Source organism: Marmota monax, unplaced genomic scaffold, assembly GCF_021218885.2.
Source record: "Marmota monax isolate L192 unplaced genomic scaffold, Marmota_monax_Labrador192_F-V1.1 WCK01_AAM20220418_F8-fsc00068, whole genome shotgun sequence".
NCBI lineage: Eukaryota > Metazoa > Chordata > Mammalia > Rodentia > Sciuridae > Marmota > Marmota monax.
Window position 1 is genome coordinate 6,521,081 of NW_026692352.1, and position 72,089 is coordinate 6,593,169.

The 72,089-nt window shown below is 39.8% G+C and overlaps 2 protein-coding genes across 5 annotated transcripts; one reads left to right on the plus strand and one right to left on the minus strand.

Annotated features, from left to right (window-relative positions):
* Nucleotides 1-16,082: 16,082 nt before the first annotated feature.
* Nucleotides 16,083-36,589, minus strand: Thap12 (THAP domain containing 12). 3 transcript variants are annotated; one of them, XM_046442012.2, is made up of 5 exons: nucleotides 36,240-36,588; nucleotides 28,037-28,157; nucleotides 24,528-24,635; nucleotides 21,125-21,161; nucleotides 16,083-18,930 (listed from the first exon to the last, which is right to left on the minus strand). In XM_046442012.2, exons 1-5 carry the CDS (start codon nucleotides 36,326-36,328, stop codon nucleotides 16,997-16,999), a joined length of 2,289 nt encoding a protein of 762 aa, XP_046297968.1. In that variant the 5' UTR covers nucleotides 36,329-36,588; the 3' UTR covers nucleotides 16,083-16,996. The 3 variants fall into 3 exon arrangements, with proteins under 3 accessions (XP_046297968.1, XP_058434532.1, XP_058434531.1); XM_058578549.1 differs by lacking the exon at nucleotides 36,240-36,588 and adding an exon at nucleotides 31,494-31,671; XM_058578548.1 differs by lacking the exon at nucleotides 24,528-24,635 and having other exon boundaries at nucleotides 36,240-36,589.
* A 203-nt stretch (nucleotides 36,590-36,792) lies between these two features.
* Nucleotides 36,793-60,197, plus strand: Gvqw3 (GVQW motif containing 3). 2 transcript variants are annotated; one of them, XM_046442025.2, is made up of 2 exons: nucleotides 36,793-37,781; nucleotides 59,548-60,197. In XM_046442025.2, exons 1-2 carry the CDS (start codon nucleotides 37,310-37,312, stop codon nucleotides 59,802-59,804), a joined length of 729 nt encoding a protein of 242 aa, XP_046297981.1. In that variant the 5' UTR covers nucleotides 36,793-37,309; the 3' UTR covers nucleotides 59,805-60,197. The 2 variants fall into 2 exon arrangements, with proteins under 2 accessions (XP_046297981.1, XP_046297980.1); XM_046442024.2 differs by lacking the exon at nucleotides 59,548-60,197 and having other exon boundaries at nucleotides 36,799-43,080.
* The last annotated feature ends 11,892 nt before the right edge of the window (nucleotides 60,198-72,089 follow it).

Genomic DNA, 72,089 nt, shown 5'->3' on the forward strand with positions numbered 1-72,089 from the left:
GTATGCTTCAAAGGCTTTGCTCAGCCACGTCTCCTCCTTGCTTCTCTCTTCATAAACATGCCCAGTCTCCACCGTTTACACAATGCTTCTTTACTTAATGATGCCACAGAGGCTACTTCAAGGAACCCAAGGGGCCTGGTCCACTCTTTGGGCCTTTGCCACCCAATCTGTGAAATGGCCAGTTGTGAGTATGTGAACATTTCTCAGGTTCCTATGAAAGCCGATGCCAACCACTGTGGTGGGGGCTTCCAGATGAGGACACGGGCCCTGAAGTCCAGGTGGTATATGCTACTCTGAGGGAATGGGTAGGAATCCTTAATTTCCTCAACACATGTCAGAAAGACTCAAAACAGGAAAAACATCCCTTCGACTACGTGTTGAAAGGACTTGGAGTTCTGAGTGTTGATGGATGAAAGAGTAATAAAATTCAGTTTAAGATTTTTTAAAAGAAGAGTGCCACTAAACAATTCAGCTGTCCTCATCTGACAGAAGAGGAAGCTGGCCCAGTGAAGGGCTGTTTTGCTGAAGATCGTGGGAGCACATGGGGACCAGCCAGGAGTCCTGAGCCCAGCCACCTGACTGTGACAGTCCATCAGCAGGCCAGGGATGGCCACTCCATGGCAAGTCTGCAGCTTCCAATGACACTCCCAGCCTTCAGCTTCTTGAAAACCTGCCATTCTGTGGCTGAACCCACTGTAACCCGTCTTTCACTGAACTTCCTCCAACTTCTCTGCCCCTCCATGGGAGTGAGGCTGAGAACCGAGACAGTAGTGTGACTAGGCCAGCTGCTCAGCTTCTCGAAGCTTAAGCCTGCTCATCAAAAAGTGAGAAAATTCTGACCCTGAAGGACTGCTGTGTGGCTCACAGCTCCAGCCAAGAAAGTGCATGATAAAGTCAACATTTATGGGACCCCTGCCCTGGGCCAGACACATGCAAGACAGAGGATTATTTTCTGCACAGAGCAGTGTAGAGGTTGGGACAGGTGTGAGAAGCTTGAGTTAGGATTCTAGCCCAATCATCAGTTGACTCACTGTGACCCTTAACAAGTCACTTAACCTTACTAGGATTCTCCTTTCTTATCTGAAAAATAGAGACAAAAATACCTACTGTAGCCAGGCATGGTAGCACATGCCTATAATCCCAGTGGCTCAGGAGGCTAAGGCAGGAAGATCATGAGTTCAAAGCCAGCCTCAGCAATTTAGTGAGACCCTAAATAACAGTGAGACCCCCATCTCAAAATATTTTAAAAGGCTGGGGATGTGCCTCAGTGGTTAAGCATCCCTAAGTTCAATCCCTGGTACCAAAAGAAAAAAATACCTACTGTGAGGGTTGCTGGCAGGATGAAATTCAAAGCCTATAAATGAAGAGCTCTGCCCAGAGCTTGGCATAGGCAGACACTCAGTGCAGGCAGCCCCCATGCAGTTCTCTGCTTGCAAAGGGTTCCTGTGCCAAACCCAATCAGGAACACACATCCCTGGAGCTGGAGTCCTCACTCCAAGGTTGTGGAATCCTACTCAGGTCTAACTGGGAGCACCCGAGTGGAATGAGGAGGCCCTAGGATGGGGAACTTGGAGTGGGGGTGCTGAGTGGGGCCAGCAGCCAAGCAGGCCCAGCCCTGAGCCCTAGGGCTTTAGATCCTTCCCTCCCTTCAAGCAAGGAAGCAGGCTCTATGGAGGCCCAGGCCAAGCACAGTGGAACCTCTGTGAGCTCTTGGCTCTCCCTCCTCATCCCTGTCATCGCCCCCAGAGAACCCTGGGGGTGGAGCTCCAGGCAGGGAGCAGTTCTTAGGCTGTTCTGCTCCCCAAAGCCTCTAGCAACCTCTGCCTGCCTTAGCCTGGCATTCAAGGCCAGAAGGTCTGGTCTTAGCCACTCTCCAGACTCTGCTGAGCCTCCTCCCCTCCCAGGCTGCCACTGTCTTTGCACATGTGGTTCTCTCTCCCTTGGATCCTCTGAAGTGGAGGACTGTGGAGGGCCAGGGAGAGGCCCTTGCTCCAGGAGAGGTCAGCATTGTCCCTGTACCTTAGGCTGCTCCTAGGGCAATATCTCATCTGTGACGTGGCTAGTCTAATCCTTTGGGCCCTGCTTCAAGTCTCTGCTGACAGGGAGGCTTCATCCCTGAAAGCCACTTTCCTCCTTTGTTAGAGAAGACATTTGGCCTTTTGCAGGACCCTAGTAGGGCAGTTTCTGTTCACCTCAGGGATTCAAGGTTTCTTGAACTCCCGTTCTTGCCCCAAACCAGGTGCATATGTTAATTTTGTTAAAAACAAAAAACAAAACAAAAGAAAAAAAACCCCTCCATCCTCCAAGTAAGTTGTTTCCTGAAACGAAATAAAGACTTTGGTACACTCAGGGTTAAGCAAAGTAAGTGTCTTTGCTGCAGGATTTGGGACTGGGTGGCCTTGAATATGCTTCTGTGCCTTGTGAATCCACCCAAACGTCGGTGCTTCCCAAGCTTATTGCTGGGACTCTTTCCATGGCGCATCTCTGGGGTCTAGCATCATGTGGAGAGATTGGGGTTGCTACCTCTGGGTGCAAGCACAACTGCTTTCACACTTTCTGCTCCCTACTTTAAACACACATACACGATACCTCGGCACTTCCCTGAGCCTATGATAGGTTCCACAGTCAAATGTTCTTGGGAAATTTTCTGTCAAAATAGATGACAAATGATTGCTCACACCATTCCTTCCATCTGGACTGCTCTTTGTTTCAACCCATTTCTGTCTCATGAATCAAGGCTTGGTTCCCACGCTTTCTGCATTCCTGAGGAAGGCTTTTGGATCCTGGCAAGATACTAAAGATGCCTTATAGGTGTCCTAGATAGTCACTAAAAGAAAGAAGTTACTGGGAGCAATTGAGGGGTGACTGAAGGGGGGAAAGAAGAGACAAAGGAAGGCTTGGTGCAGGATTAACGAGGTGACCGTGATTGGGCTAAGTGGGGCATGGAGAAACGTATGCTCCTGTGTCCATTCTACTTATTGTGGGTGGTGCAGGAACTCAAACTCCAGCTAAAGCACTTGTTGGACAGCTCTTGGGAAACCTCCAGGGACAGCAGAAAGGTCCCTTGCTCTTAAACCTCCCCACAGGGCTCCCATCCCAGTCTAAAGTCCCAAGAACACTTCTCACCTCTGGATATGGATCTGGGGGTCACTTGCCACATGGCTCACTCTGCCCTTTAGACCATGGCACTGCATGGAGCAGGTGTCTTAGTTGGTTGGACCAAAAAACCTTGTGGGACTCTGGGCTGTCCTTGCTTTCCACCCAGACTCTGTAGTTCACTGAATACACCAAAACTGCCCCCCTCACTGAAGGGGGACCTCCCCAGGGATGCAAAATGGCAAGAGGTCAATTGACCTGCGTAACCTTAAAAATGTTTTCTTAAGAGCAATTTCCTCTGAAACTTTCAGCAAATTGCCTAACCTCTTTGAACCTCATTTTCCCCAACTCTAAAATAGGCCTGCCTACCTCACTGGCTACCTATGAATATAAATAAAGTAGAAAGTGCCTGGCACATGGAGGTATTTAGCGGCAGTTACTTCCTGTTTTCCCTAATGCCGATTCTGAGCTGCTGGAGAAAAACTGCTTCTTAGTTTTCCACTGTGTGGCATCGAAGAATCAGTTGGGATGGATATGAGAGGGTAGCTGTGGGCCAATTCATGCCAAATACAGATCTACCCATTTCAAGGCAGCTTTCCCACGCTGCTCCCTCTGCAGACTGCTCTTACCTTGCTGTCTTATGACTAGCTGGTTTTCCTATCAGTCTCTCCCTCACCTCCATCTACCTCCCATAGGTGTGAATTCCCTTCGTGTGAAGTGCCAGGAATGGCTCATCTGTGTCCCCAAGGCCCTCAATGACTTGGCACAGAGCACACTTACCAGACAGAAGTTTGGAAAGGCAGTTATCTGCAGTTGTCAATGAAGGGAGCTAAAAGAACAATTTGTTGCAGAGAGGGTGCTCAAGGAGCCCTTGGCAAAAGTAAGCAGGCACTGGGGGCTCAGGCACAGAGGGGAGGTGGAGGTGAGAAGCAGGACAGATGGAGCTCAGAGACGAACAAGCTACTTTGTGACCTGTTCTGGGGCATTCATTCATTAATTTGATTAACAAGTTCTAGCTATCTACATTTGCCTGGATCTTTGCACATTCTGGCTTGGGGTACTGCAGTATATTACATAAGAGGAATGTGGATCTAGCACTATGCATTCTTGGACAAGTTACTTGACATCTCTGAGCCCCAGTGACATCATCAGCAACATGGTCGTAACACCCAATGTTTCATACAGTTGTTCTGAGGATTGCATGAGTTTATATAAATTGCCACATAGTCTCTGCTACATAACTCTTTGTTAACACAACTGCTAGAGATAATAATATTCATTCAGTCCTATGTGGTTAGAGCAAAGTCTCCAGCAGACCTTGGAATTGAGACCAGAAATCCAGCTGTCACCTGACAGTTGAGAAAATGGGGACAGGGAAGACAGAGGTGCAGTAGGAACAGAACCCAGCCAAGAACTCTCGGGGCACTTGCTTTCTATCTACGTGTTGTTTCCCTAGGTTTAGAGCCAGATGAGTGGGCAAGATGCTGGTTCACCCAGTGCTCCTTCAGGGAAAGTGGTCTGTAAAGCTGGGGCAGTCTGCCCATGACAGTACAAACCAGGCGGCTTCCTGGACACATAGCTGAGGATGAACTTAGGCGCAATCTGCTGCAGGGCCTGCAATGTGTTGTGATCCCCTCCTCTCTGCTGAGTTACAGCCTGACCCAGGAGAGTTCATTGCTTCACTCCAGAACACTCTTACTGGATGGAGTGTGAGGCAATAGTGATACAGTGTACTGTGAGATTTTTCCAGTGTCCACACTTCTATAATATCCTTGACTTCATTTGACCTCCATAGCATTTATTTTAAACAGCTGGAGAAACTTTGGCTCAAGGAGTTAATTAACTTATCTGAGGTCTTGGTACAGTAACTAGGTATTTTCTCTAAATCTAGTGTTCATTCAGTACTTTAAATGAGAGCTGACACTGAGTGCCTCCTTGAGGCCTGTCTGTTTGAAATGCTCCACCTGCATGATGTCCTAACACTGCTCACAACCTCCCCAGTCCTCGCAAAGATGAAGACAGACAGAAGGAACTGACCCAAGAATACACAGATGGTAGGCAGCGGAGCCAGGGTTCAAACCCAGCCAGCCAAGTTCCACTGCCTATCTTATTCCCCTCTGTATCAGGGGCGGCAGCTTCTTCTCTTTTTTTTGGCACCAGGAATTGAACTCAGGGGCACTCGACCACTGAGTCATATCCCCAGCCCTATTTTGTATTTTATTTTGAGACAGAGTCTCACTGAGTTGCTTAATGCCTCTCTAAGTTGCTGAGGCTGGCTTTACAATCCTCCCACCTCAGCCTTCCATACTGCTGGGATTATTGGCATGTGCCACTGTGCCCAGCTGTATCAGGGCTTCTTAACCCAAATGAACAACTTGGTCCAGATTATCCTGAGTTATGGGGGCTGTCCTGAATTACAGCATTTTTATTTATTTGCTTATTTTTGGTACTGGGAATCAGACCCAGGGCCTGGCACACACTAGTCAAGTATTCTGTCATTGAGCTACACCCCCAGTCCCTGTAGGATACTAAGTTGCATTCCTGGTCTCTATTCCCTAGGTGCATGGGAGCACTTGCCTCCCCATGGTTGTAATAACCAAAGATGTCAAATACCCCATGAGGGGCAAAATCACTTCTCGTTATGAACTCCACTCTGTTATACTATCCTAAATGATAGCATATGGTTATTTTTTTAAAAAAATATGGCAATACCTAATTTTAGACAAAATGTTTCTATAGAACTCTTTCCAAAATGAATTAACATTCAGATTCAGTGAACCCTAACTGCTCACTCCTCACCTACACCCATGCAATTTATAGGCCATTTTAAGAATGAATTGATGCTTAGAGAAATCAAGTGACCTGCCCAGAATAACAAAGCCAGTATGTGGCAGAATAGGAATTTGAACCTTGGTCTCAAAATCCACATGGCTTTTTTAGTAGTATTCATTCTGAAGTGACAGAATTATATTTTCTCAATTCTAAGATATACATTCTCCTCACAATTTAATGGTTTTAGAATTGGGATGCAACTTAAAACTAGTGTATGCTTCTATAGATTTTTAATTCCTCCCAAAGCTATTATTTAATTAAAAGTACATCTCAACAAAACAAGTCTCTTAGAATTGGGCATCAAGGGCTTGGGCTGGGATATAGCTCACTGGTAGAGTGCTTACCTAGCACGTGCAAGGCTCTGGGTTCAATCTCTAGTACCTCAGGAAAAGAACTGTGAGAAGAGAATCGAGAACTTGAGCAATGTGTTGGTGAGCCCCTCCTCTCTGCTGTTCCTGATGCTGAGTTACAGCCTGTGAGTGTAGAAGATGCTGACGGAGGTGGTAAGGAGAGAGACAGAGGGCAGTCCTTCCTCCTCAAGAGTGAGACCCTGTCCTCTGCACCACTGACCACACCACCCAGAATCCTGACCTGTCAACCCCCATCCAGCTCTGGTGACCCAGTTCATACCACACCCCTGTAGTAAGTTTTGCCAGGTTGTTGATGTGAATCCCAGTTTTTCTAATTCCATCTTAAAGTTTCTTTTTCTACCCAATCATTTCAGCTGTAATAGAGTGTTTGACTGACTAAACACCTTCTCCTTCATCATGGGCAATGTTAGCATCTTTGCCTCGTAGAAAAGGAGGCTGAGGTCCACAGACGACAGCAACTTGCCCAACATTTCTCTCAAGGTCAGTGGTAGGCCAGCAAGGGAAGAGTCTCCACATTCTTCACATCGACACCTCATGCTTGCTCTGCTTACCACAACCAGCTGGTGAGCCGTCAGTTCTGCCAAGGTTTTTCTTGGAGAAAGTGGCATTACAGGATGAATCCATGGTAAAAACTGTGACATCTAAGCTCAGAGAGGTACAGAGACTCAACTAAGGCCCCATAGCACCTCAGCAGAATTCAGACAGGGGCTCTTCACTGCTGGGCTGTCCAGCCCTGACCCTCTCTCACTCGAGCTTCCAAAGCCGGCCAGGCCTGCCTCCACTCTCACCAGCAGGAAAGGGACAGCAGCCTCTTCCAGTCCTCCCCAAGAAAACGAGGACTCTCACTGATGTCACAGGGGTTGTGGTCTGTCCCTCCAGTATGCCCCAACAATATTCTAACTTTTTAAGAGCTGGGCTCAAGTCCCGAACCTAACCAGTGACCTGACTAAAACTGACCGAAAGCCTACAGGGCTGGAGGAAGACAGGAAGTCTAGTCCCAGGTGGTGCAACATCTGGGCAAGTAAGTTCCTTGGGGATGATTCTACCTCTTACAGGTTATTATGAGGACTATTAGCTTTTTGTAGCTGGGGCCAAAATACACAAGAACAACATAAAAACTTAATTTCAGACTAATGATTTCACAGGTCTCAGTCTGTGGTCAACTGACTCCACTCTGGGCCCAAGGTGAATCAGAACAGCATGGTGGAAGGGTGTGGCAGAGGAAAGCTGTTAGCTCATGGCAGCTGGGAAGCAGAATGAGAAGTCAGGAACAGAATATAATCCTTCACGGCATGCCTCCAGTGACGTACTCCCTCCAGCCAAGGCCCACCTGTCTACATTTATCACCCAGTAATCCATTCAAATTATTAATCCATCAAGTGGATTAATCCCAATTTGGTCATAGCTCTCATAATCTAATCATTTTACCTCTGAGCATTCCTGCGTTGCCACAGGAGCTTTTGCGTGACATCTCATATCCAAAATGTAACAAGGACTGAGATGATGCAAGTTTGTGGTGCACTTTCAAGTACCGTGGTGGGCTTGAAGTTGGCTACACACGCGTGTAGATTGGAGCCTCTGACTTCGCACAGTCATGGACCATGTGATCTCAGGAAAATTATCTCTTTGAAATTCCGTTCTCTTGTGGCATAGTATATCGAGCTCATCAAATTATGAGTCCCTGGCATATGGGAGGCACTCAATTAATATATTCCCTCCTAAGAAAGCATCATCATATGAAACATTTCAGAAGTCAAACCCTTAATTCTATTATTTAAGCACGTGGATAAATCTCAAGTTATGGGCAGGGTTTTAACCTCAAATGAATACTGAGATTGCCAATGATTTTAAAGCACCAGCAACTGCTTTTACATTTAGTCGTCTGTCTTACAGGGAGGCTACAAAACTGGAAAAGGAATTGTAGTCCAGAGGAAAATGCCTCTGTGTAGCAGGGGCAATTTAGGGGGGCACATCTCTTTATCCAGTTTCAGGTCTGTCCCCCTTCTCTGCAAAAAGGTAGGAGCCAAGACACAAGCAGGTTCTAAAGAGGGTCATGAAAATTATATGGGTTGTAGTTTGAGAAGGGAAGGAAGAAAAAAACATTGCAGGAATTACTTGACTTGGAAAGGAAAGGGTAAGACTGGTGATAAATAGGAGAGTATTATATTGCAGAGGAGGGTGGTTAGTCACATGCTAAGGTCATTACTGTGGCAGGGATCTGGGGGGACCAAAGGGATCATGTCTCAAGACTTGGAACATTTTGGGAAAAATATACAAATCATAGATATTATTAATTATGATTAGCAATGTCCAAGGTAGGGTTTGCTTTTTAGTTTGTCTCTCTCACTTTGTAAATGTGCCCAGAAACTGTAGGGTGCACTCTGCCATATATATCCTGCACATGAAGCACACTGCTTATATGGCCAGCTCACATAGGAGTCTAGATTCAGCATCTCTTGGACACCCCTTGACCAGAACATGTTGGCCAACACCTGGGCAGGACTTCCAAGGGTTTTCATGGATTGATCTCTAAATCCCTTCTTCTTCTCCACCTCTGGTTGCTTTCCTCTCCCCAAATGCCCCAGCCACTCTGAATTCCTCATTGGTCCTAGAACACATCATTTGGTCATTCATTTAACAGTGTGGAGGGACTACTACCTGCCTAGAAGTTTCACACAGTGGGGATACCTCCACAGTGAACAAGACAAAGACCCTGCCCTGGTAGAACTTAAATACTAGTGTGAGAGGACAAATCATTTCTAGGAAAGGTAGGCGGCTAGTTCTGAAAGAATAGGCAGAAAAAGCTTCTCTGTAGAGATAACTTAGGAAAGCAAAGACTTGAATGATGCAAAAAGTGAGCTAAGAGCAAATGAGGCCACAGGTTTTAAGGCACATGTTGAACAAGCTTCTCTAAATGAGTTTGGGACCAGGAGAAACCAAAGATCATTAACAGATGGGCAGAGTGAGGAAGAATCAGAGTCTAGGGGACAAGAACAGAGGATGATATGGATCAGTTCAAAGGCCTTAGGACATGATCAGGAGTGTGGATTCTGGTGTAAGTGTAGGGGAACACCACTGGAGATGATCATCACTCTGTCTGCAGGATAGGAAATAAACTCAAGGGAAAGATAAATGCGAGATGATAGTGGCTTGGACTAGGGTAATAGCAGCAGGGTGGTAAATACCTGGGGGAAAGACACAGGGATGCCCTGGGAAGACACTTGAGGGGACTTTTGAAGAATTAGCATCTAACAGTTTGCCATCAGGGAATCAATGTCTTATCTTTGTAATCAAAACATGTAGCACAATAACTGGAATGATATAAGTGGACTTGGAAAAAGTATCAAATATCCTGGAAGAAAAGTGTTATATATGTAACACTGAATTTTCTAACTCAGAATGCTATTTAATCCATTCCAAGAGAGGGGAAACATATATATAAAATGTGGAAAATAGAAATGTGAAGAAAGGAAAATTTATAATTCCTTAAACTTCCACCACCTGGAGACAAACATTGGTAATTTGGTGTAATACTTTTCCCTTGGTCTTTTCATGCTCATTTTTAAAAAGCTGGGTATTTCCACTTTGACGAGAGGCCTGGTCTACCGGAATCAGTTGGTTTGGGTTTGAATTTCACTTTAACACTAGTGGCCTTGGACAAGTCACTTACTCTCTAAGCCTTAAAATGGAGATAGCAGCACCTACTGTGTCACGTATTGTGAACCTAAATGATTCATACAAAGCACTTAATACGTGCTCAACATATGATAGCTGTTATGAATACAAAGAAGTCCAAATATCACAGATACAATTATAAGGAAAGCTTTCAACATCTCATTTCATAGGAAAAAGGATCTGCATATCTACAATCTAATCATATGTACTCTAAGGAAAAATAATCATACCAAGAGTAGGAATTTGCCAAATAAGATGTAAGCAGTATCAAATATTTTTAAAACCAAAATTTTATAGTAGCAAACAACAGAACTGTGCCAAGTACTAACCCCAGATCCTAGCCTGTTTAATAAATCTCTCCCCTATAAAGCTGACATATGTATGGGATTACAGTTTACATTAATAACAGTATAAAGGGCAGATATTTCTCACCTGCCAAGAAATTATTCTTTCAGGTTTTTCATCTTCAGTTACGCCTGTGTGGTATGACAGGGCACAGCACCAATTCGGGACACTTCTGGTCACCCCTGGCTTCTGCCATCACCAAGCAATATGATTCTGAGCAAGTGTCCTCTCTAGTCTTCCATAAAATGAGAGGGGTTTTCTTCAAGACTCATTCAATAAGTTCTCAAACTCTACTATTATGCAAAATTTAGTTTAACAGGTATAATACAGGTATGAGGAAGAAGTATTACATGTTCACCAGGTGCCGTGAAAACTTGAAATAGCATACTTAATATCTTAATTATCATCACTGTTTATTGGGGGAAAATAAATCACACATTATGTGGTGTACTTCTAATGCCAGGAAAACAACAGCCACATTTTCACTGAAAAGGAAATGAGAGAATAACGTGAAAACATCTGGGGTCATGAGTCCTATAGTTGGTACCATTTTCAAAGGTCCATCTATTCGTAGCAAATATCAGTTTCTCAGTGGCTTTAAACCTATTCCAGCTGGGTTTATATTGACAATGATGGTGGTGAATCCGGCTTAGTTTTATATACCAAAATTATTCATTAACTTAATAATGCTTGGGGAACAGCTATTGCTTTTATACGTTTCTGAAAAACCTGTAGCCCACCCCTTTAACCTCCTGCATGCAATGTGGTATACTACTGAGCTTCAAACTGGGGGCCTCATCAGAACCATAAAGCTTCTCACAGGACTCATACAACCAGGGGAAGACTTGGCAAACCTGAAAGCATGTGTAAGGGTTATGATCCAGATTCCAGGGATGGGGAGGCCTGCAGAGGAAGTAACATCTAAGCCAAGGGGTAAAGAGTGAGCAGTGAGTATGAGGGTAACGACATGCCACATTATCTGCACCCAACTAGAGGGCACCTCTTCTAGTTGGTTAAGGCCCTCCCATCTGTACTCCCCACATACCCTGGGATTTCCTCTAGCTATAGTGACCTTAAGTCCTACTTTTCTCTGGAAAGTCGCCTGCTTGAGCATTAATGGTGCCCCCTTTACAATCAGATGTACCCTGGTTAGGATCATAGATTACACTGTTACCCTACCTTTTAGTCTCTGGCTTGCATGTGACTGAGCTCACCAAGGGCCTAGACTCCATATTCACCTTTGAATTCCTTCGCAAGCTGTTCCAGTCACTTTTGTATCACACCACTTACCCTGGTGTCTGATGTAAATACACTGAGCAACACAGTTGTCCAAAACAATGTGTGAAATCAGAATGAACAGCAAATTCAAGAAATAACACATCAAACCTGTGAATCTTTACATCATGTTGGAATCCTGATTCCATCTTTCTATGTGCCCTTCTGATTCTTAGGATTTTATCGGAAAAAGCAGGATGAGTACCTTCCTCACAGGACAGAGAAGTTTAAACGAGGTAGGATGAAGTGCTTCAGCACATACTTGCATATGGAGCACTGTCTGCAGCTGCAGCTACTGTAGACAAATGCCCCCCCCACCCCACCCCGCCACAACATGTTCTGCCTTAAGAAAATCAAATCAGCATCTAAGAAGCACCTAGTGGGGACTTGGTAAGTGTGCACTAGATGAATGCTTAGTCTAGTGCTAGGAGCTGGGTACTGGCCAAATTCTTGGGTTACAAGATACATTAGTCAAAATTACAAACTACAAGTCAAAAGTTTTTACTCCTTTAAGTCCAGTTTTAATAATAAATTTCTAAAACCCCCTCCTTATAAGCATAGATTACAAAAAAAAAAAAAAGGGCAGCACCATCTAGTTACATTCTACTTGTGCTAATTAACAATTTAAACTTCACCTTTCTTGTAATGATACTCGAAAAAGTTATTCATATAAGCATGCCAACTTGGATATTTTGGTTCATCTCCTCTCTGAACTGTCAGCCTCTCAAGTTTTATGTGATTAATGTATACAGAGAAAAGTAGAAAGGTCTTAGATTGAGTCTACAGTAGTTTTCTTGATCCCCAATTACAATATCCTCTTTTGCAGTATATCCTTGTCGAACATTTGGAATGAATTAAGACATTAAACTTCCAGATGTTTAAACTACTACTGTAAATTTAAACTCATTAAAAGGAGGCAGATTTACTACCTCTACTTAGTTTTGAAGTCTATTGTCCACTGTCCAAATAATTTATGGGACCAAATACAGTGGCAGGTAGTGTATTCTATTTATATAGTATTCATGGCGAGAAATAAGGGGCATTTAAAAAGGTCTGGAAATTTACTGCCATTTTCACCAACCTATAGATCACACTTATTGTTGTTTCTAAGTTAGTAATTGTTTCCTGAAACTGATCTAGTAGATATTTTTATGCTAATCTGTACTAAAAATTACTTTGCTTTTTCTGGCCACAAAAAGCTGGCTGCAGAAGAACATTTGATTATGGCCAGAAGACAGCTGCACCCACTCTTGTGAAATAAATGAACCTGGATCTACGATCCTTTGTGGTAGTGTCTTGGCAGCCAAACAAAGGTGGCAGCATTTCTACACCCAGTTTGTAAAGTCTCAGGCTCCAAGTTTTTTTGCTGTTGTTGTTCTTTTTCTTTTTTTTTTGCAAGGAGCCCATGTCGACTATAATGAGTGTATTTTAGATGTTGTGCTGAAAGCTGGCAATGGATAAAGCAAGAACATAAAAGAAGTCTATTCCCAAAGCAAGTATTGCTTTTGCAAACCTTAAGAATGAAGTGGCTTTCACAATCAATTTTAAGATCGAAGGAGTTAACTGAAGTGCCAAGCTCTGGCACTTATTAGCTACATAATTTGAGGCAATTAATTTACTACTATGAGCTTGACTTCTCAACTGAAAAATGGGAATAAAACCTGAGTTCTTCTGAGGACTCAAATGAGATAATCAAGGCGCTTTGTAAACTCTAATACTGCAAAGTACACTTTCCCTCTTTTATGAATTACTCACTTTGAATAGTTCTTAAAAAGTGGCTGCCCCTAAAGTAAAACAAAATTAAACCAGATTCAGCTAAATTACTGCAGAGGAGTGGGCCTCCAGAGAACTCTTTCATCTCAAACTACTAACCTCATCAGATATCCTAAGAACTAAGTGAAAATTACACACATTATAAAGGATTTGTTCTCATTTTATAGTACCATATCCCATATTGGGCTTCAACTGGATAATTTCAAAAAGATGAGAGTAAATGTGTAAAAAGCCAAGATTCCTCTAATTAGACACATTAAATCTTGAATGTATTTTCTTAGATTTTACAACTGTTTAGATATGATACAGAACTTATTTATTTTGGTACTGGGGATGGAATCCAGGAGTGCTTAACCACTGAGACACATCCCCAGCCCCACTTTTTTAAAAATTTGAGATAGGGTCTTGCTAAGTTACTAGGACCTTGCTAAACTGCTGAGGCTGGCTTTGAACTCATGATCCTTCTACCTCAGCATCCCAAGTTGCTGTGATGATAGGTGTGTTGCCATGCCCAGCAGAACTTACTTAAAAAAAAAAAATGCACAAGGCTTTCCTGCATACTGTTTATTTTTCTTTCCTTTAATTTTGGTAAATCTGATTTACTAAGGTCTATCTAATTTGTGTATGTAATTATAAAAAGTACAACCGGCTGGACATGATGATGTATACCTGCAATCCCAGTAACTCAGGAAGCTATTGACAGGAGGATTGCAAGTTTGAGGTCAGCGTGGGCAACTTAATGTGACCTTGGCTCAACATGAAAAAAAAAAAAAAAAGGGTTGAGATTGCAGCTCAGGGATTGTGCCTAGTAACCTAGCATGTGTGAGGTTCTGGGTTCAATTCCCAGTAGTGCCAAAATAAATAAATAAATAAATAGTGCAGATTGTAGTCCCAGGGGCCAACTCCCAACTCTAGGCTATAAATTCTGAGTCAGATGTAACTGGTATTGACAGCACCTAGCTGAGAAGTCAGGCATACAGTAAGCATTCAACTAATATTTGTGGAATAAACACTCCCAGGTATCTCTTTCCAAATACCTTGCAAGAACAATCTTTTTCACCTGTGACCCTAACACTCACTCAAATTGCCATCAAGGATCAGTTTTTGAAAATTAGGACTTTTAAGCCTTCATTAAATGTCCAAACTAGAGGAAAAAAAAAAAAAAAATATATATATATGTATGTTATAGACACAGACACAAATAATGGGTACCTTAAAAGCTTAATCAATCCTTGTTATTTGAATGCTTTGGGATATATGATTGTAATGGATGAAACACGGGCCATATTTTGCAGCTCCTCCTAACAAGGGGAATCTACTCCTTGTCCCTTGAATATAGGCTGACCAAGTGATTTGCTTTAACAGTGTGGTAAAGGGGCTGAAATTGTGGCTCAGCGGTAGAGCACTTGCCTGGCATGTGTGAGGCACTGGGTTTGATCCTCAGCACCACATAAAAAATAAATAAATAAAATAAAGGTATTATGTCCACCTACAACTAAAAATATATTAAAAAAAAAAAAGAGTGTAGTGAAGTGATGTGCCATGATTTCTTAATTTCTTTCATGGTACTCTAGGATCATCAATCCATAAGCCCAAAAAAAAAAGGTCACATGAAGTCATCCCACCCCAGACTCAGCCAACCTGCTGGTAGAATGCAGAAAGCCCTGATGAGACAAGCAAAAGAACCAAGCAACCCACAAAATTGAGAGAAATGATGAACTGTTTCTTTAAGCCATTAAGTTTGGGTACACTGGTAAGCAGCAAAAGGTCACTGATGACAAACTACCTAATCCTCACAGCACGACCTTAAGGTAGGTTTTCTAGCTAAAACAAAGCAGGGTTAAAATTATTTAGAGGTCACATCACTCTCAGGAGGCCCTAAGAACTAGATGCAGGCACTGACAGGTCAGTTCTGTGTCTCCTTCACTGTCATCCTGCCGTCATGAACTTGATCAGTTCTTTCTGCCAAGGACAGCAGCATCTCATCTCTTAGCACTCTGGCTATAATAAGTCTTATCTTTTTATAAGCTACATGGGCAATGTGTCCTGACTGGATAAATTCACTGGGCTTGCCCATGACAGGAAATGCATTTTGGGTTATAATTCAGACTCAGCACTCCAGCAAATGCACCCATTCTGCTTTCTGAAGCTCAAATAACAACTTATCCCAACATAAAACAGTCCAGTGGCAGCTCTGCAATTAAATTCATCCATTTACATTTTATCCAGCAATAACACAAACCCTGCTAAAATAGGGATGAGGATGAGGCTCAGCAGTAGAGTGCTTGACTAGCAAACATGAAGCCCTAAATTCAATCCCCAACACTGCAAAAGAACAACAAAAAACAACAGCAACCAAACCCGCCCCCCCCCCCCAAAAAAAACCAAGTCAGGCAAATCATACAGTTAGTAATTTCTCAATTTAAATCAACATCTTTTTCTATACCCTAAGTAGAAAACACACATACCAAGACAACAACCCCACAAAACACTTCATTTTTAAAAAAATTATACATGAACATCTTTGTTTATTTATTTATTTTTATGTGGTGCTGAGGATTGAACCCAGTGCTTCAAATGTGTGAGGAAAGTACTCTGCCACTGAGCCACAACCCCAGCCCCTTCATTTTGAAATTATGAAAATCATGAAGTTGGTTATCAAATATAGTTTAAAATAATTTACCATAAGAATGTTTTGGACCCAAAAAAATAATGTACCTGAACTTTAAACAAAATTCACATTTTATTTAGATTGAAATAAACTATACAAAATTGATTTTCTTCACCAAAAATAACAGCAATATATTCTGTATTATTTCTAGATAAACTGTGAAACATTTATTTTGTAGGTTTTCCAGGTTTTGCTTATAAATCAAGACGAGGCAGTAGATATAGTCATGGAAAAAGAAAACAGACAAGTTGCCCATATCAACAGCCTCTGATTCTGTCTTGACCGTGAAGCAGAAGTGTTCACCATTTACTTGCTAAAATGAAAGTGTAGGCTTATGAAGACGTAGGCTCAACAAAGGAATGTAAACAGCAACAACCAGTTGTGGAACAACCACGGCAAGCTCTTCCACTCAAATTTTAACTGTAACTTGTTCTTTAAGTTCGTTTGATAAAGGCAAAATCTATACTGAAATCTGTTTGGTAAGCTCACAACTCTGGTTAATTCCCTTAATTGTCCATTACAGATTTTAACACACTTAAAACTCCTAATAGTCAAAGGTCAACAGTAGGCTTCATTGTAACATTTCATAAGATGCATTCTTTTCTTATACCTCCTCAAAATTTATTTCTTCAAAATTGATAATAATACCTGACAAGTGGATCCATGGTAATAATACATTTTATAACCTAAAAGACTTAACTAAAACAATTTCAGAGTGCTACTAGCAGAGGTCACGCAGAGGTGAAATGTGGTACTTCCAATGCAGTCTTCTGGAAGAACAGACAATTTTTCAAAGCACGAGAGCTCAAACAGGTGCCATGTACATAGGCAGATTACCAATGGCTAATGTATTCATGAGGCCTGTAGGCAAAGATATTCAGTGATAAGTGACCTACATATACCTTACGGCTTTTCTTCCAAATATCAAATATAAGAGAAAGCCCATTTAAAAAGTCTTTTAGGTATTTTCAACAGTTTCTGAATTATCTGTAGGAAGCTCTGACTTAGTTGTATATAGTTTGATATATGTGTCTACCATTAAATCCAGATCATGTTTTATATCAAAATTTATGTTAAGCAAAGCCAAGTTACTTGACCTTTGGTCTGTCAAAGTGTTCCTCAAGTATGCTTTAAGACGCTTTCGTCCATTTTCATAGCGTTCATTCTCAACCTTCATTACAGGAAGAATACACAGGACCTTCAGCAAAGCATATACATTAGGAAAAAACTTGATATCAGGCAAATGAAGGGCTTCATAAATGGTGGATGGAAGCTCTATATCTTTCCCTCGATGTTTCCATTTGATTCTCCAACAGTGTAGCTCAGCTGAAAGCGTGTCGGGATTAGGCAAGTCACTTCTGTACATGTCAGCATGGTGCTCCTCTGATGTATTAAATTTGAGCTGTCCCATGACTGACGGTACCAGAGATAAGCATTTAAGAGCTTTGAGGTGCTGTTCTGAAAATATATCTTTAAGTTCCTGAATGATGTGCTCCACTGTTGGAACACTTAGGGTTTCTTTATAGTAACTTTCAGAGGTTAGCTGAGATTCCAGGTTACCCTGCTGAGCCCTACGAAATTTCCCAGGGAGTTTCATCTGAATATCAAGTTTGGTTGCCAAATTTGTTGCTTCCTCAAACCAAAACTCATGATAAACTTCAATATTTTCCATTACTTCATTGAGTGAATGTAGTACTGCAGTTAAGCTACTGGCAGCAAAGAAGACATCAGAAGTTTGTCCCTGGAGATTTTTCCCAAAGGCTCTTGTAAAAGATAAGACATTTTTAAGAACAACAATGGTAACAATGAAATCAAAATCTGTTACTGCACTACAGAGTACAAATGCTCGACCAGTTATACAATTATTCCATCTAATATTTGTGTCACTATTTATACCATCTAAACATAAAACAAGTGCTTGCAGGAGATCCACCAAAATTTCAAAAGCATCATGCCTACCTGTCCACTGAGAATGGCAAATTTCCTTCAGTTCTTTACCCCTTTCTTCACTGTTTTGAAAAAGAACAGAAATTACATTGTCAAGTTCTAATAGCAGTTGTGGTGATCGATGGAAAAAAGAACAAACTTCTTCAATTGTTCCTAATGCAACAGACACCCCCATCACAGGCACTGATTTTGCCAACCACATGTTTAAGGCACAGGAAGAGCAGAGTGTGTAGATAGCTTGAGGGTATTTCTCTAAAAGTCTAGAAGCAACAACTTTCATTTTGGAAGAGAATCCGCTAGACACAATGTAAGCCTGGCCACGACAATACTCCATATTTAGTCCCCACTTCTCAGTTATGGTAGTGTGAAATTTCACAGCCAAAATTTCTGCATCAGCTTCATAAGGCAGGAAGCCCACAAATTCCTCTCTCAAGTTATGAGACTCATCTACAAACCTCACCAACACGGGAAGGTGCTCTTCCCCTGCTATGTCCACCACATCATCAGTGATAATGGAAAAGAAGTGCGAGTCTCTCACTTCCCTGAGGGTTTCTTCCCGGATGCAACTCTCACAGATCTCCAGCATCTGTTTCTGTTGTGTTTTTGAACAGAACAATGTGTTAACTGCTGTGGTCTCAAAGCGTTTTCTCAGGACCTCTTCACCAGAATTTATCCGGCACTCCAACAGGGCCTGAAAGTTATCAGGAGTGAAGAGACCTTCTGGGATTTCATCAGCCTCATGCCCGTCCAGAGGTATATTTTGTTTTCCCATAAGAATCAAAATTTCAAATAAAGATTTTAAGTATTCTTTGTTTTCCTTCTCTTCAAGGGTTAAAGGCAAAATATCTTCATCCTGTTCATCACCCCCTTCTTCTGCACTGGGGTTCTGAGCATTGCTATTGTTTGTTTCTTTATGTTTTTGTTCCTGTTCAGAAGTTTCATCAACTGGAAAACAGAGAGTTAATTTTACAATCCCATAAGAAATCACACAATACAAAGTACATTTTTGGATTGGCTAATATTTTAAAACCATAAACTCATTCATCCAACATTCACAGCATCTATCTACTAGACCACAGAGGAAGACAGAATAAAACAAAGACAATAGAAGGAGAAACACTGGGAACAGATTTTAATTATACGTGTAAATAAAGTTGGAATGATTTTTAATTGACAACATATATATTATACAGAACAGTGACAGTCCATGCCTTCTGAAGTAAAAGTAAATATTTATGGAGGACACTGTGTTTAGCATTTTGTGTGCATCACTTTAATCTTTATTCAGGCAGATGGTATCAACCCCACTTGACAATAAATAACTTGCCCAAGGCCACAAATGCATTTATAAGGATAAAAGTGAAATTCAAATTCAAGCTTGTCTGGCTCCAAGGTCCATACAGATGCTGTTTCTACCAAACCATTAAGCCACACTTTTATATGAGAGATGAGACAGTTATACAAACCAATCCGATATAGATTCATGTAACTGTTAGGGCTAATATTAGAAATCTTCACCTAATCTCATATTTGGATGAGAAAAGTGAGGCCCTATAGGTTAAGAGTCCTGCCGACAGTCATACTGGCAGCCCTAGGAAAATAATCCAATCTGAAGAATCACCGGACCTAGCTCTTATATAAGACTATGAGAGGGCCACCAAAAATTGTACATTTTCACTGGGGGAAGGGAAAAATGTTCAGAAGAGAGAAGTTGCATTTGATTTTGACCCAGATAAGAAGACATGAGGGCACTACAGTTGGTAGAAAGTATTCCAGCAACAGCACCAAGATAAAACAGAGAAGTGGGCTACCCAAATACAAAGCGAAATCTGGTGTGATTAGAGGCTGGGTAAGCTGTGCTTCCAGGCCTGCCAGAGCAACACCAGGGTTGAGCAAGGGCAGGGATTACTCTTTCCTCACCCCTCCTCAGCTCAGAGGCCATCTATTCATCATACACTACAAAGCAAACAGTGTTTTCTACACTATGCAGGTTTTTGCCATCCAGAAAGCAAGAGGTTATCCTGGATGCCCGCCTGACAGCCTGTCTCCTTTCCTCCTTCCTATATTCCTTCTGACCTCCATTACTTCTCCACTCTCAATCAACAAGTATTAATTCTATTGTTTTATTTTTTTAAAGGGATGTTCATTAAGGAGCAAAAACATAAGGTGAAAAGCTAGTCACTCTCCTTTGGACGTCTTTCCATATGTAAGTCATCTGTTTACAAGTTCCCCGAGTCCTGGCTTCCCTGTCAAGAGTGTTACTCTTCCTACTTCCAACAGTGTTCCACATAACATGAAATGAGGTTCATGCCATCACCTACTTACAAATTCCTCAATGGTTCCCACTGCCACACCCTGCAAATTCTGGCCTCTATGGTCCCCTCTGGGTTCATTTTCTAAGTATCATGGTTTATCAGAAATTCCAATACCACCAAAGTGAGGGCACTTTCCCAAATCTAGCACCCTATTTCATGCCACTCTACTTTTGTATAGAATCTTTCCCTCCTTTCTTTGCTTGAGTCTATGTCTCCTTATCTATAAAGGGAGAATTAAAATATTACTTAACACAGAGCTCTGTGATGATTAAATGAATTAATATTAAGTACTTAAAATGATGATTTGACCTCAGTAAAAGTTTATGTTAATTGTAGCAACAGGAGAGAGACGAAGAGGATAATAGTAATAACAGGAACAAAAACAACTTCTAGCTGCCATTCTTTGGCAAAAGCTCAGGCATCAGCACCTGCCACTACATCCAACACACCAAGTGCCCCCCATAGCATTTATTTCTTAAATGTTTACCAAAAACTTATTATGCACAAGTTGGGTAGACATAAATGTCTGCCCTTCCTTCCCTGTCCTGGGATACTGTCTGTGTTCCTGACACCCGAACCACATAGAAAGCAACACATTTTCAAGGCCAGCACAGGGCAAAGTGTGTGGCTTGGCAGAACTCAACAAAGACAAACTAAAGTAAGACTTTAGTCTCTGATAATTTCAGACCACAGGACAAAGCTGACACACTCTTACATCCATTCTCAAGGTAGGTTGTGGACATAAAACATATTTATTTGTTCTTACCAGGTCAAGGCCTTTTAAAAAGGCATTCAGAAGCTGAGTCATTAACACTATCACTTACTTTTTTTCTGTTTCAGTGTCCTGATTTCATCTTCACTCTAAATAACAAAAAAAGAAAGAAAGAAAAAACAAACAAAGAAAAAAAACCATGTTTTAGAAAACTGACCTCTAGTGTATCATCTTAAACTCAAATAAAAACCTGTTTTGAATTGTTTTACTCTTTCAAGAGCATAATTTATATTAAATATGTTCTTCAAACAGATGATAAGAAAACCAGAATAATAATTATTTGCTAATTACTCCAAGCTTATAATAAAGTCCTAGAGGGGAAAAACATATCACTTATTTTCTCCCTAAAAACCCTAACTTTAGGTTATAAGTGTTTACTAAATAATAAAGGGAATGAAAAGTATACCAAGGCACTTGAAATCAAATTCAAGAGGAAGTAAATTATCTCCCTTCCCAATCTAACCTTGGAGATGCCTCCTAAGAGGGAGACTGCTGAATTGTAGAACCTAATAAAAATGATGAGGATTCCCTGGGAAGTAGAATTAACAGAGTGCCAGCATAGAGAAGAAATGAATGCATATAGCATAGTTTATGCACTATGACCCCTATACAGGGATAGATGGAGGAGGAACTTACCAGCTGAGTCCTTTACTCTCCCTCCAAACCTCAGTGATAATCAGATCACAACCCACCCATTACTTTTGTGGAAGGAAAGTACCAGTGCCAGTTATAGCTGGGACCACACAGTACCCACTGAACAGCTCTGGACATTCTGCTGATAAGAATGTCTCCAGGCAGGTCAACCTGCAACACTCCCTCCTTAACTGGTGGGCTGCCCAGTTACAGGCTGGAAGACCTGGAAGTGTGCCTGCTATGAAGTATTTGATGTTTCTTAAGAGGGAGAGTTACAGGGGCATGACAGCTACTGGAAGTGGTTGAGCTCCTCACCCCTGGTACAAATTACTAAGAAGAAAAGGCCCTTTGAAAATACTCATTAAAATAATATGTCAGCATTTATGTATAAGAAGTTTCAGAAAAATAGAAATAACAGAGGAAAGAAGTGCATGAAGAAATTAAAACTGAGAATTTCTCAGAATTTAAAAGATATAAGTCCCAGGGTGGGGAAGCAGCTTAGTGGCAGAGTGTTTATCTAGTATGCATGAGGCCCTAGTTTAATCCATAGTTCCACAAAAAAAAGAAATTGTAAATAAAGACATAAGTCTTCAGATAATGGTCAATATGCTAGATAAGAAAAAAATTCACACACACACACACACACACACACATATATATAGTTCAATGAAATTTTAAATGTCAAATATAAAAAAAATTATAAAAGTTTTGAGAGAGAAAAGGTAGATCACCCAAAAAGAATAGAAATAAAGCTGGTGTCAGATTTCAACAGCAAGAATGAAGGCAAAAAACTAGGAAGAGGGCTGGGGTTGTGGTTTAGTGGTAGACCACTTGCCTAGCATGTGAGAGGCACTGAATTGGATCCTCAGCACCACATATAAATAAATTAATTAAATAAAGCTATTGTGTCCATCTACAACTAAAACAAAACAAAAACAAAAAACTAAGAAGAATCCTCTCCCACTGACTATGTGCACCCTCAATGCATCACTTAGTAACATGTCAAATAAAAAAATATAACCACCCCACCTCCACAAATTGAGATGGGGGTATAGCTCAATCACAGAGCACCTGCTTAGCATACACAAGGCTTTGGGTTCAATCCTCAGCACCAAAAAAATCCGACATTTTCAAAAATTTGACTTTGTGTGTTCCTAAAAGTATTTTAATAGTTTCTTCAAAGAACCAGCATTTAGACTTATCAATGATTGCTGTTATTTGGCAGCTATTTTATTGGGTTTCTTAAATTCATGGATGGAACTAATTAATATAATAAAAATGTCAATTCAAAGCAATTATATAATGAAAATCCCAGAGGATTTCTAGGAGAACTTGACACAAGAATTCTCAAATTCATATGGAGGAATAAAGGTTCACAAATAGCTAAGAAAGTTTTGAAAAAGAAGAGCTTAAAAGTCACTCTATTTGAAAGTAAGACATATTACAAAACCATAGTAATAAAAACAATGTGGCACAGATATAAACAAACAATCCAGTGGAACAGATCCAGAAGCAGCCTTGTGTTAAACTGGTATATAACGAAGGTGGTATTTTTATACCACTGGAGGAAAGGATGAATTCATTAACAAGATTATTGTTAGGGTTTGGATCTTAAATGTCCCCAAAAGGCCCACATGCCAGTCTGTGGCATTGCTGGGAGGTAGTGGAACCTTTAGGAGGTAGGGCCTAGTAATAAGAATCTAGATCCCTGGGGGCGTGCTCTAGAAAAATACAGTAGGACCCTGGCCCTTTCCTCTTTTTGCTTCCAAACTGCCATGAGGTAAGCCGCTTTGCTCCACCATGAGCTCCCTCCTACAAAGTACTGTTTCGCCATAGGCTCAAAAGCAACAGATCCAGCTAACAATGGACTAATACCTTTGAAACCATGAGCCCCAAATAAACCTTTCAGTTGTCCCATATATTTGTCATAGGAATGGGAAATTAACACAGCCACATCAAAAAACCTAATTTTCCATAAGGAGAAATATAAAGTTAAATTTCACTTGGACACCATAAAAAGTCCAAATGGACCAAAGATCTAAATATGAAATGTAAACAGAAGAAAATGAGAAAAATTAGATATTATCTTAAAAAACATATAATAAATGAATTGATAATGACATATTAAATATACTACCTATCTAAGAGAAATGGAAATAATAGTGGAAGAAGGAAACACAGTAAAACAAAATAAAGGCCTTGCCAGTGGCAATGAGAAACAGAAGCCATGGACTTAAGGAGTCTGAATAGCTTAATTTTGTTCACTTAAGGTCAACAAAAACAGAAAATGATCAGAACTGAAAAAGATCAAAGGAATATAGAAACACATGTAAATTATGCTGTATTCAAAGATTTAAAGCTTTTCTAACCCTTGTCAATATTTTAATAGTGACAGAATCCTCATCTCTAAAACAATCCATGCCTCAACTTTTATCTCTTCCTTCTCTTTATTCCTTTGTGCTTGATTCTGGAAACCTACCTCAGCTCCATTTTCCTTAATACCAAAGAAAAAGTAGCTCTTCTGATTATCCCCAGTCCCAAGAATAAAATGAACTAGTGGCCTGAAAGTGGCAGCACACTTAAGCCCAAGTCAACTAGTATCAACTGGTTGGCTAAATTCAAGGGAGGTTTTCCAATTTCAACTGTACCAAAACAGATTAATTATCTTACATCCAAGTTTACTTAGTAATCATAGAATTTGTTTCCCATTATGTTACCTTTGAAATAGAGAACAACTTGGGTCAATTTTTAATATAAATGCACCTTTATTTGACTTCACAGTATTACGGGGAGGTGGGAAATCTGAAAGTACAAAGACATACCAATTCTTTTATTCGTTTTCTGTGTCTACTATGTGGATTGTTCAAATGACTGGTAAGATCAAATATTGTTGGTATTGCATTATCTCGAAGTACTGTCCTATAAGGACTCTGAAAAAGAAAAATGTGTTAATTCAGAAATGGTCCTTCAGAAAAAATAAAATTCTGTATTAAAGATTTCTCCAGTATTTCTTTAGCTCTAATATACAGACTTGCAGTATCTGATGTCAATTTAAGTCGGTCTATACTTCTGTTTTTGTATTTGCCCTTTTGGTAATCTTACTATTATAAATTCAGAAACTGAATTGATAGTAGGTAAAAAAAAAAAAGGTACTTAAATTTTGTACATATATTTCTAATTCAGTTTCCCAGCCACTTCATCTGTTCTATCTTTCCATGAGCCCACCAGGCTATAGGATGTACAAATCTCCCAAATAACCTACCCTCCTATATGTCCTACAACAATGCTTCCCTCCTTACCTGCTGTTCACATCACTTTTGCTAATATTACTGAGAAGCACCAAGGCACAGTGAAAATAATATTGCACTGGGACCCAGGAAATCTAGGAACTAATCCAAAATCAACTAGTGACTCACTAACAGCCCCTTAGCTAAATTAGTTTCCTTTTGTGGACCTCCTCTTTTGATTCAGGTACTGACTAGATCAACATTTCTCAAAATGAAACTATGCACACATTAGTGATCAGAATGCTTGCCATTTCAGTTGTACCACTATCACTTCCATACAATCTATTTAGTTAACCCTGTATTAAGCAACCAAAACCGTAAGAATAACCTTTAACAGGCTATTTATATTTTAAATACATATTATAAAATCCTAAGATAAAAATAGACTCAAGAGCAACAACTCACATACATAATCATTTTTGCAAACCCTACACTGGGTATTTTAAATTCCCTTCTAGCTCTAATGATCTTATTATTGAAGGATGATTATTTTCTATTTTACTTCCTGTTAATTAATACAACTTAGCTAGAAGCTGGATCCATACCTAGATGGTGACAGTTTTCCACAGTTGGCCCAGAACAAGCTAGGTGGGACAGGAAGTTTATTAAGAGGGTAACAGATGAATAACTTCTATTATATCCTTAGCTAGTCAAAATAAACACTAACTTTACTTTCTCCCTTAAGTTGCTATGAAAAACACCACACACACACACACACACACACACACACATACACACACACGGGCGCGCGCAGTAATTGTTTCAAAGCTGAATATTGAAGTATATTCAAATACATCAAGCAAAAATAATAACCCTTCTAAATAAGTTTTTTCATCCAGAGAACAGAGGTTAGAAAGGACTGAAGGGAAAACATGTATCTAAATGGAACAAATGATCTTGGGTTTTATCCAAAAGATACTACACTTCGGAAGGATTTCTATTCAGAGACAATATTTTCCACTTCAATCCCACGCATCATAAAAAACACAAAGAAGGAAATATGATTTCTTAATGATACAGCTTCTAGCAACTGGCTAGTGATCCTGAGTCTACTAGGGAGTTTGATCAGGAATCAGTTAGAGACACAACCACTGAAAGGAGCAAAACCTTGGATATCCTAAGCTTCCCATCTTTCCCATTGAGCAAAAGCCTTAAAAATAAACAAACATATACACACATACAGTCAACTCTTGATATTAAGTAAAGGAAGGGATAAAACAGTCAATGAATTTTAAAAATTTGAATTAATTTGCTATTTTTTTTAGCAAATAAAGCAAAGACCAGAAAACAATGAGTCAAAAACGTGACATTTTATAAATACTTATTTATAATTATACATGACAAAAAAGTTATATGCAATTCATTTTAATTCAGTATCAAGATTTAATCTTTTTAACAGCTGATTTAAGGTTTGTGCAAACAGTATTAATCTTACTTTACTTTGGGGAGTGGCAGGGATTGAACCCAGAGGTGCTTAATCGCTGAGCCACATCCCCAGCCTGTCCCCCTTTTATTTTGAGATAGGGCCTTGCAAAGTTGCTGGGGCTAGCTTTGAATTTATGATCCTCCTGCCTCAGCCTCCCCAGCCACTGGGATTACAGGTGTGCACCACCATGCCTGAATATTAATTTTACTCTAGCATCAAAGATAATAAAACATTTGGCTTTGGCTGAATTAGTCATGAATATTTACTAATGAGTACATAAATGCCAAACTAATGAGGCAAAAACTCTTAAACATTTTAATACAGATATCAAATAATCCAGCTTTTAATACCAGCATCATCTTCTACATACAGATAAAGAACATTTTTCACATTTGGGTTAATTTATTTGAGACTGACAAATCATTCAGAAATTATAAAAACAAAATCTCACCTTTTTGTTCTATGCTCTGACTAAACAAGAATACAAGAATACACTACATTTTAAATTTCTCACATTGATATATGGTTGGAATTATCCAATTAAAAAAACCATATTTATGACTAAATTTTAATAAAAATGCATAGGGCATTTAAATAATTTGGGATATTTTTACTTAGTGTCAAGAACATAAAAGCAGTTTGCCTTTTAAACATATAAAACCTCTTATTTTGGTTGATCATTATTAGGCTCTTAACAAAGCAAGGCAAAAAAATATCCCTCAAATATTCGTGATTAAACTGTTGAACCGGAATTGGCTCACCTCCCAATGACTTCACAAGTATCTGCTTCAATTAATTTTGAGAAATAAAATAACCCAATCATTCTTTAGTTTTCTGATGCCTCTGCAAAATGTATCTGAAAAAAATATCAAAATAAATTGCTGCATAACAATATATAGTGTACCTTCAAATAAAGTTTATCTCGATATCTGAGATGATACATTACTTATACCTAAACAAGAACACTGTATATATTATTTACCAAAACTTTGTTCCTTACTAATTACAAAGTGTTTCACTTTTGCTTCATTTCAATCAAATCTGACCTATTTGTGCCTTTTATGCATCACAGCAGTAACAGAATCCTAGAGGGTTAAAAATCTAGGTCTGGTCTAATCTCATTAGAAACTGGGGCCCAGAAAGGGGAAGGTCTGAATGCAAAGCTTCAAATTGCTGATGGAAATGTTTTTTTCAAATTACCTATGATTTATTTCCTACAGTATCTAGCATGTAAAAATTAAGTGTTGGTTCTAAAAGTACATTCAAAAACATGAAAACAAAGAGCACTACTCATAGATGAAGATATCACTTATGAAAAAGTCCTAGAGGAATTGCTCCAAGTTAAAACATTATGTTAAACACAGTATTATGATCATCTAGAACTGTCTAGAGGATTAAAAATGGTCACCTCTGGTGAGTGGGAAAGGAGCATCAGGAATAGGGGAATTAAGAAAACCTCAGAATTTTTAGAACAAAATAGAAGCTATTCCACTCCAAATTTATCTTCATTTTTTTTTTTTATAATTGTGGGGTAGAAGGATACCTTTCAATTATTAAAACTTACATTTCCAATCAGACAGAAAGAGAGAGAAAGAAAGCAAGTTCTCCTATTACTTACAGTTCTACAGATCATAGAGGTCTCGAAGTGTTTGGCACATAATCGATAATGTTTATTTAGTTGATCAGGTGTTTTATCTTCCAAGTCAGCTCTCCTACAATTCTCTACCCACTTCTGGCATCTATAAATAAAACCAAAATACAATCACAAAACATGAGCTAAACGTTTAAATTTCAGCATTTGGTTTTAAAGCAAATACATATTAATAACAATGAGTTCCCGCTCCCCTCCCCTAGAATATAATTTGGAGAAGTTGATTAATAACAAAGTGAGAGTTGGAAGGGACCTCAGACATCATATAGTATGAACCCTTTGATTACAGACAAGATTAAGAAGTAATGTGCTTAGTTATGTCCAAATTCAGTTGCAACATCGTTGGACAGGACTCAACCATCAGCAGTAAAAGTGAAAAAGTTGTACAAGGCCAAAAGTCTAATATTCCTTTCAGAAATTAAGCAAATGAAACAACACCATTACTGCAGAAAATTAGCAGGTAGAAGTTCAATATATAACTAGAGTTTCTTAGGGAAGCATGAAGACTATATTTATCTAAAACGATACACAAACTAGATTACAAGTTCCATGAATGCAGCACTGTATCTACACCATCCAACACACAGAAAATATTAAGATCCTGAACAAGATAAAGTCCATGTCCTCTTAAGTGCTTAACTAAGAGGTTATTTGCAGAATTGTAGCTCAGTGATAGAACGTTCGCCTAGTATGTGTGAGGCGCTGAGTTTAATTCTTAGCACTGCAAATAAATAAACGGTCCATTGGCAACTAAAAAAAATTTTTTTTTAGAAAAAGAAAACACTAACTAAAACCACAACCAAATATTACTCTATACCCAAAAGAATGACTATAGTATAAAAGGCATAATACCAAATGTTGGGGAGATGAAACAACTTTACCCATGGACAAAAGAAAGGATAAACTGGTATGTTCATTCCATGGAATGGGACTTGCCGATGGAGTGAACAAACTGCCTGTGCTCACACAAATCATGTTAAGTGGAAGAAGCCAAAAATACATATTATGTGAACAGGCAAAACTCATCTATGGTTTTGTTCAGAAAAAGTTAACACAGATCATATGCCTAAAATTGCCTTCCCCAGAAAGGCCTGTTAAAGAGTGTCTGGGAAATTAGCTGGTAAATAGTTCTCTACAGTGATATAAAATACTTCCTAACTGCTAAAGTGGCACTGTGCCTACACTGTGCAAACAATATGATTTATAATGAATAACTGCCCTCCTTCTGGGAGTCTGGAACTTTTGAATATACTAGGCAGAAGTTGCTTATTGACCAGGCCCTAATAAAAACCCTGGGCACTGAGTTGCTAACAGACTACTCTAGGGAGAAACATAGCCCATAGATTGCTGCATTTCCTGGGGGAAAATGGTCTCTGAACTCTATGGGAAGGATAAAGTATAAGGAAGCCTCAATGAACTCCTCTTAATTCTGCTGGTGTCTTTCCCCCTCATGATTCAGATGTATACCCTTACTATAATGCTGTAATATATCTTAGCTATGAGTACCACCACGTGGAGAGTCCCATGAATCCTTCCTATGAATCTCCAAAGAGGGGGTGGTTTAGGGTTCCCCAACACAGTGAAAGTCAGAATTGTAGATACCACTGGAGAGAGGTAACAACTGGTAGTAGGCATAAAAGAGGCCTCTAGGATCCAAGTAATGCTCTGTATCTCAAATAAAAAAACTTTTCCTCGTTCTTCTCCCTGCCTCCAAAACCTAACTTACCTAAATTATGTGAAAGTATACTAATCTAAAGTAGTTATTGCTAGAGCAAATGAGATAATGACTAGGAGGGTCACAGAGGAAAAGGAGTTTGGAGCACTAGCAATACCCTATTTTTAAAAAAAATTTCATGGACATGTCACTCTGAAAGTCCAAACATGATGTAGGCTTATGATTTGTGATCTGTGCATGTTTTCACATCAATAAAGTTATAAAAATTATTTATGATCAGTCTTTCCTACATACATGTATACATGTATATATTCTTAATATATTATTTATATATTTGTGTGTACATGTAGTACACACACATACATTCACACAGTTATATAAGTATCTCTCACATTTTTACCAACATCTCCCCTTTCCCAGCTTTGTCATTGTTTTGCTTCCTTTTCCTGTATTCCAGAAACTGTGGGCTTTTCCTTTAACAAAGTGGGGTGACTCCCTGAATTCACATATTTCTTTCCATCACTAATACCTTTTTATCTATCAATATACATCATTATAGACATTAAAACTGAGAACAATTTAAAAATGTTTATTAATTCATTATAACCTCCTTTCATGTTAACATATGAATATTTTAATGGAAATATACTTTCAAAATAAACCACATACTTTGGATTAGACAGAGGGGAGGGAAGGGAGGGGAGAGGATGTGGGGGTAGGAAGGATATTTATGATCTTATGTGCATATACAAGTACATGACTGGTGTGACTCTATATCACATACAATGGAAGAACGAGAACTTATACTCCATTTATTTATGAAGTATCAAAATGTATAACTAATTTAGAATAACAAAAAAAACCCCACATTTAGTGAGAATGATATTTTCCATCTCTGCAATTCTCTTTAATATATAACTTATAGATTCTCAGCTCTACTTCTGTGTTTAATATGTCCACAAATCCAGCCTTATATTAATATGCAGTTTTTTAAAATATATTTATTTTTTTGGTGTAGATGGACACAACACAATGCCTTTATTTTTATGTGGTGCTGAGGATGGAACCCGGGTCCTGCCCATGCTAAGCAAGCCCTCTACCACTGAGCCACAATCCCAGCCCCTTAATATGCAGTTTTAAAAGGCTATTAAAACCTCCTCCCTGGCGGATGTGGTGGTACAAGCCTATAATCTCAACGATCCAGAGGCTGAGGAAGCAGTAATCCCAAGTTTGAGGACAGCCTCAGCAATTTAGCAAAACCCTCAGCAATTTAGTGAGACCCTGTCTCAAAATAAAAGAACTGGGGCATGTAGCTCAGTGACAAAGTGCCCCAGCATCCAACCCCCCACTACCCTAAATTTTTTTTTAAAATCTAGAAAGCGCATTACATAACATCTAAGCAATAATGCCATTTTGTGTTATATAGCCCCCAAAATTCCACTGCATATTCCTGAGAGCATTAGCATGAAAAAGAACAATAACATCAGTGTTATGAAAATAGCGTTGACACTGCAGACTCCCTGAGAGTCTTGGGAACTGCTAAGGTCTGAATGTCTGTATTCTCCCCAAATTCACATGTTTAATGAAACTTAATCTCCAGTGCAGTGCTTTTGGAAGGTGGGTAATCTGGGAGTGATTAGGTCGCGAGGGCAGAACCCTCAAGAATGGGTTTAGAACCCTTATAAAAGGGACCCAAAAGAACTTGTTTGCCCATTCTGTCATATTAGGATACAGCAACAAGGTACCCACCAATGATGTTGAAAGCAAGCCCCTCACCAGATAAATCTGCTGTCACTTTGACCTTGGAATTCCCAGGCTTCAAAACTGTGAGAAATAAATTTGTTGTTTATAAATTATCCAGTCTAAGGTATTTTGTTATAAAATTTGTTGATTAACAGATTACTTGGTCTAAAATACAAACCTTTGTGAGTCCCCAGAAAACCACTGTTTTTTTACAATTTTACAAGACAGAGAACTCTCAATTAACTTTGATTAAACTGCCAAAGGAACCTGGAAGACAACCATCACCATCACTGCCTCATAGGCGAGTAGGCACTAACTGCCTGAGATGGAAGAAGAGTGCTTCAATTGCCCAACTCACTCTAATGGGTGCAATTCATTGATTTGGGCCTGAGCCTGGCTGAGAGCTGCCCCTAGGTACCTCCTGCCAAGACTCTGCTTAGGCAAGCTACCCTGAGACAACCAAAATTTCAGGCAATAATTTTTTAACTTTAATTTTCAGTAATCAGTGACCTCCATGCTCCTGCCCTAAGCTAAGCTGATCATATAATTTCACTTAAAAAAAAGAAAAGCATATCAATGGCATTTTTTCTAAACCAATAAGAACTATTATGTATGTAAAATTGTACATTACTGATTATGCTCTTGAATTTTTAATTATTTCTAAATATCTGTTCCTAAAAGTGAACATGGAATTTATAAATATGATAGATGGGAAATGCACTGTTTAATAGCATTAAATATATTATCTTAGTTGTCAGTTAACAATGTCAATTAACTTCAACAGGTAGGTTGGTAACACACCCTTTATCAACCTTCCTTACTACCCGTTTATAGGAAAAAAAAAAAAGAACTACTTCTTTGTACAGATTAACTGTGGGCACAGTGAAAAGGAAACTGAAAAGTTACTTTGAAGACATTATGTTAAATAAAATAAACCAGACATAAAAAACAAATCTTATTATTCCATCTATCTGAGGTACCCAGAACAGGCAAGTTTACAGAGACCGAAAGTGTATTAGAGGTTACCAGAGACTAGGGACAGAATAATGAGAAGTGACACTTCAAGATTACAGAGGTATTTTTTTGGCATAATGAAAATGTTTTGGAAACGGTGGTGATCGTTGCACAACATCGTAAATATAATCGATACCACTTAACTGTACACTTAAAAATGGTTAAAATGGGGCTGGGGTATAGTTCAGTGGTAGAGCCCTTGCCTAGCCTGTGTAAGGTCTTAGGTTTGATCCTTAATACCACAAAAATAAAAATAAAAATGGTCAAAATGATCAATTTTGTTATATATACTTCACCAAAAAATTTAAAATAATGTAATATACCAAAAGCCATTGAATTATACACATTAAATGAGTGAATTATATGTGAATTATATCTCAATAAAGATATTTTAAAAAGGAGTTCAGAAAAGTTTTATTATTTGGTCTTGAACTATTCAAAGGGCTCTTACAAGAAACAGGGAACAGACTTGCTCAGTGTCAATCTGGGGACAAAACTAAATCTCCAAAGCATAAATGACAGGAGGCAGACTTGCACTCAAAACAAGGAAGAAACAATAGCCGCCGCTGTCCAGGACCTCTAGATGTCTCTCACAAAGAAACCTGGAGTATTTTAGCAAAGGCAGATATCACCTGTCAGGAATGCATATGGCTCTCCAGAGTCCATGAGTGCCTTTATGGTGAAATGCAAAACTGGATTTGTTTTGTTTTCAGGAAAGAGTCCTTATTTTAGATTCTCAAAAGGGACAATAACTCCAAAGAAGGTTAAAAGCCATGACTAGAGGGAATTTCAGCATTCCAAGAAGACTCCACTAGACCTAAAATTCCTTCCAAATCTGAGAATATAATCCCTAATAGACCATATTTCCCTGAATGTAATGAAAAGAGCACTCAATTACATATGGACAGAAATCACTAGTATCCCTTAATCTGTTGTTTCCCATTCCTCCTGTCCTCCACTCCTTGGCACCCACAAATCTGCTGTCTATGGTTTAATCTATATATTTATATTTTATATAAATGGAATCATAAAATATATGATCTTTTATATCTGGCTTCTTTCACTTAGCATAATGTTTGAAGTTCACCTACATATCAACAGTAGCAGTACTTCATTACTTTTTATGGTAGATCAATATTCCACTGTATTAGTACATATTCTGTCTGTTCATTCAAGCACTGACAGACTTGGGGTTATTTCCATCTTTTTTGAGAATTATAAGCAGTGCTACTGTGAATGTTTGGTATGTGCTTTTTTTAAAAAAAATTTAAACACCAGTTTGCAATTCTTTTGACAATATACCTTGGAATGGAACTGCTGGGTGGTATGGTAATTCTATGTTTAACTGTCACCTCACTATGGTTTTGATTTAAACTTCCCTAATAACTAATGGTAGGGACCATCTTTTCAAGTGCATGTTAGTCATCTGGATCTCCTCTTTGGAGAAATATCTATTCTGGTCCTTTGCCCATTTCCTCACTGGGGTATTTGTCTTTTGATTGCTGAATTTAAGAGTTTTTAAAAAAAATATATTTGTATTCTAGACTCATCCGTTCTATTCTTTACAAACATCTTCTTTCATTCTTTCCACCTTCTTGGTAATGTCTCTTGATAAACAAAAGTTTGAGTCAGATGTGGTCATGCAGGCCTATGATCCAGTGACTTGGGAGATTGAGGCAGGAAGATCACAAGTTTGAGGCCAGGCTCAGCAATTTAATGAGGCCCTAAGCAACTTATCAGGACACTGTCCCCTAAAAATAAAAGGGCTGGGAATGTGGCTTAGTGGTTAAGCACCTCTGGGGTTCAATCCCCAGTACCCCCCCCCCAAAAAAAAAGTTTATTTTGATGATGCCCAATTCATGTATTTTTCCTTTTATTTCATGTGTTTTGGTTTCATATCTAAGAATCTGCTGCAAATTCCATGATTTCTTCTAAGAGTTCAATGGTATTAGTTTCATGTTTAGGCCATTTAAATATTAGCCATTTTGAGTTCATTTTTGCATATATGAAGACAGACATCTATTTTTTAATATCAAGCCTTTCAAACTTCACATGACCCAAATCAAACTTTTAATATCCCACCACCAACTCTATAGTTCCCAGTGTTTCCTATCTCAGTAAATGCTCAGGTTAAAAATTTCAGAAGTCATTCTTGATTCCCTTTTTTTTTTTTAAACCTGTATCCTATTGACATCATCTTCAAATCTTATCTCAAATGAAACAATTTGCCACCTCCTCTTTTACTAATCTGGATTACTGCAACTGCCTTTAACTAGTCTTCCCACTTTGCCTTTGCCTCTCTACAAGTTAACAAGCAGTTAGTGATCCTGTTAAAATTTCTCTGCTCTAAACCCTATCTTAGAATAAACGCCAAAGTTTTCTATGGACTACAACTTCCTGTACAATTTGTTCCTCTTATACATACCCTTTCTGGTTGCATCAACAAGCATGCCCTGTCTTTGCACTTATTGTTTGCTGAAAGATATCTTCATAGGTGGCCCCCTCACCTACTTTAGCTCTTTGCTCAAATTCCCCATTCTAACAAGGCCTTCTCTGATCACTCTACTTAAAATAACAATTATGGACTGTGGCTGTAGCTCAATGGCAGAGCACTGGCCTAGCATGTGTGAGGCACTGGGTTCCATTCTTAGCACCACATAAAAGTAAACAAATAAAATAAAGGCATGCTGTCCATCTGCAACTACAAAAATAAATACGTAAAATAGCAATTATGCCTTCCCTGCTACCACTAATTTCCCTCCAATCTTTGCTTCATTTTTCTCCATGGTATTTATTACTATCTGACACACTATTGTATATATTTTACATGATTGCACCCTCCACCCCCAGAACGCAATCTCCTTGACTAGGGACTTTTGATTTTTTTCAACTGTACCCACCAGTGCTCAAAACAATACCGTGCACATAGACCTTCAACAAATATTTGTTGAATTAATAAATAGCATGCTATAGCTATATCGTAACCGCCTGTTGCTATATTCCCCCCAATGACAGCGACACTGGCTATTCACCTCTGTATTCCCAGCACTTAACATTAGTGTTCGGCACATAGTAGGCAATGCTTTTAAATGACTGAATCAACAAGAAAGGCCTATGAAACATTCTCAATCTTTCCAACAATCCCTACTCTATCACTTCCTAAATGTAAGTTCGGTATGTGGGTTACCTCAAAAAGGTTTCAATATCAATTCCCACGCCCTCACGTGTATTCCCTGATAGCCCCACAATAACCAAGAGAGATTATGAGTAACGGTCAGAGCCTGAACTTTATCATTGTGTAATGACAAGTCCGAAGAAAGGAATAGTGGCCACCAGACTCGAGATCAAAGCCGGCGGGCGGCACGGTTCCGAACAGAAACGCTGTCTTGGGGTGGGGGATGGCAAGGAGAAAGAAAGGCCCAGTGACCACAACTAGAGTCCAAGTCCCAGTTTGACAGCTCAAGAAATGAAAGCCCAGAGAGGAAGGTGACTTGCCCGAGATCACACAGCAAGTCAATCAGGGTGAGAGCCCACCTCATCCCGCCTCCGCGCCAAACCCCAGCCAGCGCACGTGCTCCGAGGTCCCCTCCACCCGCCGGCCAGCAGCGGGTCCCTTCTGTGGTCCAAGACTAGCGGACAACAGTGTGCGGTACCTCCCAGGGCCCTCGGCCCAGAGCCTGCGGCCGGCAGCGCGCACCGCGCAGGTGGGCCCGGCCGCCCGCTCCAGGGCGCCCTTACCTGGCCGGATCCCGCGGGAACCTGAAGAAGGCCAGGTCGGACTGCGTGCTCTTCCGCGTGCAGTTGGGGGCAGCGCAGAAGTTCGGCATCGTCGCCCGCCTGCCGGCCGGCCCAGCCCTCCCCTCCCCGCCTCCTCAGGGCAGCCACCCGCCCGTCGGGGCCGGGGAGGGGAGCCAGGCCGGCCGGCCGGCTCGGCAGGGCCGGCGCGCGGGGAGGGGCGGGCGCGCGAGAAGCCGCGAGGGGCAGGAGGGGCGCGCGGTCCGAGGCCGGGCTGGGGACGCGGCTCCACAGTGCTGTGAGCGGCCGGGAGGATTTACCGCCGCCGCCGCCGCTGGTGCACCTCCCGCCCGCCCGGGACGCTGCCGCCTCCTTCCCACAATGCACTCTGGCGCCCGGGGGTGCCCTCTCTTCCCTCAGTCTTCCTCCCCCGCCCTCCTTTCCGTCGACTTCCCCGCAGCCGGACACGCGCACGGAAGCGCGCCTTTGCCCGGGTGCGGCAAGGCGAAGGCGGGGCCTGGCGTGGGCTACTGCAGTGCGCCTGCGCACAGCCTAACCCTCAGGGAGCGAGTTGCGCATGCGGGACAGCCTCTCGGGACTCTGTAGCTGGCGGGCGCTAGGTTCCTCCGGTAGGTTTCGCGTGTGCGGGTTTCTGCAGATCTGGGGCGAGCTTGCACGTTACATCACCATTGCATCTCTCCTTGCTTGTTCAAGTTGCCACCACTTTAGGCGTGTGTGGCAGAAGTCGTAGAGATTCTTAAGAGCCGCGGAATTGGGACGACCTTGGTGACCAATTTGTAAACTCCAGGCAGAGCTGCGCGTATGAGTTGGACGCAGACGTGGATTGCAGGGGATTTGATTTTTCTTGACTTTGCAGCTCCTCTTTGGCCCCGTTAGCTTCTCAGATCAGACGTTAAGGGGCGAAAAATCAGAAAAGCAATTACTCTTCCCTGACGGGGTTTCCAGGGGAGAAAGAATAGTGACATGATTATGCCTACAGCCCTATAGAGATTGGTCCCTCTGTCTTCCCCTCATAATTGTGGCCTGTTAACTTTCCTGTGTATACTGCCAAAATGAGTGACCGCTATTTAGAACAAAGGATTAGTATAAAATTTTGCGTGAAATTGAACAAGTCTGCAAGTGAGACCCACCATCTTTTAAAAGAAGCCTATGGGGATGAAGTCATGTCAAGGGCCCGAGTTTTTGACTGGCACAAACGATTTAAAAAAGGGCGGGAAGATGTTCGAGACGATGCACGAAGTGGGCGGCCTGTCACCCACAGGACAGATGAAAATATCCAGAAGGTCAAGGACTTGGTTTGTTCAAACAGGCAGTTAACCGTGAGGATGATGGCTGAAGAGTTAAATTTAGATAAAGAAACCGTTAGACTCATTCTGAAAGAAAACTTGAACATGAGGAAGGTTTCTGCCAAAGTCATATCAGGTATTTTGAAAGATGAGCCTAAACCTGGAAAACTTGATTTGCGATCACATCTGTCAAAGGACACTAGGAAAAACAGCTCATGTGTGAAGAAGAAGTTAACAAGTTCTGAAACATGGAGTCATCTGCAGGGGGAAGCTGTTGGGGAAATGCCTCTGTCTGTGTCCGGTCCCAGAATCCATTACCCTGACAACCAACCTCTGCAGCCATCATCTTCTGCCAGCTTTCCCATCAGAGTGGCCCAGGATTGGTTCACACCCTGGTGAAAAGAATCTGAGGGTAGCTGAACCTGAGCTAGGAAGTTGCATCACTGTTGGGCAACTTCATTTGCTGCTCCTGTTTCCGCTCCTCCTTGCTGGCATGGCCTTCCTATTTTATGCTGGACTGTGGCCATCTCCCTTGTTTTTCACCACTTTGAAGTGCTTTGGTTGTTGACTTCTGTTGCTTGCTTCTTTATATTTCTCTTGCTTAACAAGTTTGGATCTCTTCATTGCCCATACTTCAATTTGTTGTGGCTGTCCTGTTCTTTTGTTCTCAACGTTCTGCCTCAGGGGATCATCCATATCTTTGGGCACAGGGAGAAATTTCTTCTGAGAGGACCCCAAAAGGCCTACTGTTTCATTTACTTTGCAGTCAGAGCCTAAGGTATGATACAGAAGGCAGTGGACCTGTTGAACAATCTGGGTCAAAGGCCCAAATGACTGGGTAGGAGCCCCTCAGAACTGGGGGGGGGGGGGTTTCCACCAATACTGATCTTCTTTTGGACCTCCCTTTCACAGAACAACTGGATCTGTTTCATTCTAGTCTTGAGCTTTGGCCCCCCATTTATTTGGGTTTCCCCTCACTGGAAGAGGAAAATCTGACCCTAGGAAATATAAACTAGGGGACGCAGGCCAAGACTGATATGTGAGGAGAAAGACCAGATGATTCTCCAGACCCTAAATTAAGGGAGTCCGCAGTCTATTTGGTGTGTTTTGAGCACCTGCTGTTTTTAGAACACTTCTGGGCAGTGACAATGTAAAGTTCTTAAATGAGATCACCAGGTGCAGTTGGGCTTCACAAAGGAGCTGGTTCTTGAACTGGATTCATGAGGAAGGGTGAGACAAAGGGCTATGAGATTAGGGAACACTTCCCAGGCCGGTGAAACAGCATGAGGCTGGCAACCTGAAAGTGGCCACAGAAAGTGATGATACTTGGCTAAAATAACAAAGATTAAAGGGGAAGGTGGTGGTATTGCAGAAGATGAATAATGGGAGATAATTTGCTGTCCTCAACTCTATGCCTGCTGGCAGTTTATAAATTACTTCCCCGAGTCTGTGAGTAGGTTTATGATAATGCATTTCTTTGGTTATCTGATTTTCCCATTGAACCTCAAAAAGTAGTCTCTCTGTGTCCAAACTGTCTTCTGTGTTCCTGCTGCTCTGCTAGGACTTATGGATCGGAACTTTTCCCCAGGGGCTTCCAACTATTACCACATAAACTATCAGAATGTCTGATAGGGAACAGGAGAAGCCAGGGGGTAATAGCATTTCACAGCATTGGTTGGTGTCTGTGTTACCCAAGGATTTTGAAACAACAGCTCCTCTTTAACAAGTAAGGAACTAATCTAAAGTGGGGAATAATAGAGGATCCACACTTATTCATTCCACACAAGTAACTTTTAGTTCCGTTCTTTCATTGTCTACTGATTTCAAAAAGTTAGAAACTTCTCTCTAATACCTGTCAGTTTGGAGACACTTTGAAAGCTAGACCTTGTGCTACAAAGAAAAGATAATAAGAAAACTCTTAAACCCAGCAGATTTCCAACTACTTGCAATTTCTAGACATTTTGTTTTAGGACCATTAAGTCTTCTTACCTCAGACAAAGTCCTGGGTTCCCCATAAGCACACTGGACTTCAGGAGCAAATCCCCACCACTCATTGTTGCAATTTTATTGCTGAATTTATTTATTCTGCTCAGGCCCTGTTGTAATAATTGCAGAATCACATGTTCCTGGGCGCAGGCTAGAATCCCACAACACCTGAAGACATTAACTCCAACCTATAATAACACAGAGGTCCTGCAAGAACTTATTTCTGGGTTTTATTGTAGTCCCTGTAAGCAGGACTGGGATAATGATGCTGCTCCCTGGTGATGATGCTGGACCAAGACCCATGCAGGAGTGTAGGATACCAGAAGTGAAGTTGGCCCAGATAGGGTTTGAACACAGAACACCTGGAAGTAAGGTAATTGGGAGTGTGAATTCAAATTTTTCCAAGTGTCTGTCATGAAATGGACAGCTTATATCCTTAGATGATGTCCTAAATAGTTATTAGTTGAACTACTACTTGAACCCATTGTCTCTTTGCAAGGCTTCCCATAAAATATTCAGTGATAATGTCATGCTTCAGATTTTTGAGAAGTAAAATTTCTGTCCTAAAACTCATCCAGAGCAATCTATTCTCACAGTACTCAAATTGCTAAACCCAAGACTTCCACATGATCGCCTGGAGTATCCAAGGGAGTTCTTAGAACTCCTTATGTACCCACTTGCCAAATGTACTCCATTGCTGACCCACATTTACCCTGGCATGCACTTGTGGGCCAGGTCTCTTGAGCTCCTGATCTTGTAATCTCAAATCCAGCCCTGCATCACACTCGAGGCTCTTGTCTTTGGCTCATGCATATACCCCTCTCAATTTATTCTTCACCAGTTTGTTTTCTGGTTCTGGACCACACCTCCAAGAGCACCTTTTGGCCACTTTGATGTGTTGATCCTTGAATTGCTCTTTTGTTAAGGTCTTTCACTCAGTTTTCTCTTATTTCTCTGAATTTTGGGTCCCTCTTCAAGCTCTCTGCTTTAGCCACTGTGCCATTGGAGCAGAAATTGTCTGCTCTACCCCTACCCACCTCTCAAGAAGTGGGTAGGGCAACGAGGGGAATATATGTTCTGGATTTTTTTTTTTTTTTAATAAGGGGCATCAGTGCCCAGGAGGATGGGAGGAGGTCCTTGCCTCTCTTAGCCACTGTTGGTTGTACTCCCCAGATGCAACTATTTTCTCAAGAAAGCAATCTCCTTACCTCTGGCCCTGAGAATCATGAGTATTCAGAGCTATAACATCCAAATCCCATTCTCCCAGCCACTGTATTCTGCCTGACAGGAGAAGTTTCACCTAATTGCAGATCAAGCGTGGCTCTCTGTGAGACATTAGGAGAAGAGTTGGCAATCTGCAAACCTTGACCATAATTCTCAGGCTTAACACAATCAGTGAATCTTTTTGGCATTTAGGTAGATCTTCCCCTACCCACCCATATTCTCACTCCCATTTTGATTCAGAGTCCACATGGAATGTTCGGTGCCACAGCTAAAGTCCAAGAGGAATAGATTGTTCTTGGGGCAGATCATCCCATCATTAATTTTATCTAATTCTCTCACTCTCCACCCTGCTCCATTTACCCCATTAAAAATTATTTTAAAAAGAGAAAAAAATAAAAATTTCACCAATCTTTGAGAAAAACACAAGGACAGTTCTATAGTCTTCTAAATTCTGCCCCTGGCTCTGAGTCCTCTTTGAAATGTTATCTTTTGGGAAGAATGTATACCTGGGACCTACTTTCCAGAGCCTTCCTTTCAGATCCATTTCTTTGTCAAAGTCCACACTTGATATGGGAGATGCCAGATAAGTCTGGATTCTAAATGACTTGAGGACACCTACTAAAGGAGTGGATCACTATTGGGGAACTGTCTGTCACTCTGTTGCAGTACACGATTCACTTTGCCTGCTCTTTGCAGATATCATCACCAGCAAGCCTTGCTACGCTCCCTGGGATTACGTCTCACCAGGATCTTAGTTAGAGAGCCTCCCTTTGCTCCTGAACTATGTTATTCTGCATTCTTCAACTACTGCTGCAGGGATCAGCCTTCCTAGATTTTACCAGGCTTTTACATCTTATCGGAGGCAATCCTTCTATATTTATGTTCTCTCTAGTCTCTGCCTTATCAGATCTTTACAAATTCTGTGCAAGTTGTATCACCCAGTATAAATATCCAGAAACAATCTAGTGGGGAGCTTCAGTACCTCCAAGGACCCACTTGGGTCTACTGAAGGGTCAGCAGACTTCTATAAAGAAAGCATCCTAGGCTCTGTGTGCTCTATCATCTCTGTTGCAGTTACTCAACATGTTAGTGCTAAAGTAGACAAAGCTAATATGAAAACAAAGGATCATGGCTATGTTCCATATGAAACTTTATAAAGGGATACTAGAATTTGAATTTCACATAGTTTTTACAAAATATAATCTTGATTTTTTTCCCCAACCATCTAAACATATAAAAAAAAATTGTTGGGCTGGGGTTGTGGCTCAGTGGCAGAGTGCTTGCCTAGCATGTGTGAGGCACTGAGTTTGATTCTCAGCACCACGTATCAATAAATTAAAAAAAAAAAAAAGGTCCACTGACAACTAAAAAAATATTTAAGAAAAAAAATTGTTTAGCTTATAGACCATGGAAAGACAGGTGGTGTACCAGACTTGGCCCATGGGCCATAGTTTGCCTACCTCTGATCTAGTGTGTGTGTGTGTGTGTGTGTGTATGACAGATGATAGCTTGTTTTCCATCAATAACATTGTTAAGGCCAAGCGGATCTGTCAGTGTCTGACGATTTACTATACAGAAATTGTGGAATCTTGAGACCAAGAGAATGACCTAGAACTGAATGATTGGCTATTTCACCTTGACCATATTCCAGTTCACAAAATGAATTTTGTGCTTTTTGATTAAAAATGATTTTTTGCAAACTACCACCTGTGTTATTCCCATGTAATATCTCAAAACCTATTTTGGCAATATTAGAAATGGTGCCAAGTTACAATTGGCAATAATGGAATGAACTAAAGGTAGTTCTGAAAATGCTTTGACCATGGCATTTGAATATGTTATCACCTATTAAAATGTGTACTATGGAGGTGGCAAAACACAAATTTTTTTGCAAGTTTATAAAAATAAATACTATATATGGGTGTGTATATGTATGTATATTTTCGTGTATATATATATTTGTGTGTATTATGTATATGTGTGTGTATATTTTTTTTAACCTTGTAACTGTTGTAACTGGTGCCAGAGTATGTACTTTTAGATGAGTATACTTGTTTTTCCTCTAAAGAGATCTTTATTGTATCACCTTCACTTAAGCTGATTTCCAAAGTTGCAATAGAATCTCAAGGTTGAACAGAACTTTATAAGAGTGATCAGCCAATCATTTTTCCCTTGAACCAGGAGTAAATCAACCCTCCACTGGCTGAAAGGCTATCTGAAAGAATATTCTGTATTAATTTACTCAATGAATGTTGAATGGCTGAGGTACCAGGCACTGTCCTGTGTGCTGAGGTACAGCAATAAACAAAAGAGACACAGGCCTTACATTTGACAGTCTGAAATCTAATTATATGACTCTTTACTCTTCACTGTTCCATGTGCTCATACTAACTCCTTGTTAACTGCAAACCTGGAAATAGGTATGACCTTTGCCCTAAGACTTTGTGCCGTGGTCATGATGCTTCTCCAACTGCATTAATAATGGGAGGACTGTATGTTCCACTTAAATTTTATTATCCTTTACATGGATCTATATTGGTAGAAAAATATGCTGGCAATGTTGGAAGTGTAAATTGGCAACAGCTTTCTGAAAAGCAATTTGGCAGTATCTATTAGGAGGAGCTTTAAAAATGTTTATATCCCCTGATCCTCTAATTCCACTTCTGGGAATCTGTCCTAAAGAAATAGTCTAAAATGTGGGCAAAATTTATGCTTACTTATCTAAAAGTCCAACAGGAGAAAATCGGTTAAATAAATTATAGCATGATTATACAATAGACCTAGTATGCAGTCAACATAATAAATGTTTATTAAGAGTATTCAGCAGCACAGCAAAAGTTTATAATGTTTAGTGAAAAGAGTGATACAAACTGTACATAGGAACCCCAAAATGTTTTTCCCCCCAATGGCTAGAATGGATCTGCCAATTCCGGGTGGTTGAATTTTATGGGTGTTTTTAATTTTTTCTGGTTTTTATACTTCTAAAGAATATTTCTCCAAATAACGTTCCTTTTATTATCAATAAAAAAATAGCATCAAAAGTTGGCGATAGAGAGTAAGGCTACATCCGCAGTGTGATCCATGAACAAATTAATTGGCTGGGTCAACATGGAGGCTGTATGATATTGTGTTGGTTTGCAACAGAAGGGAAAAGGACCTGCCCCAGAGGAGAAGGGGAAGTGACCAAAATGCCTACAAAAAAACCAAAGTTGTTATTAGGAGATACCATGAGTGGAATTTCCTGTTATGTGGCCCTAGGTAGGTGAAAGAACACTTATGAATCAAGTATATTCTGACAAATGAAAAAGGATATGAAATTCTCTCCTAGGTAAAATTAACCTCTTTTGGATTTTACTCTCACATTCTCTCATACAAAATGAATTCTTAACATGGATTTTATTATAGCTGATTCTCTGAAGAATTCTGAACCTTCCATATAATTTCTTTAGAATAGGAATAGCTTTCAATGTGCCAAGTCTACCTCCTCCCATACTGGGACACTCAAGCAACAAGGATATATTGGAATATTTATGTTCAACATTGAGAATGCTACATGCAAATCATTAATCATCTTTAATGTAACTTACAAAACTCTTAAGGTTTGCAAATGTTATTTTGATGGTGTCCAAAATTATTGTACTTTTTATTTATGTCTGAAGAATAATAATCACATTGTAGGATTTTAAAGTGAGATATTATATTGCTAATGCCTACCCATAGATGAAATTGTTATGGTGGGGAAACATGTACTTACTTGTTGTCTTAGAAAAATGATTATCATTAAAATGTTAAATATATCTCCTTGGTGAAGTTTCAAGCCTTCAAATATGTATACAAGGTAAATACATGTTTTATAGACATATAGTTTATAAATTTGTCAAGCTGGATGAATTCTTCAAAATCTTAAAGTGTAAGTCCCTCGTTTATACAAAGGACAAGAGTGAGACTTGGGGTTTAGTTTTGGTTCCTCAGCTAGCTGGGTGATTGGGCAGTTCATTTGCAGCTTCCAAGTATCTCAGCTTACTCATCTATGAGAGTAAAATAATACCATTTATCTCATGAAATTGTTCATTTTTTCATTCAACAAATATTTATTGAGTGTTATATGTATCTGACACCGTTCCAGACATAGAATACAGCAATAAATAAGACAAAATATATTCCTCCACATGAGCATGCATTTAAGAGAGGGAGACAAGCAATAAGATAAATGAGTCAAATATAGTATATTAACCAAATGCAGTAGCATAGGCTTGTAATCTTAGCCACTCAGAAGGTTGAGGCAGGAGGATCATAAGTTTGAGGCCAGGCTCAGCAACTTAGTGAGATCCTATCTTAAAATAAAATATAAAAAGGGCTGGAGATGTAGGTCAGTGGTAGAGCACCCCAAGTTGTCCTCCATACTACAAATGAAAAAATAAACTATACACATTATACATATATTTGTTAGTGATTATTAAATGTGAAGCTTATATTAAATAATATATATCAATAAAGTATATGAGGTACACGACACAAGACCTAGCATGTAATAAGTGCTCTGTAGATAGTATCTTTTGCTTCTTTTTCTTCCTGCCAGCACCTGAATTATTCTACCTGATTGTAGCAATCTGCAAAAGGCCTGAGCAATTATTGCCTTCTGTCTCCTGCTAGTTAATAAGGCCTAAGCCTGCTTTTTACCTAAAAAGACAAATTCTTAGTTATTTTTGTACTTCCTGTATGGCAGAATAATCAAGGTGGTGGCTAAATACTGTTAGAAATGGCCTTTTCTGGAACTAGTTGGCAGGAGTCTTTGAGTAGGGCTGAATGGCAGGTGTTAGTCCACAAAGACAAATGCACACTATAATTGCTTTTTAAGCAAAACAAACCAGAAGACATATTAATGACTGTTTCTCTTAAAGAGAAGTGTGTGCCCTGTGTCCTATGCCAGACTTTGGAAAACTGAGGAAAACTTGCAGTGTTACGAGACTGGCTACGACATTATTTGTAGGAGACTGGGGCCAGGAAAAGGAAGCTTTAACATCTGTGGTTTGTTGGTATTTTTGCTCACTGTAGAAAAATTGGAAAGTTCAGAAATGTATGAACAATCAGCTAGAAGTTTATCTCTGGTATTCAAGTCTTTCTCAGTGTCTTAGTTTCCTCCTTCAGAAATATCCAGCAAACAGAATTTACTGAATTTCTTCATTAGGCCTGGGCCTGTATTAGGCACAGAGGATACAGCCCCTGCCTGAGACAGTACCCACCTTTGTGAGCTAGGGGAAGAAGGGACAGAGGTGGCTCCAACCACAGATCTTTCCCAGAGGACTGTCTAAGGAACAAGCTTTTGTAAACAATTTGGAACAAAAAAATTGGAATCATTATACTTACCATACTTGTGGAAATGAGAAATCTGTGGTATGAACAGGTGATAACTGTTTTCTGGCTGTGCCACCCCTAACTCTTCTAGAAGGGACCTGAACTCTATCCACAAGGATTTGGCTTAGCATATCATCTCTCAGAAGAAAATGGACACTAGGCCGTGGGTCAGTACCCCTGTTATCTTGCTTGAAGAAGCTAATAAGTGAAAAATCAGAATTATAACCCCGATTGGATGAGGAAATTGGCTCAGGGAAGTTGAGTGACTTTTCTTGAATCACACATCTAGTTGATGGCAGAGCCAGCATAATAATGAAGGACCTTAAGCCTTTCTCAATCCAGTGAGTTTTTTCTGTTATACCATTGGTAATAATTTCCTTTATAAATCATGTTAAACTTTGCATTAAAATCATGTTCAACCTTGCATTTAACAAATGATTTACCAACAGTTGATTTATACACAATTTTTAAAGAGTATATTTATGGCAACATGGTAGAGGGTTTTTCTAAATTTTCCTGGGGTGTCTAGGTCCCCTGGTCCTTCTTCCAGAAGTGTGTATTCTTAAGTAAATGTTGGAATTCTGTCATTCTTTTTTTCCAGATGTTCTTCCCAAGTGATGTGTTATGTTTTGGGTTTTTAATATTTCTCACATACATTCTTAAAGTCTGGGACCATAAATCTTAATAAAACTCTCAACTATCTCCTCTGTGCTGTCTCAGATTTCCAAGTGTATTTGTATTTATGATACGATGTCTGAAGTCATGATGCTATCACATAATTAAGGTTTATATCCCTATATCCTGATCTTGTATTTCTACATGTTCTAAAAATTCTTTACACTTCACTTGTAATGCCAGTATAGTGTGCCATGACATTTCCATAGTAACATGTTTCAAACAGGAAAACAAAAAGAGCCCAAGAAAAGAGAAGGTTTCAGTGAAAAGAAGAGGAGGAGAGAGGGAAGAGAAGAAGAAAAAGAAAGAAAATAATTAAAACTATTACAAGTAGTAGAATACATAAGATGAAGTGAGGTAGTAGGGAAAGGGGTTATATATTCTATTCTAGTGTGGTGTGTCTCAAGAGCACAACATTGTTTGTACTCAACTTGTTATGTGGGTGACACCCACCAAGTGACCCACTCAGAATTACATTTTCTTTCACCCTTACATCTGGGTGGGTCTGCGTCACTCTTCTATCATTTCTTATTATCACCTACCTTTCGCCATACTGTCCTGAAATCCACCCCCTATGTTTCACTTGTGCTATTTGATTTGGAGTTTGTTAAAAACCAGAGACTTGGACACTAGTGTTTTGAGCTGGCTCAGCCCCATTCTCTCCTTGGAATGCCTTCCTGCTGCCCTCCACCTGGCAGACTCCCTCTCAACACTCAAGTCTCAGCCTTACCATATATCTTCCCTGTCACCCCATTGGTAAAGCAGTCATCCCCAGTACACAATGCATATTCTTATGTTAAAAAACCGTAATGTTTGTCTGTGTGCAGTGGCACATGCCTGTAATTCCAGTGGCTGGGGAGGCTGAGGCAGGAAGATCATAGTTCAAAGCCAGCCTCAGCAACTTAGTGAGGTGCTAAGCAACTCAACAAGACCTTGTCTCTAAATAAAATACAAAAAGGGGCTAGGGATGTGGCTCAGTGCTTGAGTGCCCCTGAGTTCAATCCCTAGTACCAAAAAAACAAAACTGTAACATTTAACTGAACTTAATTGTTTGCAGGATGAGTTTTAACCTCTCTATCACATCTGATTCTTCTCTGTATTCCTGGCACCCAGGATTAATCTTGCTTGGAACTGCTGAATAAATGTTTGATGGATGTTTGAAGGAAGGGACTTTTATAGTAATTGCTTTTTTGTTGTGGTAAAATTCCCATAACAAAATTCACCATTTTATCCATGTTAAAGTGTATGTTTCATTGGCATCTAGTGTGGCTCAGCCATCACTACTATGTAATTCCAGAGCATTTTCATCAGGAAAACTCATACCCATTAGATGGTAACTCCCCTTCCCTTTTACCCCCAGCCTCTGACAGTCATCAATCAACTTTCTTTCTAAATGGTTTTGCTATTCTGGAAATTTCATATAAATTGAATTATACAACATGTGACCTTTAGCAGCTGGCTTCTTTTACTTGGTATCAAGTTTTTGCGGTTCATCCATTTTGCAGTACGTATTAATGCTTCATTCTCCGTTGAAGGTGAATAATACTCCATTGTATCAACATATCACATTTTGTTTATTCTTTCACCCATTGACTATTGTGAATAGTGCTGCTATGAACATATATGTACACATTTTTGTTTGCATACCTGTTTTCAGTTCCCTTGGATATACCTAGGAGGAATGGAATTGGAAGGATTATAGGGTAATCCTATGTTTATCTTATTGAGGAACTCACAGATCATTTTTCATAGCCACTGTACCATCTTACATTCCCAACAGCAATGTAGGACATGAGGGTTCCAATTTCTCCATATTCTTTCAACACTTGTGATATCTCATTGTGATTTTCATTTGCATTTCCCTAATGATGGCATTGAACATCTTTTCCAGTGCTTGTTTGACAAGTGTATATCTGATTTGGGAAAATGTCTATGCAAGTCCTTTGTCCTTTATTTATTTTATTTTTTTGTCTTTTGTTGTTGAGTTGTATGAGTTCTGTGTTCTCGAGACCTTTAACAGATATATTATTTGCAAATGTTTTCTTTTACTCTGGATTTCCTTGCTTAGTAGATAGTATTCTTTGAGGCCCCCCAAATTTAATTTTAATGAAGTCTAAGAGTTATTTAGTTTTGGTCTTTGATCCATTTTGAATTTGTTTTTGTATATCATGTGAGATAAATGTCCATATTCATTTGTTTCTGCTTGTAGAGAGCCAGTTGTCCAAGCACCACTTGTTGATAAACACTATGCTTTCCCCATTCTCACCTTTGTTTTTGATCAAATTATAAATTGACAGGCCTTTTTTTTTCTTTTCTGTACCACAAAGATTGTTCCACTGTTCCCTGGCTTGCATTGTTTCTGATGAAAAGTCTGTAAAATGCTCATCTTTCTCTGTGCACACTGTCTCCTTACCCTCTTAAGAATTTATGCAGCTTGATTATGATATGTCCTGGTATAGTTTTCTTGTTTTTTTGTGATTGGGTTTCATTGAGCTTCTTGGATTTGTAGGCCTAAAGTTTTCATCAGATTAGGAAAATTTGTGCCCATTATTTCCACAATTTTTTTCTGTCACCCTCCTCTCAGGAACTCTAGTTACCTCACTGGACCACTTGAAGTTGTCCCAGAGCTAACTGATGCTCTTATTTTGTTTGTCTCCTCTTTGTACTTTTTTGGTATAGTTTCTCTTGCTATGTCTCCAAGTTTACTGATTTTTCATTCTGAAATGTCTACTCTATTTTTATTCCATCTTGTATATTTTTCATCTCAAATATTGTAGATTCCATCTCTAAGGAAGTTTGATTTGGATTTTTAGATTATTTTAAATTTTGGAATAATTTCAAATTTACAGAAAATTTGCAAAGGTAATATAACTGGAGATATATAACTCAGTGTTAGAGCACATGGAGGCCCTCCTGAGCTTAATCGTCAGCACACACACACAATCACAAAGTGATTTCTCATTTAGTTTCAGTTCTCTCTGTTTTATCTTATAGTACTGTGGTGCAATTATCAAAAGTAAGATACTGCTGGGTGTGGTGGTGCATGCCTCAGCAGCTCAGGAAGCTGAGGCAGGAGGATCTCAAGTTCGAGGCCAGCCTCAGCAATTTAGCAAGGCCCTAAGCAACTTAGACCCTGTCTCAAAAAAAGAAAAAAAAAGTGCTGGGGATGTGGTTCAGTGATAAAGTGCCCCTGGGTTCAATCCTAGGTATTTAAAAAAAAAAAAAAAAAAAAAAAAAAAAAAAAAATATATATATATATATATATATATATATATATATATATATATATATATTAGGGGGTGGGGTTGTGGCTCAGTGGTAGAGTGCTCACCTAGCATATATGAAGCACTGGTTTGATCCTCAATACCACATAAAAATAAAATAAAGGTATTGTGCCCACCTACAACTAAAAAATATATTTTAAAAAAAGTTCATTACTATTTTTTTGACTATGTTACTACAAAACAAACTCCACACATTATTCACATTTCAAAAGTTTTTCCACTAAAGTCCTTTTTCTGTTCCAAAATCAACTGAGAATATACCACCTTCCATTGAATTGTCATGTCTCTTTATTTTCCTCTGATCTGACAGTTTCTCAGGCTTTGTTTTTCATGATCTGGAATGTTTTGAGGCATACTGATCATATATTTTATAGAATATCCCTGAATTTGGGTTTATCTGATACTATGGTATGATTAGACCGAGGTTATGGATTTGGGGAAAGAATAACAGAAGTGAAGTAACCTTTTTCCTCCTCCCTTTCTTTTTTTTTTTTTTTTGGATATATATTTTTTATGTGTTCTTTTTAGATACATGACAGTAGAGTATATTTTGACACATTATACATAATACATGGAGTATAACTTATTCCAATTAGGATCTGTTATGGTTTGGATGTGAGGTGTTCCCCAAAAGCTCACAAGTGAGACAATGCAAGAAGGTTCAGAGGAGAAATGATTGGATTTTGAGAGTCTTAATCAGTGTATCAATCCTTGATGGAATTAACTGAGTGGTAATTGAAGGCAGATGGGGTGTGGCTGGAGAAAATGGTTTTTTGAGGGGCATGACTGTGGGGTATGTATTTTGTATCTAGAGAGTGGAGTCTCTCTCTCTTTTTCTCTGCTTCTTGATGTAAGCTGCTTACCTCTGCCACACTATCCCGCCATGATGTTCAGCCTTATCTCAAGCCCCAAGGAATGGAGCCAGCCTTCTATGGACTAAGATCTCTGAAACCATGAGCCCTCAAATAAACTTTTCCTCCTTACAATTATTCTAGTCAGAACCTTGGTCACAGCCATGAAAAAGTCGACTGAAACAGGTCCCATTCTTGTGGTTGTACATGGTGTGGAGTTTCACTGGTTTCCTCCTTTCTCTTTTAGTGCTGTGCATTGAACTCACTGCCTTGTGCTGAAATACCCTTCTTATTATCATAATAGAAAGTATAATAGTCACAAAACATTGATGATATTAACTTTAGTTACTGGATGATAAAAACTTTTTTGTTTTTTTTGGTATAGGGGATTTAACCTAGGGGCACTTTACCACTGAACCACATCCCTAGCCCTTTTAATGTTTTGTTTTTGAGACAGGGTCTCACTAAGTTGCTTAGGTCCAAGTTGCTGAGGATGGCTTATGAACTCAAAAACTTCCCGCCTCAGCCTCCGAGTCACTGGGATTATAGACCTGTGCCACTCTGCGCCCAGTTTGCTAATAAAAACTTTAAGGAAATTTTTGCCACTTTTTTTTCTTTCTGCGAAGCTATTCTTTTCCCCTTCTCATCTCTGGAAGCAAATCACCACATTCAGCCCACACTCAGGGGAAGGGGGAAGGATTAAGTTTCATGTCCTGGAAGGCAAGAGGTGATATCTAAATATATTATTTGAAAATTTTTAGACACCAAGATATGGACACTGAGTGTATGTGTTATTACTGGGATTTGGGTCTTTTTGATATGTTCTGTGTCTCTACTAACAAGTCCAGTCTTTAGATTATTGATTACATGTAATACTTTTAACTATTTTAATGTCTGTGGGGAGCCACTCTGAATGAGTTGCACCTTCCATCCTGAAGCGAGTTTTTGTTTGTTTGTTTGTTCGTTTTTTTTAAACATTTTGTAGTGACCCGGCCATTGTCCCAGGCCAGGAAGTTGATGGCATGTCTTAAGATGTAAGTGTGCCGCCCCATGGATTGAATTACACTCACCTATTCCCTTGTAATACTACCCCTTTGCCAAATTTGGGATAGAATGTTCCATGGAAACTCCCTTTGTGTGTCCCCTTCTCTTGCTCTGCCTTTGGGTGTGGCCTTCCTAGATGTCAGTCAACCTGCTGACACCAGACATCACAAAGCTATACTCAACTCCCTGAAACCTGACCCCGTGCTTCATTTAAATGGCTTCTCCTCAATAAAAGTGTTCAGCACATGCTTTCTTTTCTCCTTCTGCAGACCCTAAGGATCAGAGGAGCTGTCACAGGATCCCAAAGAAAAAGGTATCTCTGTCTCTGTGTGATTATTTCATGCAGCCCAGTTCACTTGGAGTGACCCTGAGTGTTTTAGTTGTGAGGAATGTGACAATGTCCTGATTTATCAGTTCTACCTATTTCCCTCAGTTTCAGTTGATTGATTTTTCTCCTCATAATGGGGCCCTTTTGCTTTTTGGAAATAGTTTTTGGCTACTACTCTTCAGCTTTGTTGGATGGAACCAGAGTAACCTGTTGTGGCAAAACCCACTGGATTTCTTGTGAACTCTTATCTTGTCATGCTGAGTGTTAGAATCAGGAATTGAATCATTGTTATCTCTGAGAATGGGCCCTTCTAGTTCTTTCCCTGGCCTTAGGTAGTTTACTCCTATGCATGCTGAAGACTTGTAGGGGATCCTCAGCAGATAGACATAGCTTTCTTTCTGTGCAATTCTCTTCTCTATGGTGTTCTTCCCTATAAACTCTAGCCACATTGATTTCCCAGATTCAACTCACATAAACTATCAGGCAGGCTCATTCTGGGTTTACCCCCAACATCATGGCTTCTAGAAACCCTCCCCAGGAAGTCAACAGGGAGAATCTTAAAGCTGACCTTATTTCTACCTTGTTCTCAGGGATGACCATGATATTCAATGTCTTAAAAATCATTATTAGGGCTGGGGATGTGGCTCAAGTGGTAGCACGCTCATCTAGCATGCGTGAGGCACTGGGTTCGATTCTCAGCACCATGTAAAAGTAAAATAAAGATATTAAAAAAATCATTATTATTAGGGCTGGGGATGTGGCTCCATGGTAAAAAGCCACTTTCCTAGCATGTGTGAGGCCTTGAGTTCAATCCCCAGCACTGCTAAAAAAAAATCATTATTATTTTTTACTACTACTAATAAAAAATAATAATTTTTTACTAATATTTGAGATAGGGGCTCACTGTGTTGTCTAGGCTTATTTCAAAACTCCTGAGATCAAGTGATCCTCCTTTCTCGATCTCCTGAATAGCTGGGACTACAGGCATATACCACTGTTGCTGGCTCAAACCATTATATTTTATGTTCTGTCCAGATTTCAAGCTGTTTCATGCAGCAAGATAAATCTAGTCCCTACTTCTACATCTTGGCTAAAAGTGAAAGTTAAGCATAGGGAATTATTAGAGCCAGAGGCCACTATTGGAACACAGGTGTGCATATTGTAGGATCTAAAGAGGTAACGTCAATAGTGCTTAAGGATGACTGCCTGGATTCAAATTATGGTTCTGTACTTCACGAGTTATATATCCTGAGTCAATTATGTAATCTTTCTGGACCTCAATTTTCTTATCTTAAAATGGGAATAATAATAGTCCTATTTCATTGGCAGGAGATGAAGGTTAAATACATGTAAAGCATTTGGAATAGTGCGTGGAGCATTCAATAGGTATTAAGTATTATTATTTTTTATAACTTGTTGAATAAAGTCACCAAATTTTGGCTGCGAGTTTCCCAGTGATCCTAGCAAAGTAGAAATATTAGTTAAGAATTTAGTGCCTGTAAACTATACACAAAACTTATTATTCATGAGAAACACAGATTTTGCAATTTTTTCTCCCAAGATTCCTATTAAGTAGATACTGTATGATATCTGAATAATGTACCACTATGGAGATCTATTCCCCAGGATTTTTTTTCTGTACCATCCTTTCAAATAAGCCCATAACTTCCTACCAGAGCTCAATCTAGTAAAAGTGATTTCACCATAACTGATAAATCGCAGTACATTTCCCCTGGCTGAATCCAGAGGTAAGGTTTATAATGGCACTGTACAGGGAGCCTCCACACGCCTTGGCAAAGGGAAGAAGGACTGTCAGGGTCTAGGAACTTAAGTTTGGAAAGTCTTAGAAGCTTGATAGTCATAGTGTTCAAATTTTCAATACTAATATTTTGTCAGCTTACCCTAGCAGTTATAGAGGGAAATATGTTAAAAATCTCTCATCGGGGGCTGGGGATGTGGCTCAAGTGGTAGCGCGCTCACCTGGCATGTGCAAGGCACTGGGTTCGATCCTCAGCACCACATAAAAATAAAATAAAGATATTGTGTGCACCTAAAACTAAAGAAAAAAATTAATATTTAAAAAAAATCTCTCATCATATGGACTTACCTATTTTTTCTGGTAATTCTGTTAGTTTTTGCTTTATATATTTGGAGGCAATGTTGCCAGTGGGTACATAGAGGTTCTAGGACATATCTTCTTTTTTTTATTACACATTTTTTATTGATATAATTTCTTTAATGGTCATTTAGCAAGGGTCCATGAATAGTAAATGTGACCTTTGAAAATGTATGTACTTCACTTTTATTATTATCTGAGTATATGATATTAGAATGATCTTTTTTCCCCCTCTGCATTTTTTTTTTGGTATTTCTGTTCTTTTTTTTTAATATATATATGACAGTGGAATGCATTACACTTCTTATTACACACATAGAGCACGATTTTTCATTTCTGGTTGTATACACAGTATATTAACACCAATTTGTGTCTTCATACCTGTACTTGAATAATAATGATCACCACATTCTACTAGGACATATCTTCTTGATGAATTTTCTTTTACCATCTATCATTAACAATGTTTTTGTGAGTTAGGTTAATAAAGTTGATTAATATTGCATTATTTTGCTTAGTATATTTTCCCCATTCTTTTAATATGTGTCATTATTTTTTAATGTATTCTAGTAATCAATGTACCACTGATATTTAAAAAAAATCCAATCTGAGAATATTTGCTTTTTCTTAAGCAAGTTTATATATTTCTTATTATTATGATATATTGGGGGATATTCCACCTCATTTTGTTTTGTCTAATTTGCATGTGTTTTCTCTTATTCTCTTATTCTGCCTTCTATTGATATGGTTATTTTATTTAATCCCTTTTATTCTCATTAGTGTTTTGAAAGTTATTCTAGTTCTATTTTTTCTATGGGTGTTCCAACATGATTAATGTGCATACTTGACTTAGCACTATGAAGTTAATCAGTATCTCTAGTTCATTGTAAAGATTTCAGGAGCTTTAGAATTATTTATTTATTTTAAATAGTTTTTTAGTTGTTGATGGACCTTTATTTTATTTATTTATATGCAGTGGTTGAGAATTGAGCCCAGTGCCTCATACATGCTAGGCAAGTGCTCAACACTGAACTATAACCCCAGCCCCTAGAATTATTTATTTCTAATCTCTACCCTCTTCTGACATCTAAGCAATCTGAGTTTCAGTATTTTAGTTCTAACTTACTTTAACCATTTACCCACTTACCCCACAATTAGATGTTTTAACAACCAATGTTTGTTTATATTTGCAAATCTGTGTATCAGTTTCTTTGCTTACTTTTTATAGAAATACGGCTAGTATACAGTAAAACTCACCCTTTTAAAATGTAAGTCTGTAGTTTTGAATATATTTAAAAAATTATGTAACTAGCCAGGCATAGTAATATAAGATCACAAGTTCAAGGACAACCTCAGGAACTTAGTAATACTCTCTCTCAAAAAAGAAATAATGAGGGCTGAAGGTATAGATCAGTGGTATAGAGCCCCTGGGTTTAATCACAAATACCACAATAAAAGAAAATTTTGTGTAACTTTCAACACTAATTTTAGAACATTGTGGTCATTCTCCAAAATAACAAACAAACCCATACCCATTTACCATTACTAATCACTCCCAATTTCTCCTACTCCAGTCCCTGGAAACCACGGATCTACTTTTGTTTCGTGGATTTGCTTATCCTGGAAATTTCATATAAATGAAAATCTAGTTTATCTCATTTCTAGCTACTTTACTTGGCAGGAAATGAAGCTCCATCTTCTATGCTTTAGTATTCAGTGGAGACCCAGTTCACTACTCAGAAAGATTGTCTGAATTGCCAAAGCCATAAGACTTCAAGTGGGTAAACAGGTTTTGTGTTCAGTCTGTTTGTCCATAAAATCTCAAGCAAGACTTCCAAGGTATCTTAAGGGTAGATTGGTACCTTTGGTTTCTCTCCATCATTAGTCTTTATGGACAATTTTACTGGCATTTTGCTGAAGCAGATACTCTGAAAGAGGTTTCTCCTGTTTACTAGGTAAGGCTGTTTTGGGAGCAGAAGAGGGTGGAGTAGAAAGCAAACAGGGGAAGCCATGTTCTCATGAACCTGAGAACCTCTAGAAAGACGTAGAGGCGAACAGGTATTTCCCCCACTATCCAGAAACATCTCCAAGCTCCTTTGAGGAGGATAATTTTCTTAAACTTAGCAACATTTATACCAAACTTAGAGTTGCCTTCTCCCAAGACTTCAACCTAAAAGGGTATATTTATTTGAATAGTGCTTCCATTGCTTTAAGAATTTCTATACCTTTTATTTGAAAATTGGCTGCAAACCAGACAACACTTTATTTTAAGAGATGGGCATGCTCTTGCAATGGGGGAATTATAAATTGGTTTTCTTTCACAGAGCAATTTGGCAGTGAGCATCATGAACCTTAAAAGAGTTTAAGCCAGTTGGCCTAGAAAAAACATTTCTAGGAATACTTCTTAGGAAAAGAGATGCCAACAAAGACATGTATACATATGCAGTTTATTCATTGCAGCATTTTTTTTGTAAAAGAGTAAAAAGAAAATGCCCCACAATTGGGAAATTGTTAGGTTAATTATTGTATACACACTGAATAAAATAATGCAGCCATTTAAAATGATATTTTTAAAGAATCATCCATGTTGTTTGAAGATGTTCACAACAGCTAATAAAATCACACTATAAAAACATATACATTGTATAGTCTCATTTTTACTTCTTATATGCTAAAAAAGGCTCAAGATACACCCAAAATGTTAATAGTGGTTTTATCTGGGTGATGAAATTATAGAGGATTTAAAATTTCATTATACTTTTATACAATTTTATTATTGTGACTATAAATATTACTTTTATAATTAGAAAATTATGTATAATGAACATTGACATTGCTTTTAAATAAAGAAATATATTTTACTGGGAGAGAAGACATATACACACAAGGAATTGAAGATTTAATGGAGGAAATCAGACAGGTACACAAATAAAGAGTGTTGCAAGGCAATAACGGCAACAACAGAGTTTTTACCAAGAATAGAGGGAACGCTCTACCTGATAGAGTTGAAGTTTGGTAAAAAGAGAAAACATTTGTGCAGGATCTTGAAGGATGAATAGGAGTTCTCTAAGGCTATGTAAATTGTTAAGCACTATGTAAGTGGAAGTTAGTCTTTGGCCTTTATTATTACTGCCAAGACTTACCTCATATAAAGCTCTCTTTCTTGTCTCTTTCCCATGGTCCCTGAAGCACAGGATTGCTGGGACAGGAAGCAGCAGCAGTTAAAACAGTCACACGTCAGTGCTCCAGCAAGTGAACTGAGGTGCATCCAACTAAGGCCCAGATTCAGGACCAAAGGACATAAAATTATCTGGGAGCAGAGCCAGGAAGGTGCTGGTGGGTAAACAGTTCCCCTCTGTTTGCCACCCTGTGGAAAGACTGGCTTTGCTTGGGGCCTCCACCCTGACTATGGGGCCATCTCTACCTGGGGGATGGTAAAAACTGAGAAAGAGTATCACACATCAGTCTGTGATTTACATTGGCAGGAAATGATGTGTCAGATGTCTTACAGCCTCCAGACAGGGTGGAGTGGAAAGAAGGGGTGTGAGTGAGGGGACCAGGAAGGGTGGTAAGAGATGATCTGTTCTGGAGAAATTTTTGGAAGCTCGAGATTGGAAAGGGTTTCAAAGTTTTCTGATCTGTTCCTCCTGGTCCTCCCACCAACAATCCCATTACATTGTTATACTTCTCTGCTTTCAGGGTGCAGCTCAGCGGTCACATCTTCTGTTACCACCTACCTCAATTCCTCTTGCCTTATTAATTTCATGAAAAAAACCCAGTGCTTTTAGTGTGCCAGGCCCTATGCTTATGTTAGGTTTTTTGACTGCAGCATGCACTCCTGTGCCTCCAGTTGTTTATTTTGTCATGTAACAGACATGTATGGAACACCTACAGGCAATGCTCCAGATGTTTTAACAGAGTGGAGGAAGAGACAGCCAGGATCTCAGGTTCTCATGAACCTGTCTGTCACTCTAGTGGGAGAGACAGATAATAAATAAATTAAAAATATGAAAATATCAGGTTATACATGGCACAAAGCAGCCAAAGTTTTTACCACCTCTCAATACCACCATGCTAGGGACCAAGCTAACAGTCAGATGAACCTTTGGGAGACAAACCACATCCAGACCATAGCAGAAGAAAACAATAGCAGTATGCCTGGAACACCCTTCCTTCTTTATCTGCAAATGAAAATCTTATCATGCATCTGAACTCAATTCAAGTATTGCCTCTTCAGGCAAATCTATCTTGATTTCCCAGGTAGAAGTGACCACTGCCTCCCCATTAATTCTGAGTGACTTGTGTGTGCACAGTGAAATGCTCTGCCACTGTTACCATTCCAAATCATTGCTACTCTTTAGGACAGCACTGAGCTCCTATGTAAATTTCCAATGCATAGCACAGAGCCTGGCATAGGATCTGTGATCAGTAACCATTTGTTTCTGGAATATATGAAATCTCTCATAGCACTCTATCAGAACCTCCCTGATGGTGCTTATTCAGACGTGGCAACATTTATTGATCACTGCCAGGCCTTGTGCTTTTACTGGCCTCACAACTGCCATGTGCAGTATTATTCTATTCTGTAGTTAAAACTCAGACCATCAAAGAGACTACCTGAGGCAGCTTAGTAATATAAATCAGAGTTGAGATTCAAGCCCAAGTCCTCTTGATGCCAAATTCCAATGCTTCATCTCTTATGTGGTACCACTGGCAATGCATTAGTTCATCCATGGATCTGTCTTCTCTTAAAGAACCACTTCCCAAAGGAAGGCTCTGTACTTGTCTCCATTCTATATTCCTTCTGGCACCAGAACAGTACATATTCAGTACATATGTCTTAAACCTACAAGAGGTAGAAAAGAAAGAATGAATGTGTGAATGAATGCTTCAGATATCAGTTCATGGGAGGGTGTTGAGCTGGAGGAAGAGGAGCTTCTCAAGGGGCTGATATCTCCAGGTCTTCTCTAGGAGGACCTGGGGAAAGCTGAGGACACTGTTTCAGGTCTAGCTCATTTCTTAGAAATCACACATTTTGCTCAACTGCACATCTTAGCAGGCAGGCGGGCAGGCAGGGCAGAGGGGAACATGCATGGTTTCCAATGAGTTGGGAAAATGAGGTTAGGTTTCGATTCAGATAGTTATTTGTGTTTTCTGGATCTGCACGGTCGATAAATTTCCAACGAGCAGTGATTCTGTTCCTCATCTTTCACTGCTTTATGGGACATCAGGGAACGAAAGCATAACATCCTGCTTTCCCATAAGTTCTCTGGCCGCTATCCTGGCACCAATTAAAGACATGTCTATGCAATTAATCAAAACCAATTTGGAAGCACTCTGGCGCTGTTCCTCTGATGTGCTGCCTGCTCTACATACAGTAGTTCCTCAGCTGCAGTGATGGAGCCAGGCACATAGGGGCTTTGATGAACTGGCTGTGCTGGCCCCAAGTGTTAACTATGTCATCTGACATGACTAATGAGGCTCTGGACTTGATCCGCGTGAGTGGAGCAGCCCTGCTGTCTGGAGGAGGTTCAGTTTCCGCAGCCAGCCTGGGAAGAGGGTTCAGCATTTAGGGTCCACACTCCATCATGTCAGCTGGAGTCCTGGAGGCCTCTAGTGTTGGAACTGGGAGTCGTCCACTGGGAGGGTGATGGAAATTGTGGGCAGAATCTGTGCTGGGCGCTGGCATAAATGTGACCCAATTTAAACTTCAGCCTCATTTATCGACATGAAAACCAAGACCCAGCAAAAGTGTGGGGCTTGCCAAAGACCTGAGTTTGAGAGAGAGAAAGGAAAAGGGATGGCTTTTGACCTTGAGAAATTAAACCACTAGTGGAGCAGGTAAATGGATAATAACTGGGGCTGGATGCAAATATATGCTATCAAGGTTAAACCACAGGGTTCCTTCCTTCCCTTTGCAAACCTTTATCAGGGAGAATGGTTGCCTACGCCATTGTCACCTCAACAATGCCAGGAGAATGGGATGTGGATCAGAGATATGAATTTGAATCCCAGCCCTACCTTGAGTTGATATAATCTTGGGCAAATCATTTCATTTTTCTGAGCTTTGGTTTCCTCAGCTGTAAAACTGGAACAAGTAAATATTGCCCACCCAGCCTACTTCCTATCCTATAGTGTCTTTGTGAGACTTGACAGAGTTAATATGGGTATGACAGAATAAGAGTCTTTGTATATGTTAGTTTTTAATCATATTATCACCCCCTCTAAAGAGCACTGGCTGAAATCTCTGGAATATGGATCTACAGATAACTTTAACTCTCTTCCTCTTCCTGCCTCTTTCAGAATGCTCAGGAAAGAAATGGATATAAAACCAATTGGTCATCTGCCTATAATCCCAATAGCTTTCCCAGAGAGTCCATCACATATAAAGAGGAAGAACTCAGCCATTGTAATTTAATGTCATTCCACATGTTGATTGAGCACCTACCATATGCCAGACTTGGCCATGCTGTGTGGGGAATCAGAATTGAATAAAACATGTTCCTTGGCCACCTTGAGAAGCTCACTAGTTAGTAGGAGAAACAGACATGGACATAAATAACTATAATGTACTGCAAAAAAAAAAAATTACAATTGCCATAGGAAAAATACAAGTCAAGTGCTTTGTGAGCCAGAGGAGGGAATGATTCATTCCCCAAAAGGACATTGGGAAAAGGTTCATCAAGGAAATGGTACTAAAGCATGAACAGGGTTTAGCTTTCTCAAGAAGCAGGAGAAAAGGCACTCCAGACTGAGAGAACAATGTGGGCAAATGTGTGGCATCTGGAAAGGAATGGTGACCTAAAGGACAGAATGAAATCAAGTGAGGTGTGAATATGAGTATGAATAAAAGAAACCCAGGCATGGGCATTGCTGTTGCATTTTGCTTTTCTGGCTGATGTCACCTTGGCCTCTGTCTCTCAATCAGAATCTCAAGCAGGCCCTTCCTCCAGTGCAGTTAACTAAAGCCCCCGCCAGGAAATCTAATGACATATGAAAAATGACAGGGAACCAACAGATGAAAACACTCCCAGGCTAGATGGTGCTGGATCCCAGCTGTACCTCCCCAGCCAGGCAAGAGATTCATGTCAGATGTGGCAATGACACCAACACTGCAGAGAACCAAAGCCTCTTGGCCTGGGTCACATGCTGCATTTTTCTCCTTCCCTCCACTGTCCAGGAGGAGCCAGCTTCTTTACCAGTGCTGCCATCAGAATGACTCTGGAAGACCCACAGCTACAGATGGACTCCAGGCATGCTGTGGGCCACCCCAGAGGTTCACATTTTCTCCGTCCTTTCCCTCTTTCATTATAAATTGGTTTTTATTGTGCAAATGATACAGTGATAAGAATGGAAACCCTAAAAATAAGAGAAAGAGGAAAAAGAACACTCACACATTACCTGTTCCCATTTCTCCTTGCTCATTTCTGCTCTTTTCTGGGACATAATTGCTTTTGGTTGCTTTTATCTCTGGTACAACTACACATTCTATTTTTATTATTATTATTATTTTGGTACTAGAGATTGAACCCAGCGGCATTCAACTATGAGCCACATCCCCTATTTTGTATTTTATTTAGAGACAGGTCTCACTTAGTGCCTCACTGTTGCTGAGGCTGGCTTTGAACTCGTGATCCTCACACATTCTATTTTTACTGCTCTGCCGCAGTCTGGCTGGGCACAAATGCCGCAGTCTGGCTGGGCACACAATCACGAGCCACCACACAGCTTGTAGATTCAAACAGCAACTCTTTATTCCCGAACTCACACCAGCCGTCTACAATCACGTTCTGGGGAAATCCACATTCTCTGCCCAAATCCACCTTCTCTCCCAAATTCACCTCCACTGGGCTTCTACCTCCAAAATATACTGTCTGAATCCCGTGAGAACTCAAGGGGAACTCAGGCAGCAGGATACGCCCTATTCCCAGCAGGAATAATCTTAAACCTTAAACCTGGAACCTAAACTGGGAACGCCCTAAACACGATTATCTTAAAACCGGGAACACCCTAATCTGCCTTGGTCCTTGAGCAAGGTCACGTACATTCAATGTCACTGCAACATGGGGTACGCTGGCAAGGAAATTGTCATACCTACTTGGCTAATGGCTCCCAGCATCTCCCCCCTTCTGATTAATTAAACAACAAGCAATGTGGCTTAAGGACCGTGCCTGGTAGGTTGTCCAATTCAACATATGTTTCTTACCCGTCATCGGAAAACTGACCTTTAGGCGTCAGCCTCCTGTCTTAGGTTGATACCACTGCAATTGAATCATACCCGTCACTGACTACCGGTCCAGCATACAGCCATACTTGTGGATAGGTCTATGCACCAGTGGGGGGGTGAGGTTCTTTGCCTCACCTCTGTTGGCCCCCAAATTTGGCCTTGGTGCCAGTGGGGGAGTGAGGTTAATGTGGCTTATGGACCGTGCCTGGTAGGTTGTCCAATTCAACATATGGTTCTTACCCGTCATCGGAAAACTGACCTTTAGGCGTCAGCCTCCTGTCTTAGGTTGATACCACTGCAATTGGATCATACCCGTCACTGACTACCGGTCCAGCATAAGCCATTGGCCCCCAAATTTTAGACCATCACTAGCAGAAGGGAGGAGGATACAGAAATGCCACGACACCAAGCCAATTGACGGCTCCTTGGGAAAAATTGCATCACTGGTGACACCATCAGCAAAGATATGCCAGCATTACCACAATTCGCTGCACCAAACGATAGTTACATAGTCCAGGCAAGTTCTGCAAGCAGTTCAAAGCGGAGGAATCTATCAATATGTCCATTTCCTCCCAAAATCCGTTTCCTCCCAAAGTAAGTTAACTCCTTGATTGAGCATTACTTGTTGAGTTCTTCACCGGCACTGGGATGGAGATAGGAATTCTGGCAATGATGCTAAAGAGACATTATCCTGAAAAGAATTATTAAATATAATGAAAAGGAAAGGTGAAAGTAAACAAACAGATCTGTTAACCTACTTTAAAAACAATCCTTAACAGCTTTTTACCTAATTTAAATTAGTAAACAAACAGATCTGTTAACCACCTTTAAAAACAATCCTTAACAGCTGTTTACCTAATTTAAATTAAACCATTTAAATCACGTGAATAAAAAAATAATAATAATTCGGATCCATTTTTTCATGAGCGCTCCTCATACAAGAAATATGGACATACGCACATACAGACATACAACACAAAACACAAGAGTGTACACAAACGTACAACACATAAGAATAGTAAAGGCCTTGTAGCTTTACCTAGGTGAAATCTCCATTGCAATGTTTAAAAACTCCACAGTCAAAAAATAAAACTGATCAGAAAAACGTTAACCTAGGTTTGTATGAGCTCAAAAAATAAAAATAGAACCTTATGATGTGGAAAAATGCAATAATAAAATAGCTATTGAAAAAAGCATCCTGGTTAATCACTGTCACAGACGTAAGAATGGCCAAGCTGGAGTTCTGGATATCAGCTGTTATGGATTTGAGTCAAATCATCTTCTTTTCGATCTGTAGAAACTGTTTTAGTTAATCTCTCTGGAATCCAAATGGGCTGCTGTTCTCCCTGTGGAAAAACACAAACAGACCCCCGACTCCAGACAATCACTGGGTCAGGACCTTTCCATTGTCCTGTTAGAATATCTTTCCAAAGTACTTTAGGCTTATGTACATTTTTTGGATACATATGCCTTTCCGCAGCACTAAGTCCTGATGAATCCAAATTTAAAAAGTTTAGAGTAAAAAGCGTTATTTTAAGTTTATCTTTGGGGGATATATACCCGCTTCCAATTCCCTCTTTTTGCTTTAATAAGTATGTTTTAATAGTTTGATGAGCTCTTTCAACTATGCCTTGTCCCTGTGGATTGTATGGGATTCCTGTTATATGAGTAATACCAAATGATGAGCAAAATTGTTTAAAAGAGGTAGAGGTATAGCCAGGACCATTATCGGTTTTTAACTGTTTAGGAACGCCCACAGTGGCAAAATTTTGTAAGCAATGAGCTATAACATCTTTAGTTTTTTCTCCGGCATGAAGGGAGCCCATCAAAAATCCAGAAGAAGTATCGACTGTAACATGTAAATATTTTAATTTTCCAAATTCTGGCAAGTGTGTGACGTCCATCTGCCAAATATGGTTAGGTATCAGTCCTCTAGGATTGACTCCAAGATTAACTTGTGGTAAAAATGTCACACAATTTTGACATTGTTTTATTATATGTCTGGCTTGTTCCTTAGTTATTTTAAAACGCTTTTGTAAAGTATTAGCATTAACATGAAACCTTTTATGAAAATTTGTAGCTTCTTCAAATGTAGAGAAAATATGTATGTCATGTGTAGTTTTATCTGCTAAATCATTGCCTAAACTAAGGGCTCCAGGCAATCCTGTATGTGCCCTAATATGTCCTATAAAGAATGGATCTTTTCTGTCCCAGATTAGACTTTGTATAGTGGAAAACAAAGAGAAAACAGTAGAAGAAGGGGAAATCCTACCAGCATCTTCAAGAGATACTATAGCATTAACTACATACTGACTATCAGAAAATAAATTAAATACAGAATCTTTAAACATCACAAAAGCTTGTAAAACTGCATTAAGCTCAACCTTTTGAGCTGATTGTTTGGGTACTAAAAAGGTAAAAGTTTGATCAGGGGTAACTACTGCTGCTGTACCATTATTTGACCCATCAGTGAATATATTTGGAGCATTCATGATAGGTGTTTTTCTTGTCATTTTAGGAAAAACTACAGGATGCTTAGACCAAAAAGACAACAAAGGATTAGATGGTAAATGATTATCAAATGAAACATTAGATTTACACATGATTATTGCCCAAGTATTTAACTCATTAGCTAACTCATCAATTTGATCCCTAGTATATGGAGTAATAATTTTATTGGGAGAAATTCCAAACACTCCCTTTGCTGCTTTTATTCCTTTGAGTATTAATTGTCCTACAGCCTCAGGATACCTAGTAAGAATAGTGTTAGGAGAATAAGATAAATGTATCCACAATAATGGACCTTCTTGCCAAAATACTCCTGTAGGAATATTTTTTGTTGGTAGTACAATAAATAATAAAGGCAAACTTATATCAATTCTATCCAAATGTATGTTTTCCATATATGTTTCAATAATTTTTAATGCCTTTCTTGCTTTAGGAGTTAACATGCGGGGTGAATTTGGATCTGATGGACCTTTTAGAATATCAAATAAAGGTCCCAATTCTCCTGTTGGTATACCTAGATAAGGCCTTATCCAATTTATGTCTCCCAATAACTTTTGAAAGTCGTTAAGTGATTTGAGTTGATCTACTCGTATTTGAATTTTTGGTGGACGGACCATGGTTGAGGATAATAGAACTCCTAAATAATTAATTGGAAAATTTAATTGTACTTTATCTATTGCTATCTCTAGATTATAATTTTTTAATAAGTTTGTAAGTGTGGCATAACATTCCAGCAATATGTTTTTATCTTTATGTGCCAATAATACATCATCCATATAGTGAAATATTTGTAGTTCAGGATTTTGATTTCTAAGTGGCTGGATTGCTTTGTTAACATATATTTGACACATAGTTGGACTGTTAGCCATCCCTTGAGGGAGTACTTTCCATTCATATCTCTGATCAGGACCTTCATGATTTAATGCAGGGATAGTAAATGCAAAACGTGGACTATCCTCGGGATGAATTGGAATTGAAAAAAAACAATCTTTAATATCTATAGCTAAAACATGCCAGGTTTTTGGCAAAGCAGACAATTGAGGAATCCCTGATTGAGCAGGTCCCATAATAGCCATCTCATTATTAATGGCTCTTAAATCTTGCAACAATCTCCATTTACCAGATTTCTTTTTGATGACAAAAATGGGAGTATTATGGGGAGATATGGAAGGTTGTATATGTCCTTCCGCTAATTGTTGTTTGACCAGATCATGGGCTACTTGTATCTTTTCTTTAGTCAGGGGCCACTGAGGAACCCACACTGGTCTTTCTGATTTCCAAGTAATTTTGATTGTCTCAGTGGCCCTTTCTGAAAATCCAACCCATGTCTGTCTGTTCCTTGATCTATTTGTACTGGTGCTGCTATACCTTGCCCTTGTTTTCCTAATCTTTTTTCTTTCCTAAAGCCTTGTCTAGCCCTAGTAGTGGGCGCATTAGGATTGATGTTATTTGTTAACGTCAAACCTAATTGATCTAGGACATCTCGTCCCCATAAATTTATAGGAAGATGATCCAATACATATGGCTGTATAGTTCCTTCACATCCTTCAGGATCCTTCCAATCTAATATCATAGAACTTCTATGGGGATTAGTCGCCACTCCTAGGCCTCGAAGCGTTTGAGTGGCTTGTTGTAATGGCCAATGTTTTGGCCATTCTTGACGAGATATGATGCTAAGGTCAGCTCCTGTGTCCAGTAGCCCATTAAACTCATGACCTTGAATATTTAGTTTTAGCATTGGGCGAGAATCTAAATTTAAAGACAACATAGCCCAATCTACACCTGTGGAGCCTAATCCCCTGGAACCTCTTTCTACACTATGACTAGGAAATTTATTATGTAGGCTGGGTATTATTAACAACTGTGCTATTCTATCTCCAGGTGAAATTACTGATATACCTCTTGGAGAACTAGCTATAATTTTTATTTCACCTACATAATCGGGATCAATTACCCCAGGACTTATCATAAGTCCTTTTAATGTAGATGAACTACGTCCCAGTAATAAGCCTACTGTTCCTTGGGGAAGAGGTCCTTTTACTCCTGTGGGAATGATTTGAACTCCCATCTCTGGAGTTAATACTGCTCTGGCAGAGGCACAGATGTCCAACCCTGCGCTCCCTCGGGTTTGTCTGATGAGGGATTTAATGGACAATGTGTCCTGGGCACTACCCTGATGGTGTTGCTGGGATCCTCCACTGCCCCGTATATTTGTGGTTGTGGGCCCCGGAGCATTGGGCCCCCCTGTCCGTTTTTTGGCAATGGAGCCTGATGCCTTTCTCCACGATATCTTGGATAAATACCTGGTCTTTGTCCGTTTTTTGATAAGGGAGTACCTTCTATGGTGGTTTGAGAACGGCATTCATTAGCCCAATGTCTCCCTCTACGGCATCGTGGGCAAATACCCGGTATTCTATTCCTTTGATACCTACTTTTGTTAAACCCTCCTCTTATGGGGCAATTCCTTTTAAAATGTCCTGTTTGTTCACAATCATAGCATGTTTTTGGCCTGGCATCTAAAGCCTGTTGTACTGCAGCTGCCAAGACTTGCCCTTGTTCATTAATATCTCTACATAATTTAATATATGTGTTTAAATCTTCATGTCTCCATGGTCTAATAACCTTTCTGCAGCAACGATTTGCTTGGTCATAAGCCAGTTGTTTTATTAATGGCATTGCTTGTTCTGTATCCCCAAAAATTTTGGCAGCCGTTTGAATTAGCCTATCTACAAAGTCAGCGTAAGGTTCATTAGCTCTCTGTATTACCTTAGATAGCTGACCTTGTAAATCTCCATGTCCTTGTAAAGTCTTCCATGCCCTAACTGCGTCTGCAGCAATTTGTGCATATATAGCAGGATCATATTCAATTTGTTGCCGTTGACCCTCATAAGGTCCTTTTCCTAACAACATATCTAGATTTCTTTGAGGGTAACCGGCTGCTGCATTTTGCCTAGCTGTCTCCGTGCAAAATTCCTCATTGGCAACCTTCCATAACAAATATTGTCCTCCATTTAGTACAGATTTACACATGCTAGCCCAATCTGCTGGCGTCATGTCCAAGTTAGTAATGGACTCAACCATGCTTACCGTGAAGGGAGCTTGGGGACCATAGGTTGTTACAGCCTCCTTTAACTGCTTCACTGTTTTAAAATCTAAAGCACGGTGAATTCGCTGCCCTCCTGCCTGTTCAAGTACAGGGCATGCTAATCTTTGAGGTCCTGTCTCAGGATCCCATTTATCAACTACGGGGTTTGAGGGCCACTCAGCTGTCTCCATCGGTGGGGCTGTTGGTTGAATTACGCCCTCTTGTGATAAAATGGAGTTAGTAACAGCCTCCTGTTGTGGCCTTTTTCCTAACAACCCCTTTTCCTTTAAATTTTCTTCCTCTGTCTGACTAGCTCGAGAGACCTTCTCTTTTGCTTGATCTAAAATGTCTTTCTCCATGGTCTGAACCTCTAACAATTTACTTAACATCTTTTCGGTTTGTTTTTTACTAATTTCTAATCTACTATAAAGATAACGCAACCCAATAAGATAGCACAAAACAAAGCCGAAACTGAATGAAACAAAAACGGAATAAAAAATCGTTGTATCAATTTTCTCTTCCTCAGGGCCGACAAACTTCAAACCTTTAGTCAACCATTTTTTCCAGTTTGCCTGAGAAATTTCTAGGGATAGGCAGCTTGAAACAAAAACAAGATAAATCAAAACAATAACACATTGTTTTTTGAGTTGGTCACCCATTCTTTCGCTCTTCCTCAGGGGCGAGCAATTTCACTTACCTCTAAGCTTCAGAAGTTCCCCGTACGAGCCGCCAAATGCCGCAGTCTGGCTGGGCACAAATGCCGCAGTCTGGCTGGGCACACAATCACGAGCCACCACACAGCTTGTAGATTCAAACAGCAACTCTTTATTCCCGAACTCACACCAGCCGTCTACAATCACGTTCTGGGGAAATCCACGTTCTCTGCCCAAATCCACCTTCTCTCCCAAATTCACCTCCACTGGGCTTCTACCTCCAAAATATACTGTCTGAATCCCGTGAGAACTCAAGGGGAACTCAGGCAGCAGGATACGCCCTATTCCCAGCAGGAATAATCTTAAACCTTAAACCTGGAACCTAAACTGGGAACGCCCTAAACACGATTATCTTAAAACCGGGAACACCCTAATCTGCCTTGGTCCTTGAGCAAGGTCACGTACATTCAATGTCACTGCAACATGGGGTACGCTGGCAAGGAAATTGTCATACCTACTTGGCTAATGGCTCCCAGCACTGCTCAGCATTGCATTTTAGTATTTTCCATTTTGCTATTCACCAGTGTCCATGCAGTCTTGCCCTTATTACCCAAAACTGAACAAAAATGCCAGTAGCCATGTAAAAGGGACTTCCCTTAGATAACATGATCTTTATTGATGATTAGCATCATGTTGCAAAGGAAAAACACTGCCCTGCCACCACATTGACTTGAGTTAATCTCAGCTCCTCTACTTTGAATCTACATGCTCTTGGGTGGATTACTCCATCTCTTTGAGTTCTTAGGATCTTATTTGAAAAAATGAATATGGTTTTAGTACCACCTGTATTGGACTGCAGAAAGAATTAAGTGATACCAAAAGGAAATGCTCAAAAAAAGGTAGCTCCCCTTATAGAGGTTCACCCAGCATCCACCTTGCTTTTTTCTCTCTTGCCTACATTTGACTACCTTTCCTTCCCCAGGCCCAAAAGAACTCCTGGGAAGCTCACCCAAATTCTGACAGGCATATTGGTCTGCATATTTATTGCTCATTGAGTGAATGTGCCATCCTTTACTGCTGGGAGCCATTAGCCAAGTAGGTATGACAATTTCCTTGCCAGCGTACCCCATGTTGCAGTGACATTGAATGTACGTGACCTTGCTCAAGGACCAAGGCAGATTAGGGTGTTCCCGGTTTTAAGATAATCGTGTTTAGGGCGTTCCCAGTTTAGGTTCCAGGTTTAAGGTTTAAGATTATTCCTGCTGGGAATAGGGTGTATCCTGCTGCCTGAGTTCCTCTTGAGTTCTCACGGGATTCAGACAGTATATTTTGGGAGACAGAAGCCCAGTGGAGGTGGATTTGGGCAGAGAACGTGGATTTCCCCAGAACGTGATTGTAGATGGCTGGTGTGAGTTCGGGAATAAAGAGTTGCTGTTTGAATCTACAAGCTGTGTGGTGGCTCGTGATTGTGTGCCCAGCCAGACTGCGGCATTTGTGCCCAGCCAGACTGCGGCACTTTACTTACATATTCTCCACTGATGGAAATTTTGGTTATTTTCCAATCTTTCACTATTTTCAATAATGATACAATAAATATTTTAGTGGATAGTGCTCACCCATCCTTTAAAAACTGCATCTCCTTAGGAACAATTCCCAGGAATAGATTCACTAATATAGAGGTTAGAAACATTTTTAATGGCCTCTAAAGTAAATTTCTAAATTGTTTCCCAAAAGGTTTGTGCCTGTTACACTGCCATAAGTTCAAGGGAGAGGACCACTTGGGCTGCATTATAGGTCCTTGGACTCTGGCTGCAAATTTCTCTTCTTGCTTGGTTTCCTACTATTTTTTTTTCTCCCAAACTGCCTCCCAAACACCCACACTGCATGGGACAACTGACTATTTCCCCCACAAAATGATGCTCCCATGCTTTTGTGCCTTTGTATTTCCTATTGATCTTTACCACCCTTGTCCAAGAATAACTTCCATTATAATGCCTTCTCACCTAGAGCTCAGCCCCTGTGGAACTGGGCATGTCTATACTCCCTGAAGACTCAGCTCAAATCTCTGATTCTCTGTGAACTAGTTCCAATTCTCCCCAAAAGGGTTAGTCATTTCTGCTATATGTGATGCCTAGAGGGACCTTTGGCATCCAAGTGTTCACTGAGAAAGAATCATTTCCAACCCAGCTAACCAATCTGTGTCTCTTTTCTCTCCCTGCTTCCTCAACGTCTTGCACTGAACAATCACCATGTTATACTGAATTATCTAAATATTCTTGGATCCACTTTTCTCTTTCTCATTACGTTTGCTATTGGCTATTGCCTCTCATCAGGATTCTTGCAACCATCTCCTAAATTTAATTTTTTTTAAAAAAAGAGTAAATGCACATAGCTCAAAAGTCAAAATTTTCTCTAGGGTTTATAATAAAAATAGTAGAGTCCTGCCCTATCCTTCCCCACTTCTAACTTTGCTCCTCAGAGACAACAAAATACTTTTTAATTCTTTCAGTTGTTTCTTTGGTATATGCTTCCATTTTCCCAAAAGATACTTATACTGCTGTCTCCTGATCTTAAGTTCAAACATTATCTACTGACTTTGACAATAGATTTCTCATTTTCTTGCCTATAATCCAGTATACTAGACCTATAATTATATCATAATTTTTGGTTAAATAATTGTTCAGTACTTACATATTATAAGCAGAATTACCATGAAAAATATTTTTTTTCTCTGAGATGCCAACATCCCCTCCAGGATTGCTGTCTCTCCTGGTAAGGTCTAAGCCTGCTGGGGGCAGGCAGAATACTTAGGGACCTGGGATTATGCATGGGAGGTGAGGCAGGCAGGCAGGGGGCACCAGAACAGACTCTGGATGTTTCCCATGCAGGGTACCTGGGCAGGCAGGTGTAGCAAGTAAGGCTGACATAGGCCTTCAGAGGGAGCCAAAGGCAGTGCCCAGAAGGGACTGGAGGCTGATGGTATAAGTACTAACTGATCTAAACAGATGCTGGCCTTTTGGGCAAGGTTCTAGAGCCCCTGGCTATACCTGGTATTGTATTTTTAGTGCTAGATCCTGGGAAGTTCTAGAGAGCTCTAAGATAGGGAAGTGTGGGCAGGGGCAACCAGGGCAGTGGCAGCAGAATACAGAGTTCAGGGTAGTTAGTGTCTACTAACCAGCATAGAAATATTTCAATTGTTTAACAATTAAT

What these genes read in the sequence shown, in the direction of transcription:
- Gvqw3 (XM_046442025.2), top strand. Translation starts at nt 37,310, where the DNA reads ATGAGTGACCGCTATTTAGAACAAAGGATTAGTATAAAATTTTGCGTG. An exon ending in TGTGAAGAAGAAGTTAACAA is followed by an intron (nt 37,782 to 59,547) that starts GTTCTGAAACAT and finishes CGATTCAGATAG; the next exon opens with TTATTTGTGTTTTCTGGATC.
- Thap12 (XM_046442012.2), bottom strand. Translation starts at nt 36,328, where the DNA reads ATGCCGAACTTCTGCGCTGCCCCCAACTGCACGCGGAAGAGCACGCAG. An exon ending in TTCCCGCGGGATCCGGCCAG is followed by an intron (nt 28,158 to 36,239) that starts GTAAGGGCGCCC and finishes TTTTATTTATAG; the next exon opens with ATGCCAGAAGTGGGTAGAGA. An exon ending in CCTCTATGATCTGTAGAACT is followed by an intron (nt 24,636 to 28,036) that starts GTAAGTAATAGG and finishes TTTCTTTTTCAG; the next exon opens with AGTCCTTATAGGACAGTACT.